Raw genomic sequence first — 72,089 nt, forward strand, 5'->3', positions numbered from 1 at the left:
TTTCTCTTCTTATTGGCAATTATGAGTTGCTGTGAGCCTTCGTAACCAACAGCCCAGTCAGTTCCTTTTTAAAAGTAATACCTTTGATATACTCCAAGTGTTTTTTTTTAACATTATGTTTGACTTCATGAATGCTTAGCCAAATAGAAACGGATGGAAGAACTGAGATGTGGGTAAAAGATAACCTGAAGTAATCTTTTAGATGGACCATCTGACAAAAATATTCTGCTACCCTAATTCTTTGTGAAATCCTGTTTGACACTTGGCAACTGTTAAATTATTTATACTCTAGTAACACCTACCTTATCAGACTCCTTATAACATGGCCTTCCCACTTAGAAACAAGAACTTATGTGTGCAGAGTGTTGCTATGTCAAAATTAGGGTTTTATTGACCATGGTGATTAATAAAAAAACAAGCTTCTCTAATCACAAAAGTAAAAAATATAAAGTGATCAAGCAGCTAGGTAGCCAGTGAATAGAGTAAGTTAGAGAAATTAGGTAGAAAAGATTCCTTTTGGGGGGACCCTGGGATTGAACCCAGGGCCTCACACATGCTGGGTGTTGTGAGCATGCTATGTCATTAACGTAGACCAAACATATTTGTATCTTTCTACAATGTCAGAATATATTAAATAACTATAAATCCACAAGCTACCCCATTTTCATCAGTGACAGTTCACTGAATACTGTGAGTCACCTGGTAGTCACAGCTGGGGAATCACAGTTCTTTTATTCCAATCTTAAATTTTGATGTTTGTAATGTTCAGGTCTCATATCACACAATCACATATGTCGGATACAGAAAGGCTAAGAAAGGATTAAGGCAGCCACAGGGGTTCAGAAGACTGAACTGAGAGTAAAGGTGGAAAGCAGATATGAATTCAGAATCACTGCAGGTGGTCAGATAAGGTTAGGAAATCAGGCAAAGAACTTGTTCAGGGTGCAAAACTGTCCAAGCTCAGGAACTTATTCTAGGCCAGGGGTTGAATGGACAGCAGTTTCACTGTGTCAACCTGGGGTATCAGCTTGGAGTGGGACTGGTGTGGTTGTCATGGGCAGAATAAACTGCACTCTGCTAAGGCCTGGGGACAAAGATTCAGAGATCCATTGCTGTGGCGATTTTCTGGGGCAAGGTACATATGAATGACCAGATGAAGGGGTCAGGGTGCTACATGTCCAGCCTTGGGTTGTCCATCGTTTATGGGTCTTGAGTGAGGAGTTGGCATCATTTGGTGGTCTGGTGTGCTCATAAGCTTGTGGGCCTGCTTTTTCTGGCACAAGTTTGATATGCCCACGCATCTCTGTGCTTCTGATTAATTTAATATGTTCACACATGGTCATTCTTCTTAGCATGATTAATTCATTTATCAGTTCATTCTTTATGATTGTGCCAGGCAGATGGTGGTTCTTTACTTTTACAAACAAAGCGTGGAATCATTCTACTTAGGCCCTCAAAGTCAAAATGGAGTAGCTGATGGCAAACTACTGCTTTACAAACTGGATGAACAAAGGTTTAGGTACAGCCTGAAAACTTGCTGCTCTATCCTTCATGGAGTAACTCAGCATAGCACAGCCTGCTCACCACAATCCATCTAGATTCTTGAGAGTATAAGCTGGAACAAAAGGAATCACAAGTTCTTCTTTTTTACAAGATGTAATACAGAGGCTGACAGTGCAAGTTTTGAACAAGTAGAATCCAAATCTTGTTGCCCATGAGAGCAATGTTTCTTTCAGGTGATACCAAGTTGTGCAGGTCAGGTTATACCAACCAGTCTTGATCCAGTTCAGTGGGTTCCAATCAGAACATGAATGAATGTGTGCATGGGGTATATGCATTAAGAAATTTGCCAATTAATTGAAAGAAAGTGCATTTTGCATGGAGACCTTCAATATCTTTTACAAGTGCAACTGAGTTTTCCTTTGGTACTGCCACTGCATGTTTGGTGAAATCAATTGATTTCTTTTTTTTTTTTTTGTATGAGGGATTGAACCCAGGGGTGCTTAACCACTGAGCCACAACCTTAGCCCCTTTTTATACTTTATTTAGAGACAGGGTCTCACCAAGTTTGTTTTCCACATCAGATGTGTTCTGTATCAGATGCTGTTTTGTGTTGCGAACCAGGACAACATTTATTCAGTTTCCCCAAACTCGGGCTGATGAGGAGATTAGAAAAAAGCAAACATACAAATATAAAAAAAGCAGAAGCTGGTGGGAAAGCCAAGCCCTGATGAGGCTTGACTGACCCCAGAGCAGGATCTGCATGTTTAATTATATAGGTTTAAACCTCAAAGGGATTTATTGTAAGAGATCTTCCTTGGGATAAACAAAAACAAGGTTGTGTGCAAGAACAGCCCAGTTAAACATATCAGCTTGCACCCAACTTCTGTCTGTGGGCAGCTAGAGTTTGAAACTAAGGCTACTGAATCAGTAAATTCTGTGACAAGCGCAGAATTTTCCCTCTTATCAGAGGCCACCCCAAATGGGCAGTTTTAATTTTTTTTAACTTTTTTGATAGCTGTAGATGGTCAGAATGCCTTTATTTTATTTGTATATAGTGCTAAGGATCGAACCCAGTGCCTCACACACGTCAGGCAAGCGCTCTGCCACTGAGCTACAGCCTCAGTCCAAATGGGCAGTTTTCTCCGCACCTTTGCATCAGAAATTCCCAATGGGGTATCCAATGTCCAGGACATTTAAAAGCAACGATTCATTCACCACTCCTGACAGTTTTGAGCTTCTCCTGGCTTGTTTCAATAACAGTATCCACATATGTCGTACTGAACCACAGGATTTCTTGGGTTCTACCATGCCATGGCTTAGGAAGGTTTCTGTATGACTTACTCTCCTATGGGTACAGGAGACTAGGTAAGGTTTTCCATTCATGGTTGCTGCAGTCTGGCTGGGCACAAAATAACTGGGAAGTCACGAGCCACTTGTAGGTTCAAACAGGAACTACTTTATTGCCCGAATCCCACAGGAACTCTCTTGAACTCCACTGAAACTCCTCGAGAACTCAACAGGAACTCAAAAGTAGCGGGCACTCGAGGTAGCAGGAGCCGCCTTATTGCCGGACAGCAGAGGTTTATATACACAACTGAATACACAGCTTGTTTCAATTTAGCATCATCCAGTTACAGCAATCAGTCATTATCTTAATAATTATACACAGCTTAACTTAATCACCATCATCCCAATAGCTCGCTGGCATCACCTCCCAACCACTCCTTCTGGCAAAATGCCAGGCACCATCCCGACTTGGCTGTGGCTCTCAACACAGGGTAACATGGTTTTGTCAACTTCACACATTCTGAGTTTATAACAACATGAACATTTGATCCTGAGGTCTGATTTTAATTATTGCATTTCAGTGATTGATTTGTGACATATCATCCACACAGATTCCTATGTTTCTAACATAGGTATAGCTTCTATATTTATGGGGTAATGGTCAATAGTTGGAGTAATCGCCTCATCCTACAATATTGTTCAAAGTCTATTCTAAGTTACATAATACCCAAGAATTTAAGGTAAATTAGTCTTCACGATGTCCACCTCATGGTTTAAGTTGCAATTGTTTGCAGCACTTTGAATAACAGCAAATTTAGCAATCTAGGGGATACAGGGAGCAGAATTTAGGTGTTTCTTTGTAATGTATTCTGCCTTAAATTTTCTTAATGTGTAATTAATTAGGTATGTTTTAAATTTTGGAGAGTATGGCCCAATGGATAACAGTGACTTGGAAAATAGCATCATAATTGAGAAATAATAATTTGCATGTCACGTGTAGTCCAATGAATTTAAAGAAACTGTGTGCATTATATTCTATTTATTCATCATAATCAGTTTATTGCCACCATGGAGCACAAGGCACATCTCTTCCCTCTGAGATAATCTTTATTAGGCTTTGGGTGCTGCCTTGAGTGTTCATCTGAGTCCAGGGATAGTGATGGAAGATGATATGGACTTCTGTTTGTCTTGGAAAGTTGTACCATCTAATGGAATCTGAATTTCTAATCATAATCTGTCCACATTTTCTTCCTATTTCACATCTTCAAAATGTGTGCAGTTTATGTTACTGTGTGATATGAGATTAAATCCTTGGTTGCTCTTAATATTGTGTGTTATATTGTAATATTTTGATTACATAAAAGTAATAAGTCTGTGTTTTATGGAAATGATTGTTTTCTGCCGGGAAATCATAAGTATTTGTTTTTATTAAAAAAAGAAATCTTTGATTCATAGTCAGAAAATTTTTGGAGGGGGTACTGGGATTTAATCCAGGTGCGATTTACGACTGAGTCACATCCCTAACTCTTTTTATTTTTTGAGACAAGTTATCACTAAGTTGCTTAGGGCTTCACTAAATCACTGAGACTGGCCTTGAACTTGTAATCCACCTGTTTTAGCCTCCCCAGCCACTGGGATTACAAGGGTAGGACAACATGCCTGGCTGATTTAAGGTCTTTGCACAGCATATAATCCATGAATTCTTTGGTGGTCTTGTCCCCATGTGAAAAATGTGAAAATATGTATAATGCCAAGTTATCTCATGTATTTATGCTGTAGTCTGTTAATAATATATCCTTGCATGCAAATTAAATTGGGCTTAAGGAACCAGATGTGTGGGGCCTGACCTGGTGTTTTAGGGTGCCATATTTCTCCCTCTCATTGTATGTGAATGCTTTGTTGTGCAAGCGTAGTAGGAGGGAGTCTGTATTTCCATCCAACTGCTGGTGACAACTTGTGTGTGCAAAATTTTTCATAAATTTTTTTTCTGATGTCATGTAGTCTTTGTCTGTTCTTGTGAGGCAGTACTGGTCTGAATGACTTATCATAGGGTCAATTCCAGTACAGATGTTGTCAAAGGAAAAAAATTGGAGAATCCTGTTAAGAGGTATGTATACATGATTGTTGTTGATGTTATGTTTCTTCCCTTTGGATAGTCAAATAGTAAGGGTGTGTGTCCTCCTTGTAGCTGAAAGTTAGTGTGTGTTTGTGTGTATTTGTGAATACATACATATTATAGTAGTGTTATTTTTTGTATTGTTTGTTTTGTGTGCTGTGTTGTTAAAGCTGTTGGTATGCTAGCATTTTTATCCCCATCATTGTGATAATCATCATCGTAGTCCGTTGTGCCCTGCTGGAGTACCAGTTGGGACCAGAACTCATAAATTTGTTAGCCCCTTCTAGGAATGTATAATGAGATTCATGCATGCTTGTGGTGTATGTTGGATATTTACATAGGGCTCTATGTTTGGGATTGGTATGTGTGTGTGTAATTGAATATGTCATGTTCTAGTGTCACTGTATATAAATTTATGTGAGATTTGGATATCATGGATTCTCCTTATATTTGTTCAATGGGAGAACCATGACTGTGTTATATTGTTAAAGATTTTGTTGTATGGACAAAATTTATCACTACTACATATGTCCTCTATGCATTCTGATAAGTAATTATGTCATGCATGAGAAAATTCCTTCCATCCCATGACTGTCTGAATAGCTTGGAAGAAGAACCTACAGCATTGTTTTGTACCCATGCTATAAGAAGAAAAGGGTCTGGTGGTGGCAAAGGCTTCTCTCTGTGAAGATCTTCCATGATTCTTTTATTAGTCTTATTGTGTGAGCCATGTCATCAATAAGGATGTATAAAGGCATATTCTCTGTGAGTCCTAATATAGTAGGGGGAACTGTCTGGCTCTTGATTGTGGGTTCCCTCTATGGCTTAGATATCTTAGATGTATTTCTTTCCTTTGAAGTAATAGTAAGGCTAGCTAGTGGTGTTCCTTTATCTATGATAAAAGATGGCTCCTAGTGCTATTTAAATAACATGAATATAGCAAAGCTAAGCATATGACTACCAGGATTAAGTTAGGATTCAACTGAATAGTCAAATTCATCCTCAAAGGCGGCAAATATTGGTTTCAAAATCAAAAGAGTACTGGTAATTCACTTGAACTTAAGGTTCTATGCTGTCCTTCATTAAGCCTGACCTGTGGAAGTTTAGAAATATACTCAAATCAAGTAAATGAGTAGCCAGGCTAATACTGGCAAGTCATAAACTTCAAAGTTTTCTGCTAAACATTGGCCACTATCAGCTCAAGTGTGGGTGTATTTCAGTTACTAAATGCTGGGTGATGTTTCAGTCTGGTCTGTACAAACAGCAATGCCCTTCAATTGTGGGATGTGAGTCCTCTGACTCACTGCAGTTGTCTTCATATGAAGATGTATCTGGATAAGATGAGATGTAAGTTGCCCCTTGAGAGTTGGTTAGATTAATTGGGATGGATGGAGGTGATGCCTGGTAGTGACAGCATGGAGAGACTGATGGTCAGGTGGACCTTAGCCATCAGTCTAGTAAGACATCATATCTTAACAAATGTATGGGTCTGGTTATGTTTATGGTGATGTTTATGCTACAAGTGGGGGTGTATGTACCTGGGGAGTGAGAATGGTAGTAGTAGTAGGTGCTGGTGTACAAACAGTGCCTGGGCAACAATAGTGTCTTTGTGGACCAAATAAGTAGTAGGTTGTGATAGTTATAGAGGAAGCGATAATTAAAAGATGAGTAATGATGGTGGTAAGTGTGCATTAGAGGCTACAAGGCTAACAGCTCAATCTCATTTTGTCTGAGTTTGGATATCTGTGTTCAGACAAAAATGAATCTTATAATTGTATTCTGAATTTAAATTTTGTCAGTGAAGTTTGGCATTCTTCACGACCCTGTATTGCCCTTTGTACCTCATCCCAGGATACTTTCTGGTTCCTACCTGTCAATCATTTACAAAGTCCATGAGTACCCACATCCTTTGAATGCACTTACAGTTAATTTCTGTGTGTAAACTTTGCAATTGGGTCTTTTTCTTTTCTATCTGCATTTTCCTTTTCTTCTTTGTCAGAGCATTATAGTTATACTTAATAGTTGTGTTTATTTTGACAAAAATCATATATGCGTGAAATTTCAGTCCCCTTTCCTCCCATCCTATTCTTCTTCCTAGACTCTACTGATCTTTTCATCACTCATTATTTTTTTGACTGGTTCTATTCATACATAAGTGTGAAATTCCCTGTGGTATATTTATGTATGCACATAAAGTGGGATTTTGTTAAATTCATTCCACATTTTCTCCCTTCTCATCCCTCCTCCCTCCCACTCCATTGCTCTTCCCTGTATCTTTGTGATAACTGATCCTCCCCTTCTTTTTTTTTTTTTTTTTTTTTTTTTTTTGCGTTTTGGGAGTTCCGTTTATGGAAGAGATGGGGAATGCTTTGACTTTCCATTTAATTCTTAAATTCTTTTGTCAGGGTAACTGGCTTTCCTTGCATTCAAGGGGGGAAGTAATGGGGATGTGATGGGAAAGTGGAGAAGAGATACGATGCAATGTAGTAATGTGATTGGCAGCTCTCATATTCACTTGTGCTTCCTGGGTCTCCAATCAAGCAGGCTGCCCCTTCCCTTTCCTGACGCTCTTCAGGTTCCTCTTAGATTCAGCAACATTCTGAGCCCCAGAAATGATCAGCGTTGGTGGCCCCTGCGGCTACAGAGAGGTGCCAAGCTATCCGGAGGTCATCTTTTCGACATCAGTTAGTAACAGCAGTCCAAGACCCGAGTCCAACCGAGAGCTCAGCACGAAACCACGCCGCACCCCACCCACTTCCGATTTAGGCGAAACAATACAGAAGACGTCACGCGCCCGAGCATAGAATCTTCCCGCTTTAAGCCCGCCACCCGGCGCATGCGCAAAGCGGGCCATGCCCGAAGGCCACTGAGTGATCCTGGGTATCTGCACAGTGGCCACAGTCCCCAAAGGGCTTTCCTTCCTCGCGGCCTGTGGCGATCCCCGGCGGTGGCTATCTACGGTTAGCTCCCAAAGAGAAACTAGGGAAACAACAACAGCGTCCCCAGCGTGTTTCCGTTTCATACCACCCACTTCCGGTTCGTCAGCCGGTTCCGGTCCCGCCCTTCACTTCCGGTCGCCTTTGGTTCCTTGGTGGACGGTGTCCGCGTCCTCTGCAGCAGGGTCCGCCGCGCTCCAGGTGAGGGGATCGGGTTCCCCGCGCACGCAGCGGTGTCGCCGCAGTGGCTGCGGAGGACGTGGCTCTGCAGCCTGCGCCGTGCGTTCTGCACCGCGGTAGGCCATGACGGGCCGGGGGCCGCCGCTATCCGAGTCCGACACCCAGGTGCCTGGCCCCGGACCCGCGGGTGGCGGTGGCTACCGCCTTCGCATGCGGCCTTCTCGAGCCCCAATAGATTCTGCGTCCCCAGATCATTTTCCTGCCCCTTCTGGGGTCTGTGCAACCCTCCCCGCCCTCCTTGTTGAAAGCACCCAGCCCCCTGGGTTCTGGAGTCTCCCCTGCCTTCTGATGATGTCCCACACCGCGCACTTCACGCTGCTCCCTCCACTGCACCTTTCTGGAGGTCCTACTGAAGCGTCGTCCAGGCCCGGAATTGACAGCACTTCAGTTACCGTCTGCTGGGCTGGTTGTAAAGTTATTCCCCTCCTGTCGGTTCCCAGAGTGTTACTTTTGTTCCTGTGCTTTGAGATTACCATGTTTTGAGTTGTGCAGTCTTCGGCAAGTTATTAAGCTTATTCTTTTTTTTTTCCTTCCTGTTTTTGGTCTCTACAATGAAGACAATAGTTGTTAATTCAAGATTGTGAAGAATAAATGGGATACTCCAATTAAATTGTTCAGTATGTTATATTCTCAACCACACCATTTTTATTGCTTTCTCTAGTGTAGAAAGCGCTTCCGCAGATATTATCTTCTACCTTAACTCTGTTCTTGTCTAGTAAATATTAGTCACTTCATTTTGTACTTGAGAAAACTGAAGACCAGAGCTGGAATTGTCTAGACGAAGTCAATATAGTGTATTAGGCAAACAAAACAAAACAAAACAAAAAAACTCGGATCTAAACAGCTGTTCTTTAGGTATCCTTAAAAGGTGTGTTCTTTGCTTGCTTAGGTTTGATTGCCCCCTCCCTCAGCCATTTTTCAGTTTATAAGTCTGATGGGGCTCTAAAATGATTCAAAATATTAGAAAGGTTAAGTGTGAAAGCATTAAAAAGAAGTCTTAAGGATTTATGCATTTAAAAATCTTTATAGTATTTGGTTATGTTTGGTCCTTTAGGGAAATTGCCAACTTGAAATTCCCATTGTGGCAAAGGTGTTTCACAATGTTTGTATGCTGCTTTATGAAGTACACAGAACCCATACCATCTGGCACATTTTCTTTTTTAAGGCTGAGAACATTGCGGAGCCTAAAGCAGTGTCAAATTTTGAGCATGCATCGGAGATGATGGGATGAGGCTGGTTAAAACACAAATTGCTAGGTCTCTTCCCTCCACCTTTGATTGCATTTTCAATAAGTTACAGAGAGCTGAATCCTGTTAGTTGGTTTGGGGACTGCACTTAGAACCTCTAGAGAACTTCTAGATTGCAAGAGAAATGACTTGTCCAAGGTGCTGGAATTTAGGCAGCTCACTCCAAACTCTGTTCTATCTACCACAACACATATTAGTACTGGATGCCTTCTGAACTCTGTAAATATCATGTTTATTTTCATTTCTGACAGGAAAATAATACTTAAACTCTATTGCAGCTTAACTCAAAAGGCCAACTTTTTTTTATTGAAGATTATACAATTTATTAGAGCAAGTTCTAAAGTAAACATGTTACTCCAAATTAACACACTTGATTTAAATTTTCAGGAGAACAGATTATAAACATAAGAGAGTAAGTATAAATATGAATATAAATGTGAAACATTTATATAAGGGAAAACATGAATTCTCTTCATATTTAAATGAGTAAATATAAATATGAATTTCTGACATTCTCGCTTACTAAGAGCATGTTAATAGGAAATATTCTTTCCAAATTTTTTTTTATATTGATGCTTAAAATTTATCTTCTCATAGTTGGTTGTAATAATTCCATGAATAGTGCAATCAAATGTTTGATCAAATGAGTGAAAACATTTAGAAATGACTTCTTTGAGATTAGAAAAGGTCAGACTGTGGGAGGAAAAACCTTATAAGAAGTAGAAAGTTTTATGGGGGAAGAGAGCTACATGTGATAGTTGATTAGAGTAGCAGCTGCGATATAAAATTGTGTGCTTTGATCTGTGCCTATGGGTTTTGTATTTACTGGGCTTTGATGCTTTAACTCCTGTAGGTCCAGTTCAAGAGAGGAGGCTATGGTTTAGGGGATGCAGTGTACATGAGATTTAGTCACTAGGCCTATTCTTTTCCCAGCTATGTGCACATATATGAGCACATTACATAACTCTGTTTCTAAGTTCTTTAATTGTAAAAGAGGGAACATTTACCAAATAATTGTGTTAAATGAGATTGTCTGTGTAAAACTGGCTAATTTATAATATATGAAACAAATAATGGCTTCTTATTTATTTAGCACAGTGCCTAGAATATAGTAAGCTTTCAGTTTTAAATTTATTTAACCAACAGTTATGTAGTGCTTACCATGTGCTAGGTGCTGTGCGACTTATAAATATCAAGTAATTTAATTCTCATCAGAACCCTAAGAAATAGATAGTATTCTCATTCCTATTTTACAGACGAAGAAATCTTGGCATGAAAAATCAAGTTAATTTCCCAGAATCAAATTCTAGCCAGGTAGCATTGCTTCTAGCAATTGCACTACACTACTTCTTAAATATTAAATGAACATGATGACTTGTAACATAAACCTGACGAGATAGAGCAGGAGGGATAGCTAGCTTGTTATTGTACCTTTTAGGTGAACAACAGAGAGAATCTCATAAAGTATCTGGAAGCAGTAACTCTTAGCCAAATTTGTGAGAGTGGGGTCATGGTAACTTTGAGGCCTAGTAACTTTTGTTACTAGGTGTTCTGGAAGCACTTCTGTAAGGCAGAATATTTGCTGCTCTGTTATCAATTTGTAAAATAGAACTCAAAACTTTACACACTTACAGGACTTAAAGTTACAGTCTTGTCCTTGGTATATCAATTCTAACCAGATCATTTGTACATGCCTTCTTTTCTAGCTATTTTTTTCCAAAAGAAAGCTCGCTGCCTCATATGCTTCAAGAATGGCTCTCCCTATCATTGTAAAATGGGGTGGACAGGAATATTCAGTGACCACACTTTCAGAAGATGATACTGTGCTAGATCTCAAACAGTTTCTCAAGACCCTTACAGGAGTGCTGCCAGAACGCCAAAAGTTACTTGGACTCAAAGTTAAAGGTAAATCTCTCTCCTCTTCACAGTTTTTGCATTGATATTTATGAATTTTTATATTTTCTATTATCTGTTGTTTTCTTTAATAAGACTTTCCTTGTTAACATTTCTTTCATAGGGATATTCCTAAAATTGTTTTTAGTAGTAAAAGTAGAATATTAAAGGTTACTTTAAAATATTACCAGTATGAAGACTGCTATTGATTCCTCTTAACATAAATTGGTGTTTACTGCTTAAAACTTTGACACAGAAGAAGTCCCAGATGAAATTGTTCTCTTCTGACATCTGTGCTTTAGCACAATATTCTCATTATAGCTTAGGCCTTTAACTCTACCCAAATTATCTTTTCTGTTCTAAAGGTAAAGATGATATTTAAAATTTATAGGACTGTACTTAAAAGGGACTCCTAAGTTTTTGCATTTGTCAAATTATTGAAGGGCAAGTTTGGAGCAGCAATATATCTACAGTTTTTTCTTAAGTGTCAGTTTTCAAGGCTTCCTGGAAAAGCGTTTTCTTCATCTGAAACAATGAAATAAAACATAAGTTTATTTTTTGGTTAATTGAATAAAAAGGTGTTCTAAAATGGAATATGGAAAAACGATCCTTGTAATAGTTGTGAGTTCTTAGTATCTTAGATTGGACTAATTCAGCAGTAACAATTTGTTGGCAAAAGAAAAAAAAAAACAAAAAAACCCTGAACTGCTGTGGCATCTGTACCAAACCTTTTGATGTTAGGGTTTGTGTAATGGAATAGTGAAACCAGCACCTGAACTTTAGTGAGAAAACAGTCATTTGCTTGTATTGTAGGCAAACCTGCAGAAAATGATGTTAAGCTTGGAGCTCTCAAACTGAAACCAAATACTAAAATCATGATGATGGGAACTCGTGAGGAGAGCTTGGTAAATTTTTACTTTTGTTACCATTTGTCCCTTTGAAGATATTTTGATTTATATACTACACTGTTGTGTTTTAATTGTGGTAAGTGTATTGTGTCAGTGTATTAGTGAAAAGTAAAAGTTGCACAGTGACTGTTATATTAATTCAGCATAAGATAAATACTGGGGAACTTTTTAGTATATAGTTAGCTGTAAGTATAATAATAGTAGCCCAAATGTCCAAACTTAACATAATAAATCTTCCCAGGGGACATATATAACAAATTATTAATTGTGTACTTGAAAGACTCTTGAACTTCAATTGTACTTCATTTGATTTTTGTGCTTTGTGTGTATTTGTTTTAGTAAACAAAATTTTTTTCTATCTTAATAGGAAGATGTCTTAGGTCCACCCCCTGACAATGATGATGTTGTCAATGACTTTGATATTGAAGATGAAGTCGTTGAAGTAGAAAATAGGTAAGTGCTTTCTAGAGGAAATCTTGGTCCTGGGAGCAAAAGTGAGTGTTTCATCAGATTTTATTTTTTCCCGTTAGGGAAGAAAACCTACTGAAAATTTCTCGCAGAGTGAAAGAATACAAAGTGGAAATATTAAATCCTCCCAGAGAAGGAAAAAAGCTTTTGGTACTAGATGTTGATTATACATTATTTGGTAAGTCAATTAATAAGACTTCATTTTCTGTTATCCACACAACTTTTTTTTCTTTTTGTTTGTTTTTTTCCAGCAACTCAGGGTTCACATGAAGTATTTGGCAGCTTTTCTTATTACAAAAGTATATCGTTCATTGTAGGAATACAAATAAGCGAGAAAAGAAGTCATCTATAATTTAAAGACCAAAAGATGACCACTCTTAATATTTTGATTGTATCTTCTAGTGTGTTTGTATGTATCTCCTTTTTTTTCTTTACTCAGTGATAGATTGTGCATCATCTCAGTCATTTAATATCATTCGTTGTTATTAAATATAATTATTTATATATTTTGGCTACATAATATTCTAGTTTGTAGATACATTGTAATTTGACCGAGTCATTTCTGATTGGCTAACACTTAAGTTCTTATGAGGAAATTTAAAGTCACTTTTGGTATTTTTTTCCCTTGTTTTCTGTTTAACTACAGTCAAGCTGTTTAATATTTAGTCAGTCAATGAAAAAAAGATGTTCGTTTCATCCTCTTAAATTAACAAGAAGTAGTTAACTCCTGATATTAGAATGTGTTTATTTTTAGTCCTAAGCTTTGTCATAACTTATTAAAGACTTAATAAGTTAATTAGTCCTGTCAATCTGGTGGAATATGATTTTTATCTTGCAAGGTGATAATTAAATGGGAGTATAGGTGGTCTTAGCTTATTTTTCATTTTCACAAATATCTAAACTTTTTAGACTAGATGAGAAAAAATGGACAGTTTATAATATAAGTCTGAATTCTTAGTATTGCACATTGAGCAAAATTAACCAATTAAAATGGTAGCACAAGTATACTAATTTTGTGCTTTGAAAGATATCCCTTTGTCAAATCTTTTTCAGTTTAAAGTAGTTTGCATTTGAATGTTTGTTACATTTCATAATAGATAACATTTCATAATAATTTCATTGCTATTAGGTACTTGTCCATGATAATAACCTAACATCTATTATCAACTTTCTTTTAGACCATAGGTCTTGTGCAGAGACTGGTGTAGAATTAATGAGGCCATATCTTCATGAATTTCTAACATCTGCATATGAAGATTATGACATTGTTATTTGGTGTAAGCAATATTTTTTTGTTTAGATTTCAGTTGAAATAAGGTTGTTAATATCATTCTTTATAAAGTATGAACTCTGAAGACTTGAGTTTAAATATGGAATTGTTTTCATTTGTTTTTTTTAGCAAATTTCTGAAATGAAGTATGTTTACTTTTTTACAACATACTATTAACTTTGTCACATAATGCTGAGTTTAGTACCAGACAAGAGTACAACATAATGTCAGAGAAAAAGGGACCTTATGAAAAATCTCAATTTGATTAGAAATTTTTCTTTGATTTGTCCAGTGGAATCCTGGATGTTTCAAGGTATTTTTGCTTTCTTTCTTTCTCGCTCCAGGTTAGAAACATAGAGAAAGATATGTTAAAAAAAAAAAAAAAGAAAAGAAAAAAACTCACTAATGTAATTCTATAGAAATAAAGAGGGGCGAAAAAAATTAAGGAAAAATTAGTGTATGAACTGAAGCAGTTTTACTCAAAATGTGGTATTTGGACCATTCCAAAACCTCTGAGAAGATAATGAGTTTTCTCTAAAAAATCTTCTATATTAGTAAAAGCCCTATTAGTTCAGTTGACTTTTCTTTCTTAGCAAGACTTTCTTGAAAAATGAAGCAGTGTTTTAGTTTATGCCTCATTTCTCTACAAATATTTAACATCACTTCTTGGCAACGTCATAAGCAGAGAAGAGTTATTCTGATTGTGCATTACAGAAATCCCATCAATTAAAGCTTCACCATTTGGGTTATACTAGGTATTTGATGAGAAGCAAGATAGTTGTTTAAATCTATAAATTTCCTTTCTACTTTTCTTTATAATCAGCATATTTCCATTTTCAGTGATAAGTTTATAGCTATTAAGATGAGAAAAATTGTTAAAATAAGATAATTTTAGGTTATTTTTGTAAATCATTATATTTTGTGATAGTATGTTGAAAAGAATGAGTTACTTTGGAGCTAAAATAGACTATAGAGTTTTAATTCTGGTTCTATCCTTGTTGTGTGACACTGGACAGACAGGTCAGTTAATCTCTCTGAGCCCTACTTTCCTCAGCTAAGAAATGAAGATCACTAAATCTGTTTTATGAGTTAGTTATAAGAATAGAAATACCAGTATAGCAAGTAGCACCATGTCTGACATGTATGATGTTACTTAATGATGAGAAACTATTTTTATTAGCTCTTAGTCTCTTTGTTTTCATCTGAGAATCACAGACACAAAGTAGGTACTGAAGTGAAAAATTTTTTTCCCTGTCTTATGACTGTTTTCATTATAGATCCAAAAGTCTAAAATTTTAGTTCAACTGACCATTTTTGCAAGTAAGAGGATTCTTTTGCTTTTTCATGTGTATATGCTGAAGATTTTTACTTTGGGAACTCAAGTTTCTTCTTTGCCTTAAAAACACACACACACACACACACACTTAAAACCGCTTTTTCCTCTTTTAAAATGTTTTACTTGGTAATACCTGTACAATTTTGTCCAATAACTTGGGATTAGTAGGCACATAAAGATAAGGATTGAATTTTAATGTTAGTGATCCTAAAACTGGTGAATATCTGACAGTAAGTGGTTATATAACACAGGTGCATTTTATGAATGTGTTTCTTTATACAAGGTGCTGGACTCAATGAGAGTTAAATTTGCTGAGCCTGACAAAATGCAGGATGTAGCTAGTATTCAACATAGACTTTTGATTCACAATATTTATATGCTTATATTGACATTTCAGATATATACCTTTGTATGGTCTAGAATTAGGAACATGGAAGAAAATTGACATTCAGCATCCCACATTTAAATTTTGGAACTGATACAGCATGGTTCCATGACTTTTTTTTTTTTAAAGAGAGTTTGATTTATCAGTTTTCTAGGGTCAGAGTTCTTTTGAGCATGGATTACCTGTATCTTTTGTATAAAACTTGTTTAGATTTCATTCTGTCTTGAAGACATACTAAAATAAGTTTATATATATATATATATATATATATATATATATTTTTTTTTTTTATTGGTATTGGGGATTAGAGCTTGGGTGTTTTACTACAGAGCTGCATCCCCACCCCTTTTATTTTTAGTTTGGGACTGGGTCTCTTTAAGTTGCTGAGGCTGGCCTTGAACTTGTGTTCCTTCCACCTTAGCCTCCCGAGTCACCAGAAGTATAAAAATGCACCACCACACCTGTCTTTTTATAAATATATTTTTTAAAAATAATAAATATCCGAGGGACTGTTACTTGTGATGCCTTTTGAACTTTTAATCTTGTTTAGAAGACTTATTTATACCGAAGACTTTTTTTAAAAAATGAAATTCATACTTTTTCATTTGTATTGTATTATTCCTCATGTTTTAGCTGCAACAAATATGAAGTGGATTGAAGCTAAAATGAAAGTAAGTATTAGAAACAAGCTATTCAGAAATGTTTTGAAGTTACATTTGTAAAAAGTTCTGTAGTAGCAGGGGCAGAAGTGTGTTGAAAGTCTGTTCAATGCGGATTATACTGAATGCTGGAGTCATTTTCAAGAAAAAGTACAGTTAAGCTTCCCCTTGTTTTTCTCCCCCACTTTACAATAAGGCTTTGTTTTCCTCTTGCTCTTAAAGCAGTGATGCACTTTAAAATGGTTAGTGAAGCAGTAATCTGTTTCTAGTTTATTTTTCTTTGAACTGTTGACTTGGCTAAGTGAAAGTAAGAGACTTGGTCATTTAGCAAGATCTGGCCAGTGGTGTAAAAGGTGGCATTATGGGAAATTGCAGCTGGAATATTCAGAAACTCTGAAATTTTCCTCATTATTATGTTTTACCTAACAGATATTTGTGTTTATAGGAGCTGGGTGTGAGCACAAATGCAAATTACAAGATTACCTTCATGTTGGACAGTGCTGCTATGATAACGGTGCATACTCCAAGAAGAGGATTAATAGACGTAAGAACTTATTTATTTTACTTCTATTTAAAGATGTGTTTATTTTCTAGTGTACTTTTTGTGTTTATACTGATGGAGGAAGCCACAGAATGAGTTTAGAAACTCATTTGAGTGGATGAGACAATGGCAGTTGAATTTCAACATAGGAGAATGTATTTAAGGTTAAAACATTTTAATTTTAGTGCTACAGCTAAGGATCTTGAAGCACAACTATCACTAAAGGAATTGTGGTCAAAGATAATTGTCTATGATGATGTCAGCAGCATTACCGGGCGAAGTAGGTAAGAGAAATACTGAATATCATCAAGGAAGATTTAGAAACAAAACAAAATTTACTCACCCTGCCTTATATGAATCTGGTACTAATAACAGGTGCATCATGGTACATATATGTACTTTGGTTGAAGTACATGTAACCTTAGAGAATACCAACAGGTGCCATCAGGAAAAAGATTTGGCTGAAAAGATTAGGGGTGTTCACTGTGTTTACTTAAGTAAACATAGTATTGAGTACCAGCTGTCTACGAAGCCCTGTAATAGGCCTTGGGAATAAAGAGATGAATGAGATGTAGTCCAGACCTTTTGAAAGCACACAAGCTGGTAGGAATTTGTAGAGAACTTAGAATACTAGGAAAACCTGAGGCAAGATTAAAATTTAAAATTGTTAAAGTCATAAATGGAATGGTTTAAGTGCATGGGGATTTTTTCAGTAGAAGAGTTACTCAGCTCAGGAGAAAAACTACTAAAGTAATGTAATACATTTCCAAAATCCAAATGTTTAAAAGAAGTTTGGAAATATTAAATATAGCAATGTTATAATGACGAAAAATTAAATAATCCTTAATATGCAGGAATAAGAAAGAAATTAGTTATATATTTTTATTCATATGATGGCATGCAACTGATCTCTGGTGTAGTAGGGTATTTAATGATTTAAAAATTTTATGGTACATTAAAGTAAAAGTTTCTAGAGAGCAGTGTTTGTGATCTGCTAGGAAATAGCCCTTAACTTTTGTATGTTTTTTAACAAAGGATCTGTGTTCTATATCTGCTGTTGATATAGAAGTCTGAAGATAAATAGGTCAGAATATTTAGTTGCTATCCTCAATATTGACCAGATTATATGTGATTTAAAATTTTTCTTTGTGCTTTTTCTTTATATTCAATTTTTTTTTTGTGATCAGCATTATTACTTTTCTAATTGAGAACAAAAGTATTCCAGTGGAACCATTTTAATACTGTCTCACCTAAGCTTTCCTGGTGTCCTAAATTCTCCCCAATCCCTATTAGTTTTGTGGGTTAATAGTCAAATGACAGCCTCTTGGTGTTATATGGGGAAAGACGATTTGGAATTTCTAACCCTAGGTGTCATAAAAAAATTCATCCCTCTTGTCCCATTTCTTGACACTTTTGTTAGCTAAAAGAAAATCAAGAATCTGGCCTATTGTGTTAGTTCCTGTATGTTTGTCTTCAAGTTTTTAGTAGTTTTATTTCAGTAGTAAACATAGAGTGAAAAAATTTCAGGTGAATAAAAAGAAAACATTTTTAAGTGACAACTTTTGTCATCATTTATTATCATTTAATCTAATATTACAATACCATAAATTACTGACTTTAGCAAAAAGTAATATATGTCTTTAAAATTTTTCTGAGTGGGTAATACATTCACATGATTGAAAAACAAAACTAAAGTACATAATGAATTCTTCCCACCTGAACCCCTTAGCCATTTATTCTCCTCACAGGCAGCATCGTTATTTCTTGTGTGATCTTATGCAAGTACCAAGAGATATGTCTATATAATGAATTGTCCTTTTGAAGACATGATTTAAGAAGTCTGAATTAAGAGTGGGAAATACAAATTATGGCTCTTTTGAAATTAAGCAATCAAGTGCACTAGTAATTGTGCACCTGTGTCATTGAATTAAAGCAAAACCAAGTTTTGTTTTGCAATAAAATATTAAAAGAGCCAGGTACATTTTCCTTCAATAAAGTGTCTCTAGTTTTGACAATAGACCCCACACAACTCTCAAGCTCTGGGAGGGCTTGTGTTAGCTCAGGAAGTCATGTGAATGCTTAGACATCTAAAGAATTATTTTCTATCCTTTAAAAATGAAATAACCTCTCCTTTTACCCACAATCTTTATATTAAAATTACATAAACTCTTAAAATGTGTTTCACTCAGTGAGACGAGAATGAACTTTTAAGAAATTTGAACTTGTTAGATAGCATTGTGTTTGAAGTGTGGCCTTTCATCAGCTCACAGAGTAAGCCATCTGATAGGATAAAAGGAACTCTAACCTTTTTCTGCGGGGCATTTGCAATAGCTCTGCTTTAAAAAAAAGAAGAGGAAGTGTTGATAAAATTTGAGTTAAATCTAAACTTTTATTCTAAGGTAAAGCCTCTTGGTGTTATATGGGGAAAGTTTTCCGAGTTTTACAGCAAAAAGAACACCATTATGTTTGATGACATAGGAAGAAATTTTCTAATGAACCCACAAAATGGACTAAAGGTAAGACATAATTTTACTTGCTGGATACTCATGTAATCTTGTCTATGTGGCAAAATTTTAAGCACTGTTGAATTTCATAAATTTTAAGGAGTGCAGTCATGCACTGATTAATGCTGTTTGAGTCAATGATGCACCAGGTGTATGCGGGTGATCCCCTAAGATTGGGATGGAGCTGAAAAAATCCTGTTGTCTGGTGCGTTTATTGTACTTTATGTTTAGATACCCAAGTGCTTACCACTTTGTTACAGTTGCCCACAATGACAGTATAGTAACATGCTATACAGATTCGTGGCCTTAGGAGCAGCACACTACATCACACATTTCTGATGTGGTGAATAGCTAGCACTAGAGATGTTGTTTGTTTTATCCCCTTTTAAATTAAAACTAAGAAGGTTTTTGGAATACATATGTTAAGTACAGAACTTAGAATTTTAGATGTCAGAGCTAGACAGAACCATAGTCCACTTACTTTCTTATTTTTAGAAATAGTCTGAGTCTGAGAAAGTGCACAGTTTGCCCAATATTTTATATGTAACTGGTTAGACAGAATTTGGGCTGGCATCTAAGTGACTTGGTTACTGGGTCAATGATAATCTTCAGTCACATGAAATCTAGTATAGATGCAGTAGTGACATTTTAATTCTGGCAGCAGTATAAAATTCATAAGAGAGAAATTTGAAAGTAAAACATTTCTGGTGTCCATGGTTGCTTGTGTGTTGGCTCAATATGAAAGTGGAAAAGCTATTTCTGTAGTGTGCAAATGGAGATTCCATTTTGAAGTAGAAATCTAAGCACTATGTTATTTTTCATTTTCAATTCTATACTTTTTCTGCCAGTTGGATTCTTGATAGTTTTAAAAGTCACAAAATAAAAACTTGCAGAAAGTACATTTTTGAAGCCTTTCTTAATAGACTCTTGATTAGATCTTTAGTGTATAGTAAGTATAGTTTAAGGTACAGAATGCTAATCTAAGTCTAAATTGCCACAAATATAAAGTTGTTGATTTGGAAGGAGAGTGGTTATATTACTCTAAGGAAAGTGATTGAAGCTATGGGAGAAGCACTTCCCAGGTAGAGGGAACAGAAAAGATATTTGATGGCTAATTTTCTGTGAAACAAACAGCTTTTACATGTTGAGGTGAGTTCATGATGTTTACAGAATTTTTGAGGAGACATTTAGCCTTTAAACAAAAAAATATGATCATTTCGTGTGTGTTTAGAAGAAACTTTATTTTCCCAACCAACATTTGGACCCTACTCATCACTCTGTTGGAGGGAGGGATGATGATATTCATTTCAAATTCTTCATGTTATTTTAGAGCAGGGTTTTTTAAAAATTGGGTAACTTGGATTCACTAAAGAAATCCTAAAATTATATGTGTCTTTACCCTCAAAAATTCTAATTCAGGACTGGGCTCAGTGGTACATACCTGTAATCCCAATCTCTGGAGGCTGAGGCTGGGGATCACAAGTTTGTGGCCAACATCAGTAACTTAGTGAGACCCTGACTGACACTAAAAAATATAGAAGACAAAGGGGATAGCTCAGTGGTAAAATCCTCAGTATATAAAAAAATAAAATAAATCAGGAAATATTGGGTACGGTGGTGTATGCCTGTAATTCCAGTGGCTCAGGAGACTGAGGCAAACAAAAACAAAATATAAATAATCTTAAGTTTCTTAAAACCTTTCTTTGATAGGAGACAACAAGATAATGATCTTGTGTGTTGCCTGTCCTACTAGTGAGCACTCAAATTAATTTTGAAAAATGGCACAGTGTGCAATGATTATGCTAGAACAAGTAATCAGTTAGGTGACTGCTAGTTGGTTTTTTTTTTATTTGTTTGTTTGTTTTGGCCTTTAGTTTATTTTAACTTGTCTGAAATAGAATTATTTGAATATTTAGTTTTTATTGTTGTTGTTTAATGGTGGTTAAGACCAAATGTTTGGAGGGGAAAAATAGCAAGGCCTTGGGTTAAAAATCTTATTTACTAGCCACTATAGTACACTGTTTTTTGACTTTCATTTCTAAATTCCTTCCTGCTGTTTAAACTCGGAATTCCTTTGTTGGTACATTGCGTATTAGTAGTTTGAGAGAAAACATTTGACCCTTGACTGTCGAGGTCTGCTTGCCTTTACATTCTTGAGGAGTTAACGTTCCTGTCTTCTCAGGATTGTAAAGAAAGTCATTTCACTGTGTTGTCACAGCATGCCTCTGTTTACTCCTGGGCCCAGGGCTGAGGCAGAGAGCATCATCTGGATCTCCCACAGAGCTGGCGTCTGGGTAGTCACCCTGTCATCCTTCACTGGTTCCCTCGAGGTGGCAGGGGAGCCCCGTGACAGCTGTAGCTGACCCTGACACCAGGCTGTTCCGATGCTAGCAGGACATCTGGGAAGATTCTGTCCCTTTCAGGCATTTTTCTAGATTCAGCAGAAAATGATATAGCAAATATTTAGAACCTTCTCTATCCTTGATAGATATGGTAGTGGACTTCTGTGGGCTTATTGTTCTTGCTTCTCAAGTAAGTGGCAATAATTAAATGCTAGCTATTTTTTTTTCAGTGTTACTATGTAAAATTAATAACTAGTGACAAAGTTAAATTTTCTTTGTTTCAGATTAAGGATACATAAGTACTTTGCTAAGTATGATAACCTGTGTGCTTTAGGAGTCTGAGTTTTGTTTGGTGTTGTATAGGTTGGTTTTTTTTTTCCCCCTTCTTTTTTTGTGCTTGATGGAACCAAAGGGCCTTGTTTGAGCTCGGCAGATGCTCTACTCACCACTGAGCTACATGCCCAAATCCTGGGTGATTTTTTTTTTTTTCTTTGAAGAGACATTTCACAACAGAAAAATTCAAATGTAAACAAAACTACATAAAAATATATGATTAATTCTCACTTGTGAATCACCTAGTTTAAATAACTTATAAATTCTTCAACCATTTTGTTTGTTCTATACACTGTCTTACTTCTATCTCTTTAATATTTTGAAGCAAACCCAGACAGTATCATTTTATTTAAAATTAATTTAAAAATTTGAGAAGCTATCTTGAGTTGTATAAAGATAATTTGAACTGATGTCTTTAAGAAAAGCAAAACTTGGAGCTGGGATTATAGCTCAGTGGTAGAGTGCTTGCCCCTCACATGTGACACACTGTGTTCGATAGCACCACATAAAAATAAATAAAGTAAATATATTTTAAAAAAAAAGAAAAGCAAAACTCTTTATTGGGACTGTCAGATCAAAAGTACATAAAATTTATAGTTAACAAATTGTTTTAAAAGATAAATCATCAAACTTTTATCCAAGTCAAGGTATATAATATTCCTTACTTGGTATGATCCCTATATCTGTCTGCTGACTTCTGTAATTTGAAGTAATGCTTTTTAAATGAATGACTTTTATAATAAAATGTATCAACCTTAAATATTAGAAAATATTACTGAACTTTTATGGGAAATTTGTGCATTTATATAGAGAATTATAGAGATTTTATAGAGAATTAATGAAGAAAAATGCTTATAAAATGTGACAGGTTGTATACATGTATTATGATATATCTTAGCTATATAAAAATCTCATAAAAATATTGAAATAAAACTACCACTGTTAAAATTTATCTCACTCTCTACTTAGATCAGGTTTATTTGGGTTAACTTTTTTGTGAATGAAAATTAGTAAGTATCAACTAAAATGATGGAAGGGGAAAAAGGTATAAGCTGTGCAGTTTGCAAAGTAGAGGAACCACCTCTGGATTGGGTCCAGGTGCGGTGCAGAAAGCTGGTGTTGGTCAGGTTCAAGCTGAAGGGGTGTTAGATGGAATCGGTGGAAGAGCTTTTGGGTTGAACTGTAAACATTATACGTGACTTTCAATTGATCAAATTTAGGCTATTATAAAAGTAGGTTTTAGTATTGATGTCCTTTGTGATATTTTAGCCTCAGTGACTATTTAAATGATAGAATGGTGTAGGGTTTTTTCCCCTTATTACAATTGAAGTTTTGTTTGTTTCCTAATAGATAAGGCCTTTTATGAAAGCACACCTAAATCGAGATAAGGACAAAGAACTTCTAAAATTAACTCAGTACCTCAAGGAAATAGCAAAATTAGATGACTTTTTGGAGCTAAATCACAAATATTGGGAAAGGTAAGTGTTAATTGTGTATTCATTTTCTCTTTACTCAAAAGAATGGAAAAAAATTGGTGATGCCAGAATACACATAGCTCTTAATTTTATTTAAAATGGGTGAGTTCTAAAACTATTTTCCAGTCCGGTGACATCCCCTCTATGAGTGTTTTTCCCTTTAGTTTTAACCTTTAACTTGCTTACAAAATCACATCTCATAAGCTTTTTAGCATTTCTAGTAGAAAGGACTTGAAAGACTGGTACACGTTCATTATGCTGCCTATAAATTATCTTTGTGACATTAGGGTGGCTACTTGCCTATGAATCACATGGGAATTTAATACCTGGTCTTATACTGTAAAATAATGTCTTAAGGATAAGATTCATTAAGAATTTTCCTGAAATGTGTTCAAAATTACAGATAACTTCGGTGTATAGAGAAAAATTAGAAAATTTTATCCCACTGAAAAAACAATTATTTATGATTTTCCTTTCCAAAGAAAACTACTATTATGATCTAGGTGTGTAGTCTTCTAGTCTTTTTTATAAGCACAGTCATATACACAAATTTAACATAGATTACATAGAAGATTAATATAGAGTATACCAAGATTTTGAGGTGGGGGAAAAATTTCTGGAGAAATGAAAAGGATTGCTCTGACAAATAATTTTTTTTTTTTTTAATTTGACATGGTTCCAACAATATAGAAGCAAAAGAAACAATTCATGTAATTATGCTTTGGCTTTTCAAATTCCACTTTGGTCTTTTTCAAATCATTTTGACACAACATTCTATTGGAGTCTCATGATCCTATCAGGAAGATTAAGCAGGCATTTTTATCCCCATCTTCAGATTGTAGGTGTTGTAGCTGAGTCACGGAGATCAGCACACTGCACAAAGTGAGCATGGGCATCCAAACTCCTCAGGTTTCTGGATCTTAAGACCCTCTCCCCCAACACCTCCCTTCCTGTTCACTATAGTAGGTCATAAATGTGAGAAATAGTGATATAAAAATTTAAATTACTGATAGATTCCTATTAAATAATATAAGAAAAAGTTGTTTTCTTAGTAAATTAACATCTTTGCATCTTTTACAAATTCTTTTTTTGTGGGGCGGGGGCAGGATACTGGGAATTGAACTCAGGGGCACTTGATCACTGAGGCACGTCCCCTGCCCTATTTTATATTTTATTCAGAGACAGGTTCTCACTGAGTTGCTTACAGCCTTGCTTTTGCTGAGGCTGGCTCAGGACTCAAGATTCTCCTTCCTCAGCCTCCTGAGCTGCTGAGATTACATGCGTGTGCCACTGCACCTGGCTTTTTTACAAACTTTTTTGATCAGAGTCCTGTAGCATTTTGGCCCACTCTCTTGACACAAGAAAAACAAGATCTTAAAATGGGCTTTGATTTAGAAATTACAGTACTAGTTAATATTGGTTTTCATGATGGAAAGCAGGCAACATGGATTGATAGGTCCTGAATGCACCTATCAAAACAATACCTTGTTTTGAATCTGGCACTTTCTAGCTGTGAATTTGGACAAGTTGCTTATCTTCTGTGTGCCTTTGAAAGGGGAATAGATTCTATCAGAAACTTCTCATAAAAGCTCTCATGAGGTGTCTAACATTAATATATGTGCTTTCAGCAATGCTTGGCCCATAGATAATTAACAGTTGTTATTGAATATTTACAGGTAATACTTTGAAAGGCTTTGTCATTAAGCCAAAACTCTTTTGGGAGGAGAGTTATATTATTTCCATGAATTTAGCTTTGAAATGTTTATTTCTTGCAGGTATCTCTCAAAGAAGCAAGGACAGTAGTTACAAGTTATACTGGCAGTTATTGAAGATACTTGAGATCCATGAACTTTTTGCTTTTATGCTAGAAATCATTATGATAGTGCTGGACACTGAAGCAAATACCAGACTGCTTATCTTTTGGTCTTCCAGTTTTTTGTAAATTTAATTTTATATTTTTTGAAGATCATAGCAATAGGCTAAAAAAATTCTTTCTCCCCTCATATGAATATGCTGTTACTCTTGAAAAATATTTTCTCCAGCATTGATTACTGAGATGTTTTCCACCAAAAAAAAAAAAAAAGGAAAAAAAGGAAGACAAAGACAAGTGGAGAAAAACTTACTCAACAGTGTCATTTTGTGACTTTGGAAACAGGTTATGTCTTGTGTTTTAACTTCATTGTGTTATCGATTGCCTAAATCTAAGGCCAGACCCATCTTGAAACTAGGGCTTTTCCCTTAATGACCAAAAAATAAAAATAGAACCTAGTTTGTTATGATTAAAATTACCAGGAATTTTTATTCTTTTGTCACAAAATTTTTCTTCTGTATTTCACTAGTTACAGCTCTAAATTCTGAGCTGTCTCACTTTGGCCTGTGTGTGTGTCAGTGTTCTTTAAGTAAAACTGGAGAACATCAGTTGTGATACAGACATGTCCTCGTATGAGAAATAGAAAACATAAGACTGAATAATAAAATTAAGGGGCAAGAGTGTTTCTTTTTGTGGCTAAGTAGGAGCACTTGTGCCTGAACCATTGTCATAAAAGCAGTTTAAGGCAATAAACTTTAAAATGGGATATATTACCCACCAATTAGCTCTAAAAAGCATGAACAAAATGTTTTTGTTCTGTTCCAGCTCTATCTTGTCTAAGTGCTAACACTGTGTTTCAGTGAAAATATCTAGCCATAAGATTAAAAAATATATCATTTGCAATGCTTAAGCCTGCAGATATGTAATGTGACCACTGTTTCGTGTTGACAGTATTGCTTTAATACAGTTCTTGTATTTGGAAGGAATTGATCCTTTTAAATAAACATGGTGTATATTGTTCTTATGGGACTATTTCAGTGGTATAAATAATAAATATCTTTTCTTAAAACATTGGTCATCTGTTCTATATTATTTTACCTCTTTGTTGAATCACAAAACAAATTTTGGGTTCAGCCAAGGACTTATTAAAAAAATCAAGTGTGTATGGTATTAAAGGTGTGTATATGACTATGCAGTCAGAGTTGGTTTTAATAGCTACTTATATATGTTAGTTCACTTAATTCTGAGGTTATTATAAGGATAGATATATAGTGCAGAAGAATTTGAGAGCTTGTAACTAACAAAATGATTCAATTAAAGTAAGTTCTTAATTATGAGGCTAAATTTAAATATTTAAGTGTAGAATAGAATATTTTAGAATATTTGTTTTATTGATACATCTACCCACTGTAAAAGACAGCTTTTTATTCTAAAGTAAGCATTAAAGGGCTTACTCTTTTTAAGTGAACTGAACATTTAACTTCAAGAAAATCAGATGTTTTCCAAGTCTGTGTAAGCTAAAATACAAGAATTAGCAAGCCCCTTGGAAACAAAACATTTCCTGCCATTAGATGGTGCCCAAACCAAAGTTTGTGAGCCAATATGCTTAATCAAACCATTCTGGAAGAATATTGTCCTTTTCAGCTTGTTGAAATCATATGTGCTATGTGTGATTGATACTTTATGATCATAGAGTATGGGAATTTTAGTGCATCTTCTCTGTCTCATGGCTTTTTTGAAGAGATTTGTTTATCTCTGTGGATCTATATCTATCTATGTATGTGGTACACAAATCTGAGCCAGGAGATGTCTTAGTTCAGACTAAGTCACTCTGGTGAAGTAGTGAGTTGTTTTTGTCAGACATAATTTTAAACTTTTAAAAACAATTAGTATCTAATGTTTATTTAGCTTAAGAACTACAGAGCATCATTGCATCTTTGATTCAAAGGGCAATTTGAAATCTAAGAGCCCTTCAGATTCAGGTTATGAAAATCAGTTATTGAACTAATGACCTGTAGCAGCTATGCAGTTTAACAGGTCAAGAATAAACAGGGTAAGCAGCTGAAACATATTCATTCAAGGAGGTGGAGGTAGAGGTGTGCTGGGATAGTAACTGGGAAAGAAGCATATGCAAAAACGAGTAGGTTATTGCTTGTTTTTTTTCCCAGTGATAGTTGTTAAGAATAGTAAATAAAATATGAATACTGAATAACCCTGTTGAAGATTTTTCTCATACATAGTAATCAACGGAACTCTCTCAAGGGACAACTTGTTACAGGTTGCCACTAAAGTATTCACATCAAAACTTGTTAATCTTGTTAGCTGGAATAGCAGCCTAAGAGGTGTTTCTAAAGATTAAATGCTTAGCTACTTATGCAAGAATCTAATTTTTGAAATTGCTTTGGGGGAAGCTATGTGGGTGTTGGTGAGAATTCTTTTCATAGATTGATCAGGAAGGAAATTCTTTTCATAGATTTATCAAAGATTTCTGAAAAAGTGGTGCATTATAAGAAGGGGGACAAATCAACATTAGGCATTCTGTCAGCTAGAAAAGGGTGAACTAATAATGCCAGTGTGCACATGGAGAGTAAATCTTAACCTTCCTACTGATAGTTCTCTTTAAATTCTTCCTTTGGAAGAAGCAAGGATTTCTTAAATGCTAATGTAAAGATACTTCTTGACATAAGCTCTTACTTATTAAAATACTGATTCCTTCTGAAAAGCTTTAAAAGTTGAACCTGTGGCTTTTAAGGCTGTTTATAAACAGCACAAACCTTACAAACATCAAAGACTGAGCTCTAGTGATGTTTTTGCAAGTCAATATAGTTAAGAATGAACACATGTTAAATTGAGTAGGTGTATAATTTGGCCTTACTAAAGACCAAAGTGATGACTTTTCAGGAATATATAGATTGTTAAAGTGAGGTTAAGCAGTTTCTGATTGAATACAATATCTTATTGCTAGTCCCCACGCTTGAGGTTGCTGTCACGTGTGATTGCTTAATCTGTAAGAACTGCTGTGGTTTCCCAAATAAGGCTTTAAAAAGAAAGTGCAAGTGATTTGTCAGAAAAACACTTGGCTAGAATTCCTCTTTACTGGCAGTAGGACCTTGGGCAAGTGGCTCTAACTCTGAACTTCTGCTTCCTCCTCAAGAAAGTCTAAAAAAAGTACCTGTTCTGCCTTTCCCATAGACTGTTGCAAAGGTGAAATGAGCTAATGCATGAAGAGGCCCTGGGAGGCGACAGAGTGATCTGTACATGTCTGATGTTATGACTAGTTCAGTGCATGTGACTATCATTAAGCTATATCATTCTGAAAATTATAATTAACAGTGTAATTATTAAAAGAAAAATTTCTGTGATTGACTGTATACTTACAAATACTACCTCACTTTTCTAAGAGTTCTTAATAGAAAAGGAAAGAATGAGGAAACATATTTTATGACCCTGGTCTTTTTTAAGTCTGTAAATGCCATTTAGTAATTCAGGACTAGAAGACAAGTTGTCACCCCTCACCTAACCACCCAAAGTGGACATGATTAAAAGTTTAGTGGCATTGTAATACAATCTGTATATTGGAATATTAACATCATTTCAATTTCTAATTTTGAAAACTGGCAGTTCACAGATAGAAGCTTATTAATTTTGCTGTGTCATAAAAGAAATCCAAAACCATTTTTTAAACTGTTTTGTTTTTATTGTAAAGCTACACTAAGGTAAATGTTGGTATTTTTTTCCTGATGAGTTTTAGGGAACTACACAAGAACCAGACAGGCAACATTTAACATTTTGTTACTACCTGCAGCATCTGGGGTACTATTCTCCAGAGATAAATAAGATTCTCTAGCCTCAGCTTATATGTGAGTGAGGGTAAAAAGGTAGAAAGATAATTTCAAATAGAAGTGTGTGTGTGTGTGTGTGTGTGTGTGTGTGTGTGTGTGTGTGTGTATGAAATATGATAGTAATTTATTGATGAAGTTGTATGAATTAAAGTGGGGATGACAATAGTTGAATCTTTTTCCTTAATAGGACAAAATGTTTGAGTCAGGCTAATGATGAAGAAAAGATTTATTTATCTCACAGTTTGGGAGGCTGAAAATCAAACAGCATGGTGCAGGCTCTGGCAGGCCCTGCCTTGGCTGTATCACCTCATGGCAGATAGCAATGGTGGGATCATACATGAGAGGAAGAGGTCATGTTGCCAAATAAGAGGTCAGAGACAGACTAGGTTCCCACATGCCTTTTAGAAGCACACCTCCAACTGACCTAAGAACCTTCCACTAAGCCCCACTTCTTACAGGTTCCACATCCCAACATTGCCACACTGAGGGCCAAGCTTCCAATGTGTGAACCTTGGAGAACGTAGTTAAATCGTATCCAAACCATAGCAACGACCTTTGAACTGAGATCTGAATGATAAGAATCATCTCAGAATATTATGGAGAAGATTATTTGGGGCAGAGCTAAGAGCAAGTGCCAAACCTTAAGACAGGATCAAGGTAGGCAGATTCAGCAGAGAGTGGGAGGTAAGTGGTAGCCTGGCAGGAGATGAGGTTGGAGAGGTAGGCAGAGTCCACGGGAAAGGCAGGATTCTACAGGTCACAGTAAGTAGTCTGATGAATTCTAAGTGAAATGGGAGGAACCAGTGGACAGTTTTAGATATGAGAATGGCAATTTCACTTTTTAGCAGCTTTATTGAAAGAGAATTTACATGCCGTAAATTCACCCATCACTGAGTATGCTACTCTGATTTTTTAGTATATTGTGCAACCATCACCATGATCAAATTTTAGAACCTGATTTTTTTTTTTTTTAAATCATTCTGGCTCTTGGGTGGAGAATATACTGAAGAAGGCAAAAGTAGAAAGGATAAAACCAATAGGAGGCGATTGATACCACCCAGATTAAAGGTTTTTCACTGACCACATGTGCATTCCTTCACCCCATTATTGCATTATTTCCCAATCTGTAGAGCCCCCCAGCATGATGTCCTTGGCCATGTCCCAGGCTGTCTTCAGTATCCCATGGGTGCATGCAGCTATGAAACTGGGTGACAAATGTAGCCCTCCCAGCTTCTCTATGCAGTGAAAGATTGACTTTGAAGAAAAGAAAACTCAGCATATCAAAGTCAACATATAAACTGCCATTCTCATCCACCTATGCCTGCAATGAAGAAGCCCTTCTCTGTGACCTTAGCCAGCCCTTCTGCCCAGACGGTCTGGGATGGAGCATTCGTGCATAGGCTGTGACAGTGTGGGGCAGAGTGGAGTCCTGCACACTCAGGAAGATAGGTCAAAGGCCCCTTCCATTTCTCTCCTTGAGGTACCTCAGACATGGGCAGCTGAGAAAGAAACAGGCTTTCACAGTGCAAAACTTTTACATTTGTGCTTTTTTACTCATTATATTACAACTTTTTCTCAGTACCTAATGGGGGTACAGTGTGTTCCCTAAGTCTGTGGCTGAGCAGCTGTATATACTGCCAGACGTTTCCCACAACTCCCAATCCCCTGTACTACTCCCTTCAGCATCCCTGGGGCTTATCTCATGCAAACCCATTCAAAGGTGCTCCATTACAACCAGATTTTTCAGGACATGCACTGCTATAAAATTTAAAAGTTTTAGTCCAAGCAAAACCAAAATAAGCCTAAATGTCCACTGAAGGGAAAATAACCAAGGGGTGCTATTGCAGATATTGCTCAAGCTTAAGATCATCTATCTATCTCTATCTATCTATCTATCTATCTATCTATCTATCTATCTATCTAGAAGGTGGACTATAAATATTCTGCTTGACCTAATGGTTTAGGAGCTCTTGAAGGGCCAAGGCCCAGAGCCGACATTTCTGTAACAAAAGACAGGTTAGCAAGGAAAAAAAAGTAACATTTATTTTTACCAAGTTTTATGTGACACAGGAAGCTTTCAGAAATAAAGACCCAACGACTCAAGGAAAACTGTATTTTTATGCTCACATTTGATGAAGAGTGGACAGCTGTGTAGCCAAGTGATCAGACAAGAGTCCCATCCAATGACAACACACTGGGTGACTCAGAAAGGCCAGTTTGTTTAGATTCATCTTGTCTTCTCCAGGTACCATCCTTTCTCTGTGGGGCATGGGACAGCACCTTTCTATAGAATGAGGGTCTTGTGGCAGGCTTTCAGGGAAGGTAGTGTCTCTTTAGGCTTCATAGCTTGTTTGGGGAAGCAGAGTTCTAGTTTCCATGACACCCCTTTGGGGAAGAGGGATTCTCTTGCTATGACCTGCTTTGGGGGAGAAATGAGGGATGTTGTGAGAAAGGAGGGCAGGGGAAGGTCGGTGAGAACTTAATTTCTGCGGCCTTTTCAGCCTCCTTCAACAAAGTTCCCATTAGGACAAAGCACCATACTTGGGGTATCATCTGAGTCCCCAAATCTTAATACTAGTTCATGATTATTTTTATTTGGAGACCATTTAAATATAAGAAATACAAATAATTTTTTGAATTACATATAATCTTACACCCAGAAGTAACCACATGATTACACTGTAATTATGGCTCACGTTGTGATGTCCACCCTCCCATGGTGTTTTTCTATGCACATGTGTACTGATAAAACATATGTGTAGTGTGGATAGCTGTTTCACTGGCTCTCTGGGTTTGAATTAGCCCCAAGAAATCAGAGGCCATATCTCTATTTCTTTCTTTCCTTTTTTTTTTTTTTTTTTTTTTTGCCAGGTGCAGAGGAAGGGGTGGTACCGTGTATTGAACTCAGGGGCACTCAACCACTGAGCCACATTCCAGCTCTATTTTGTATTTTATTTAGAGACAGGGTCTCACTGAGCTGCTTAGCACCTTGCTTTTGCTGAGGCTGGCTTTGAATTCGAGATCCTCCTGCCTCAGCCTCCTGAGCTGCTGAGATAACAGATGTGTGCCACCAAGCCCAGCCTCTCTATTTCTTTTATATTCCTCCCAAGTTCATAGTAAGCTTCTAAACTTGGTAGATATATAACATATGAGGGTGGAATTAACCAGTGAATATGTAAACAAGCCATAAAATAGGTGCCTGTTTAATATCATTATTTTTAACATTTGCTTCCTTAACTGCTTTGAACTGTGATGAGAGTTGATAAAATATAGCATATATGTTTATTTTCCTTTTCTTTTTGCATTCCTACTTACTGATTTTTCAGTCTACCTTTATAGGAGAATATATTGAAATAAAAATATTTTCATGACTACTTATTGCAAAAGAAGAGGTTTTAAGATTCTGGTTATCCAATGTTCTGTTGGGTGGGTGAGCTTTACTACAGTTTTACATCTCTGTGATATAGGAGAGAGCTTTTCATCCATCTCTTAGCTACATTCTACCTTTAGTGTTATAAGTTGATCTGTGTCATTTACAAGTGCCTTCACAAGAGAACAATAGAAGTGCATAGCACCATATCTAAATGCCATAAATTATTTCTCTTAAATTGATATTCTCAAGAGTTCTAGGAACTCCAGACCAGATGATTGTCCATTCTGATTAAAGGGATAATGGGAGAACAGGGCCCAAGAAGAATCCACATTTTCATTGCCCATCAGGCTGCTTAGAATACATGAAAAACTATGTGATCTGCTTGGTGACCCAGGTCAGGGAAGATCCTTTGGGAGGAATGGTTTGGGGAAACTCAGCTGCAGGCTGGGACCTTAAGCAATCTTAAAAGTCCCATCTGGGAGCAGGAGGGCAGGTCATGGCCTTGATGAACATGGGCTTTGGGGTTAAGAGACTTGGGCTGGATATCCAGTACCACAAATTCTGTGGGATCTTGGGTTAGATACTTAATATCCTTGCATTTTTTCCATTGCTGCATAGCAAATTAGCACAAACTTAGTGGCTTAACCATGCATGTTGGTTATCTCACAATTTACATGGTCATGAGTCCAAGCCTGTTTTAATTGGATCCTCTGTTCAGAGTCTCAGAAGGCTGCAATCAAGGTTTTGGACAAGACTGGTTTTCATTTGAAAGCATTACCAGGGAAGAGACTAATTCCAAATGCCTTGGGATTGTTGGTAGGATTCTTGTGCTTGAGACCGTGTGACCCAATGCGTGTCTGAAGTCCCTCAACTTTTTGTTGATTGTCGGCTGCCTCAGGCTGGTGCCTTCCCATGGTTCCTTGCTACCTGAGCTTTTGCAGAATGGCTGCTTACCTCAGCAGCCCTTCCAGGAGAGTTTCTGGCTCTAGTCTGCTGAAATGCACGCATCTTATGTTAGGAGAAGTAGTCACGGGGGTGACATTTCATCCCACTTCCATATTCCATTAGAGGCAGCTGACAGATCCCATTTGAGCTTAGGGGAAAGGATTACACAAAGGTGTGAATGCTGGGAGACAGAATCATTCAAGGTTATCTTATGGTCTGTCTCCCACACTCCCTGAACTGATGCCATAAAGTTGGTATAAAAATAGCTACTTCTCAGGTGGTGACACAGATTCAAAATGAGATAACATATCAAGTGTTTGCATGATAATAGGTGCCTGGCTGATAATGAGCACTGGATAAATGTCAGAATGATGATGGTCATCACTGTTGGTAACCTGTGGATAGATAACCTGATGAATGCCTACAGGCTTCCTAAATCATGGGTACCCTTGTGAGAACTCATTGGAGTATTGAGAACTTCAGACTTGGAACTTGAGTCTCTCAAAGGATAGTGGTCAACTCAGTTATGTATGTGATACAGAGAGAGTGAAGAAATTAACATAATTCAGGAAAATATCTAACTGGACTTTGCAGGATTTTTTTTTTCTTTGTCCAATTGATTTGCTTAAGCATACTGTTCCATACTACAGCGGTCCTCTATTTTATTTAACTCTTTCCCCAGTGATGGACTTTAGTTTGAATGTAGTTTTTACTCTTGCAAACAGTGCTTCAATGGACATCCTTCTACATGTATTCTTTTTCTTTTCTTTTTTTTATTAGTTCTCTTTAGCTATCCATAACATTACAATTCATTTTGACATAATTACAAAAGCATGGAATATAATTTTCTTTAATTCAGTCCCTAGTACTTGCCCTTTTCCTGTCCTCCTCTCTTCCCCCTTCCCTTCCCTCTACTCCACTGATCTTTCTGCTTTTTACTTTTAGTTTTCTTTGTATTTCAATTAGTGCCTTGTGGATGTACATGCTAGTGAGATTTGCTGTGGTGTATTCATATATGCACATAGGAAGGTGATGAACAGGTTCATTCCACTGTTCTTATCATGTCCCTCCTCCCTCCCCTTTCCTCTATTCCACTGATCTTTCTCCTGTTTGATGGAATCCCACCACCGCCTCTTTTCTTTTTTCTTTCCCCTTATTTTTGACTAGCTTCCACATCAGAGAAAACCCTTAGGTACACAAATATTCATAATAACATTATGTGGCCCTTATAATAAACCCAAAGTAGAAACAAATGTCCACCAACTGATAAATGGATAAATAAAACGTGTCCTATCAATGCAATTGAATGCTCTTCGGCAATAAAAGGAAGTAATGACACATGTTGCAACAGGTATGAACCTTGACATTATGTTGCATGAAAGAAAGCACAAAGAACCACATGCTGTATAATTCCATTTATATGAAATGTCTGGAATAGATGAGCCCACAGAGGAAGTAGCTTAGTGGTTGCCTAGGGCTTAGAGGGGAGGAGGGGATGCTGTGATTGGGGTTGATGGCCAAGGGGTGCTGTTTTTTTTTTTTTTTGAGGGTATTAAAAGTATTCTAAAGTTGATTATGGGGATGGATGCACAGTTCTGTGAATATATCAAAAGCCATTGTATTGTGCACTTTAAAAGGATCAATTGTGTAATGTGTGAATTACCCTTCATTATAGCAGTTTAAAAAATTAAAATTTGGTGTTCACATTGTAGTAGATAACAGTGGCTTTAGTTTGTAGAATTAGAAGAGTGAGGTCAAATAGAGAGATCTGTTTTTGTTTTGTTTTGTTTTTGTATCAGGGATTGAAACCTGGGGTCCTTAACCACTGAGCCACATCCTAAACCCTTTTTAAAATATTTTATTTAGATACAGGGTCTTGTTGAGTTACTTAGGGCCTCACTAACTACTGAAGCTGGCATATGAATTCACAATCCTCCTGCCTCAGTCTCCTGAGCCACCGGGATTATAGGTGTGCACCACTGTGTCTGGCAAATATGAGGGTTTGTTTGTATGTTTTAAGTAACTTTTTCATTTCTTAGAAGTGAAAGTTTTCCCTTTTTTGAGATCTTGAGCAAAATGCAAATTCACTGATTTGGTAATTTGTACACACTTGCTTTCTGAGGGTTAATAGTATTTTTCTTACCTGGTAAGGTTTCAAAATTTACAGAATTGAAGTTACTCAGATTTAAATGTCAAAACATTGTGTAAAGAAAAGAAATCACTAAAATCCTTGAAAAAGTGAATTTTTCTGAAAAGTGGTAAGACCTCTGCATTATTTATATGATGATCCCATTCAATTCATTTGATCATTTCCTCCTGCTCTGTCCATTCTCTGGTAGGAGCTGAATGCATAAATATAAGAGGAGGTTGTTTTCTGCCCATTAGAGTCAGTGGTAATAATATGCAGTTGCTGAATCAGCCAAGCACGTTCTCCATTCTGACCTCTTCAATACAGTAACATTTTTGCCTGATTAAGTCTGTACAATTTGTTCCAAAACATTACCCTACAAAGCAGGCTGATCTGTGCCTGTGCAGCCATCTTGAGCTTGGTCCTCCCAGCTTGTGGACTAGGATCTGGAACACTGAGGGCTTGAATAGAGAAGATCATGGATTGGGTCAAACACAAATGAGCACCCCAGAGATGCACTCAGGAAAGTGAGAGTCAGCCACACCTTGGCTTTCATGTGACAGCAGCACATCTATTCTATGGAGCCAGAGCTTGTGGACCAGGCCACATGAATGCATTTACAAACTCCAGAATCACTGTTAGAGCCATTTCCTCCAAAGCCTGTAGAGAGCCTGCTTTTCCTGAACCCCTCTTGGTGAAACTAATGAGCCTGAGCAGACGATAAAGAAATAAAGAAGATTTATTACCTGCAGGAGCACTGGAGTTACTGGCAAAGCAATGCTCTCGCCAAACAAAGGAAAAAAGGGGATTTTATTCTATACATATTTGTTATAGGAGAGCACATGTAGGGGCAAGCACATTTCAGAGCATGCTCAGTTTAAGATCATAGTTCAAAAGGAAAGATGCCGGACACACTTCTGTTGCATGCTCAGCTCAAGGTCATGGAGCACACGTTCAAAAAGGGAAGATGGTGGACACAAACGCTTCTGAGCATGCTCAGTTCAATATTACAGTGATCCAGGTTTACTTGAGGTTGACTAAAGGAATGAGTCAGAGTGACCTTGTGAGTTTCTCCTGAGTGTCTCCAGTTTTAGGAACAAAATAAAAGCATAACTTTGAAAATGCGTTAATATAGGAGTTTGCCTTTAAAGGTGCCTGCCTTGCTTAGTGGTTAAACCCAGTGCATTCAAACTTAAGAGAAATTAAATTTAACGGAGGTGAATTGAGCAAAGAACAGTTTGCCAGTCAGCCCTGTGAACCAGCAGAGTTTCAGAGAACTCAGTCTTCAACTTGGGCAGAAAGCACTTATGGACAGAAAATAGACATGAGGTATAGGAAGAGCTTGATTGGTTACAGCTTATGTTTGCCTGATTTGGATGTGATCTGATCAGCTGTAGCCTGTGATTAACTGAAGCTTGAGTACTCCAATTGACTGAGACTCAGCTGTTTATTACAAAATTATATTCTGCCCAGTGACGTGGCACAGGACTGTAATCGCAGATACTTGGGAGGCTAAGATAGGAGGATCTCAAGTTTGAGGCCAGCCTGCACAACTTAGGGAGAACTTGACTCAAAATGAAAATTTTTTGTGGTAGTTCCTCAGTGGAATGCTTGTCTAGCTTGTGCGAGGAGGCCCTGGGTTTGCTCCCTGAAACTGGAGAAAAAAAACCCTGCTAAGTTGTAGTTTGTTCAGTAGTGATTCAAGGTACATTGGCAGGGTCAGGTCAAATTTAGTTTAAGCAACTTGTAGGAGGCAGAAGTCAGTTTTAGAATTATGGCTGATTGGAAAATATTTTTATTTTCTGGATTTTTTGAAGGTCTCCTCTCTGTGCCCCCAAATGGCCCCCTGATTTCTAATGACAACAATTCCAAGAGGGTCTACAAGCTAGAAAATAATACAGAAGTCAAAAGAAGGAATTAAAAAAAAACAATAGCTAAACTTTAGCCATTATTAATACTTAATAGAAATAGAAGATGAATGAAAAATATGAGCCATATAAGTAAAATTAAAAAAAATTTCGTACTGGGGATTGAACTTAATAGAAATAGAAGATGAATGAAAAATATGAGCCATATAAGTAAAATTTAAATTTTTTTTTTGTACTGGGGATTGAACCCAGAGATACTTTACTATGGAGCCACATCCCCAGCTTTATTTTTATTTTTTATTTTGAGACAGGCTCGCCAAGTTGCATAGGGCCTCATGAAGTCGCCAGGCTGGCCTTGAACTTGTGATCCTCCCGTCTCAGCCTCTTGAACTTCTGAGATTACAGGAGTGTGTTATAGCATCTGGCAAAATATTTACCCACATTAAGAAGTGTTAAAAATAGGTGAAATAAATTTTAATAATACTTTATATGAAACATAATTCTGACATACAACCAACTCAAAAATGATGAATGGGGTATTTTGTATTCTTTCATACTATCTTCAAAACACTGAGTTCACATGCACCGTGAGTCTCACTGCATTTCAAGTGCTCAGTAGCCTCCTGCAGGCAATGGAGCAGCGCAGGTGGGCATGTGTGGCAGACTTCTGCCTGCAGTTTGGTTTGATGTTACATGAACGGAAGGAGGTTTCTCAGAAGCTCTTCCAGATCTGGGTGTGGAGCAGCAGAGTGGGAGGGTGGTAAAGCTGTTAGCAAACATCAAAAAGAAAACAACCAGAGGCAGAATTTTTATGTGTATAATAAAAAAGAATATTTCTATAACATAAATATATTGTATTTATGATATACACTTTTACAGATATTATATACTGGTGCAACCAACCACTATGAAAAGCAGTATGGAGATTCCTTAGGAAAATTGGAATGGAACCACTGTTTGAACCAGTTATCCCACTCCTCAATTTATACCCAAAGGGCTAAAAATGAGCATATTATAGTGATGAAGGCATGTCAATGTTTATAGCAGCTCAATTCACAATCACAAGCTATGGAACCAACCTAGGTGCCCTTTACCAGATGAATGGATAAGTGTTTTATACATACACAAGGGAATATTACTCAATTTTATAAGAAGAAGGAAATTATTTCATTTGCCGGTAAATGTATAGAATATTAAAAATACCCTCTACTGTCATGTATACCTAAAAAGAACAACAAAAACCATAAATAATATATATTTGTTATATAAATATGTAATATTTATATATATATATATATATATATATATATATATATATATATATATACACACACACACACACATGCAAAGTCTGACTTTGTCCACCTTTCTCTAGCTATTTAAAATGTGTATAGTACCCTTCCAAATGAGGAAATACATTTAAAACTGTTAAAAACTTAAATACATTGTAATTATCATATCTATATTTATATACAAATAATGTTTTTTGTGTTCAATACAGTGATCTATTTAAACTTGTCAAATATATTGTTTGTCATATCTATGATTTATACACAAATAATATATATTGATTATATAAATGTGGAATATTTTACTATGGATAGGTATATATGGTCTGATTTTCTCCACTTTTCTTTAACTATATAAAATATTTACAGTACTCTCCAAATGAGGAAATATATTCAAAACTGTTAAAAAAATTAAGTGGAGGAGAAGAGGTAGATTGGAAGACACTAAAAATTTAAGACTTAGCAAAGAAGGATGTGTGTATACAGGATAAGGCGAGCCGGGAGGGGACAGACGGAGAGTTCTTTCTCTAGCACAGGCAGCCCACTCCTTGACCTGACCCAGCCTTGCGCCTATGGCCCCTTTTCCTGCAATGTGCCCCCCTCCCGAGGTCACAGAGCTTCCCTTTCTTCCTTTCAGTTCCCTGTTCAAACCTCACCTCTTCTTCCCCATTGGAGGGGTCCTCCTTGTTCATGCTATCTCCACGAGAGTCCTGCGCACCCTGTGACTCTCTCTGCCTCTCCCCTGCAGAGCAGCTACCCCTGCTGGAGCTCTTCCTGTGGTAGGGTCTGCCTGTTCTGGTGAAGCAGGAAGCTCAAGAGCTCAGGAGTTTGTGTCTGTCGTTTTCTGCTTTGGCCCCCAGCTTTTAGAGAAGAGTCTGGCACACAGTAGGTTCTCAACAAATGGTTGCTGAAGAATGATTAGAAAAAAACAAATGAGGAGGTTAGCTGAACACAGGGAGCAAAAGTGCCTATCACGAATGCAAATATGTACTTAAAAACAAAACCCAAGTCAAGTTTTCCTTTATTAAGAAAAGCAGTTTTGCTTTCAAGGGCCTAGAATAACATTAGACTAACTGGCGGATTTCTGAATGCTTTGGGGTTTGTTTTAATGAATAGATGGAAATTGTATCTAATTAGCATTAACTTTGTGTGTGTAAACGGGTATATCCAAATTGTATAAAAGCAGTTCTCCTGAATAATTTAAACATCCTCTCCACCCTGCAACGCATTTGGCACACTTGTCTTTCCAATATTCCATTAATGGGAACTAAAGTCATGAAGTCATGAGGTTTAAATGAAAAAAAAAAAAAGCTCTTTCCTTATGCAGGCATATAGAAAATACAATACTTCAGAAATGGGTATGCCTGAGAATCTGAAATAGACAGGGAGCCAACACTATGGTCTCTAACAACATCAAAAATTAGGGAGGATTTGCTGGATGCAGAGATGCACACCTGTCATCCCAGTGACTTGGGAGGCTAAGGCAGGAGGATCGCAAGCTCAAAGTCAGCCTCAGCAATTTAGAGAAGCCCTAAGAAACTCAGCGAGACCCTGTCTCTTTACTATAAAATATCAAAAGGGCCGGGGATGTGGCTCAGTGGTTAAGTTCCCCTGGGTTCAATCCCTGGTACCAAAATAAATAAATAAGAATAAATATTTCTTCTTATATTGAATCAATAGAATTCAAATTAATAGATGTAGAAAAAATGATGGAAATAGAAAACCACCATTAGGCAAAATGAATAGAATCATCTATACGTGCTGAAGTAAGTTGGTGGAAGTATGAGGAAGAGGATATTGACATCGTCTCAGGGCACCTCTCCACAGGTGTATTCATTCCACAGGGAGAAGCAGCAGCTTCATGGTGGAGAACCCTGGAAGACCACATGAAGCATGCCATCAAGGTCAGCATCACTAGAACCCCTGGCGCCGAGACTCGGTGCCCTTCCTGATGTGATTGGTGGAGAAAGGCACGGGATTGGTGGTGGGATTCTTCACAAGAAAGCAGAAGAGAACTTAATCATGGGGAAACATCAGATGAACCCCTAATGAGGGAGAGTTTCCACAATAATGGGTCACTGCTCTTCAAAAAGGACAAGGCAATGTGTGATTAAGGAAGACCCAGGAACTGACCTAGATTGGAGGTGATGAGAGGGACAGAAAACTAGACATGATGTGGGATCCTGGTGTAGATCCCAGACCACAAAAAGGACATTCATGGGACAACTGGAAGAATTTGAAGGTCTATGAATTAGGTGAGAGGATTGTGTAAATGTTAGTTTAGATAATGACACTATGATCATGCTAACATTAGGGAAGGTGAGGGATGGTCATCTGGGACTATAAAGTACTATTTTTGCAAATTTTTCTAAGTTGGAAATGAATTCAAAATGGAAGATTGAAAAGATATGCAGATCTACTTGGGTAATCTGGTGTGAGCATGATAATAATGTTAAAACCAAACCACATACTGTTATGGGTTAGATCATGTCCCCCTGAATTTCATATGTTGGAGGTTGTAACACCTGGTCCTTTTTTGGGGAAGGGAACCAGGAATTGAACCCAGGGGCGTTTAACGACTGAGCCACATCCTCAGTCCTTTATAGGTTTTATTTTGAGACAGGGTCTCTCTAAGTTGCTGAGGCTGGCTTTGAACTCATGATCCTCCTGCCTCAGCCTCCCAAATCAGGCATGTGCCACCAGGCCCAGCACACCTGGTACTTTTAAATGTGCTGGAAATAGGGCTGTCGCAGATGTGATTAGTTAAGATGAGGTTGTAGTGGGGTAGGGTGGGTCACTAATCCAAAGTCACAGGTGTCCTCATTAGAAGGGGGAATTGAGATACAGATTGGGGACATGGGAAGAACACCATGTGAAGATGGAGACAGAGCACAGTGATGTGTCAGAAGCTGAGGGATGTCAAGATGCCAGCAGACCTTCAGAGGCTGAAGGGAGAGTCCTGGGGCAGATTCTCTCTCGCAGCCTGTGGAAGAAACCAGCCCTGCTGACACCTTGAGCTCAGATTCTCATTCTCAGAACTGATGAACCATTTCTACTGTTTAAACTACCCTGCTTGTGGCTCTTTATTACAGGAGCCCCAGGAATGAATGCACTAGTTAACATTTACTGAGAACTATATTCAAGGCTCTATATTGAGCTTCCCAAATCTGTTATCTCACTTCATTTTCACCACCCCAGCCCTTTGCAATTGGTGCTATTATTGCTTTCAATTTGCACTTTAAAATTGATGCATTGAATGGGTAAGTAACTTGCCCCAGGTCACACAGCAAATAAACAGCAGAGCAGTTCTGACATCAGTGCATTGCACAAACGGCTTATCTTTCCTGGCTTCCATTCCCATGTGATTTGAAATGATTTCCTATGATCATTTTCTCTCTACACCTCAAGTGTAAATTCCAGAGATGGAACATAATCAAGTGAATGCCGTATCCCCAATGACCACCTGCAGCCTCATTGAAATCAAACCTCTACTTATTTGGAAACTCTGAACTTCCGACTTGTGAGTCCCCCCAGGAAGGGGCATGAGTCATCCAGGAAGAGGATCCACTTCTAAAGTGAGCAACTAATGTAAGTGAAAATTAGGGCTCAAACTCAGGCATCGAACTCATTGGGGACTGTATTTCCGGTGAGCACAACTCCTAGGGACAAGCAGAGAGAAAACTTTTTTTCTTTGATGACGAAGAGTCAGAATTGTCCACTGGGCTTTCCTGAGTCATTCCACCATTCCTCTGCCTTTAGTGAGCATTCCTGGAACCCTTGGAATCAGACCCAGCCACTTGATGAGAAGATGACAGTCCCAATTTTTGGCAAGTCTCTCATCCTGAGGCAAAAATGTGGAAATGACAGCTTTTGAAGGCAAATCCCATGGACCAGTTCTCTTTCTTCCTTTTTCTTTCCTCCCTCCCTCCCTCCCTTTCTCTCTCTCTCTCTCTCTTTCTATTTGGTGCTGAGGATGGAACCCAAGGCCTTGCATGCTAATAAGCATGTGTGTGTCACTCAGCTACATCCCCAGCCCCCATATCCCAACTCCCCGCTTCCCATAGGCAATATCTTCTGGGTGATTCATGTCATTTTTCTTGTTCATGCTAGTGCTTCCCTGTCCTTGTCTTCAAATCTCACTCATGGGCTCTGGACCCATATGTGTAAGCCTTGGTGGATATCATTTGTTATGGTTTAGATATGTGGTATCTCCCCAAAAGCTCATGTATGAGACGATGCAAGAAAGTTTAGAGGTGAAATGATTCTGTTATGAGAGGTTTAACCTAACCCAAGCATTAATCCCCTGATAGGGGTTAATTTGGTGGTAATTGCAGGCAGATAGGGTGTGGCTGGAGGAGGTGGGTCCCTGGGCACATGCCATTGGGGTTATATTTTGTCCATGAGGGGGGTGCGCTCTCTCTCTCTCTCTCTCTCTCTCTGCTTCCTGGTGCCATTTTCCTAGATGCTTTCCTCTGCCACACACTTCCACCAAGGTGTTCTGCCTCACCTTGGGCCCAAGGAAGGGAATAGGCCATCTATGGACTAACCTCTGAAACCATGAGCCCCCTGCCCCAGCTTTTCCTCTCTAATTGTTCTTGTCAGGTCTTGGGCCACAGCAGTGAAAAAGCTGACTATTATTTGTCCCATAAACATGTCCTCAGATATAAGGTGGACCTCATTGTCTTTGTCCCTTCCCCAACAAGCCTGCTCCTCCTCTCTCAGTGAATGGTTCCACCGGTGACCAAGCTGACAAAGTCAGAAGTCTCTAAATTCTTTGTCAGTTGGGTCTGGGTCTGGATTTCTGCTGAGGCAATGTCTGTGTCTAGCTTGGTCCTTGGAACATGAGCTATGTTGGCAGGTGGTAATGACCAACGGTTGACTGGGCTTCCTTCTTTTTCCTTCACTGATATGTCCAATAAACCCTGTCAATTCTCTGCTCTATTTTATTCAAAGTGGCTCACTTGTTTCTAGCCCCACCAGCATTTCCCCTGTCCAGATGGTCATCATCTGTCTCCTGGACCTCCATTGTGTCCTTTACCTGGTCATCTTGCCTTCTCTCTTACCACCTCCCAGTCTATTCTTTGGGTAGCAACTAGCATTATCTGGTAAACACAGATTCCAGATCCCATGACTTCCCTGCTTAAAACCCTTCCATGACTGCCTGTTGCAATCCTGATGAAGCCCAGCCTTGACATTTGAGGACCCACCTGATTAATTCCTACTTATCTCCCTGTCCTTATTTTTCAACTTTCTCTTTTTTCATTGCTTCTCCCTCACAGAAGGAACTTCCTCCTGGTCTCCAAATACAACATCTCTCTCTCTCTCTCTTCTAAACTTGTGCTCATGATGTTCTCTGCACCTGGAAATTTCTCTTAATTCTTCAAGGTGCAGTGTGAGTAAGTTCTCATTTGGAGTCCTGTTTGAATTCCTATTGCTGCTGCAACAAATCACCACAGATTTAGTTGCTTACAACAATGCCTATTGTGTGACAGTTCTCACATTTCTGATAGACATCCAGGTGGACTTGCCTGGATTCTCTGTTTAGGGTCTCATAAGGCAGGGATATATTTCTCTCTAGAGGTTCTGGGGAAGAATCTAAATTCAAACTCATTCAGGTTGTTGGAAGAATTCAGTTCCTTGGGGTTGTAGGACTGAGGTTCCCATTTCCATTTGAGGTTCCAAATGCCCAGCTCCGTATTCAAACCATCAACAGCATGCCAAATGCTCCTCAAACTTCAAATGTTTCTGTTACCTGCCTCCTGCATCTCTCTGACTTTTAAGGGATCATGTGATTATAGTAGTTCCACCTTAATAATCTGGGCCTTTACATGCTCTGGAGAACAGGGCATGGACTTCATAATGGGCCATTATTTCACCATCACTGATGTCCACCTGCACATCTGGGTTTCATGTCCCTCCTTTGTACACCAGTGACAGTGGGTACTATTTGTTGTCTAACCAATAGCCATTTTCTACTCTCAGCATCTTTTCTGTTTCCCACTGTGGTGGGTGAAAACCGGAGATTCTCACTTTCCAAGCTTCCCTTGTAGTTAGGACCTAGGCATGTCTACCAGGGAACGCTGGGGGAAATGGTTATCCCTGATTAACAAATAATTTAGGAGAGAACTGCCTTTCCAAATTTTTTGCATGATGATATGAGGACCTCATGTTTGGAGGTATAGTAGTTATCTTGTGGGGCATATATAAGGATAAAAGCCAACACGTGGAGGTGGGTGGAGGATGAAGTTGAAAAGAATCTAGGTTATGGATGACATCATGAATTGCTCTATTTTGCCACAACTTTCTGCCAGACTTCTTATGTTATCCAGAATGTTCCTTACTACTGAAGCCAATTTTAGTATTCTTTTACTTGCAGCCCAAAGTATTCCAAATGATAACTCCATAGACTGCTCTTCTCCACCCATATAAAAATTTAACCACACTGCATTTTTTTTGTCTCTGACTTTATTTTCTGCCCTCTCTATGCTGCAAAATCTTGCATTCTCTTTCATACCTATCATAGGTACAGTAAACACTAGTAGTTTTTTGCTAAATAAATGAATGAATAAACAGACAATTGAAATGCCCACTTCTACTTCCAAGCACTTATTCCTATCTTTTCCAAACATCTATCCTTTCCTCTTACCCAAGCATCTGTTTTTTTTTTTCTTACCATGAGTAGGGCTGCCACTACTGGGTAGATTGGTTCCTGCAAAAGGCTCCTGATTGAAGGAGTAAATGGAGACTGAAATCTAGACTGCCCTCCACTCACCAAGCCCTGCATCCTGGCATGGGGCTGTGTCTGCCTTTTGCTTTAATTAGCACAAAGTTGCTGTAGGACTTGTAGCACCACAGTGACAGCCACATCCCAACTTTCCTAGGTGGATAAGGGTCACTGCTTGCTCGTACTTTTCTACCCTCCCATGGAGGAGAGAATGCCTTTCTGTTCCAAACACCATGTTCCAAGGAGATGGGCAACTATTTTGAGAAACTAATTAGTACTAAAGTGCTTGTGGGAGATATGAAGTTTTAATGTGCTGTCCCATTCTAGTGATAGACTGGTCATTTAAATGCCAATTTTCTGAGAATTTTGACTTAATATAACAGGAGTGACCCAAATGGGAGTCAGGAGGCCCAGTTCAAGTTTGAGTCCTGACATTGATATGGCTCTGAGTGTTAGGGCAAGGTACCAAACTCTGCCTTCAGTTTCCTCATCCATAAAACTAGAGGTTCACCCATTGTGTTCTGCAGAGCTTAAGGATATTGAGAGGCCTGGGGATTCTCAGAGGTGAATCGAGAAGGTACTCAGTGGATAGGAGGCTGCTGCCAGAACAGATTTGCTTTTGTTTTCTTTTCATAGGGGACTCGAGAAAAATTAACTTTTAATTATGCAAAAAATGTATTTACATATTCTGCTTATAAGGAATTAGAACATTGCAGATACAACAGAAACCCTTCTGAACACCATCCTCAATCTCTGTGTATGTTGGGATTTCGTTTAGGATTTCCATTTGAACAAAGGGACCCTGGTGAAATTCGTTGGGGGACCATTGATCTATTTAGCCTCAAAGGTTGCCAAACATACAAAAAAGAGGTATTTCAGAGAAAGGCACAAGCTGCGAATCAGATGAACTAGGGTGTTGCCCTGGATGCTGTGACTTGGGAGTGCTGTCACTGCTGTGAGCTTGCACTGCACCCAGGAGAGGTCTTGTGAGTGGGAGGATGTGGCTTTCTGACTTAGGACTGGAAGGCTTATGTGCCTTTCCAAACCAGCTCATCCCCATGGGGAGAGAAGAGGCAGAATTTAGGATCACTTTTTTTGTTTGGTCTGACTTTTACTGTGCTTTTGCTGGGTGCTGTGAGCCTTGTCTTATTTAACTCTCATAACAGCCTGGGGATGGTGGTGTTAGTAGCATTCTTACTTAAATAAAAAATAAGGAAATTGAGACACAAAGATTAAGAAATTACTTTAGGGCCCAAGGTAGTAAGTGGGGAGCAGAGATTTGAAGACAGATCTTCTTGCTTCAAAACAAGGCACCCACCCTTGAGCTCTGGGCCCCTCCCAGGCAGTGCTTGGCTGTTATTTCAGCATGGTTACGTACTTTCCTTCTCTTCCAAACTCCAGGACCACTGGCAGAATAAGCACTACCCATGTTCCAGTTAGGTCCGTTTGCATGCAATCAGGGGAAGGCGTCAGGTGGTCTCAGGCAAAAGGGTGGGGAGGTGTTTTGTGTGTCTTATGAAGACCAGAGAGCTTAGCAGGCAGCTGCAGAGCCCTGCGGCCTCTCCCGCACTGCCATCCACTGGATGGAGAGGCTGCATGCTGCAGCAGGCAGGTGGCCAGATTACCCTGCGCTGACTGGTACCCGGGCTTGCGTGAAGGTAAATGCAGATTGGTGCCTCCCAGTGCGCCACTGCAGAGGGAGGTTTTATTAGTATGCACGCCTGGTCTCCTCAGCCTTCAGCTCGAATGCTGATTTTATTTTTGCATTTTATGAGCCTGAGAGAGGGAATTCATTTCCTTGGCATAATGTGACCCTCTGGAGAAAGTCTTGTCCAAATACATTTTGCTCACAAACCCTGTCCTGGAAGAAAGGCTGTATTGAAATGAAAGAGATGATTAAAGTCTGATTTATAGATAAGGTGAATCGGTTAATTCATGCCAAATTATTATATCCAGGGAAGGTGACAGAGAATGAAGGGGCTCCTCCCAGGAGCTGGAAACTTTTGTAAAAAGAAATATTAATGGTGCACATACATTCATTCCAGCCAGGAGATTTTTAATATATTTACCATGTTTTAAATATATTCACCTTGTTTCTTTTTCTCACCAGATGTGCAATCCCTGAAGGCAGGGGTTGGGTTCCTGCACCTTGATATCCCCCACAAAGGTGTGTTTTTGCGATTTTATTTATAAAATCTCAATCAACTAAGCCATATTTCTTCCCCATTGGCTAATCAGTGATCCCTCTATCCCAGCTCAGTTCTCGGAGACACCCAAGACTCGTAACAACTACTCTTCCTCCCCCAACCCCTGAAAAAAACACAGGTTCCAGAATTGAACTTTTTTCTTTTTCTAGCTTAAGTAGTGTAAGTCTACTAATAAGCTTTATTGAGCACTTACTATGGAGCTAGTACTTTGCTAAGCACCCTTGGGGCTCAGAAAATGATATTGCCAAACATGGCACTTTGGCATACTGAGCACTTCGAGCTAAAGGACACTGTAAGGGCTTCAGAAGCAAAGTCTTCCTCTGACCTTCCCCTAACATCCTGTCTCCTGTTCCTCTTTACCCCAATGTGAGTCATTGTGACCAGAATTCCTCTTCCCCAGGGCAGTGTACAGGAGTGAGAACCCTTCTCCCCACAAGAAAGCCATAAAACCTTGACAAGTCACTCTCAATCTCTTCTTTTGAAAACTATCATTCCAGAGGAGTCCTGCCCCATGCCTGGGAGGAAGGAATACCCTGCACAGAGAGACCAAAAGGAATCCATCAGACAGGTATTGCTGGGTCCCCTTCAATGACCATTAGATCACACCCTTTGGTTCATATCACACCTACAGAGCTGTCCGTTCTTCATTGAAATATGCATAAAAACAGATGGTCTTCTCTGGGTCTTGACAGCTGAAGGCTTTCCTGCCTTCCCATAACTTTAATTCAACAGACTTGCCACGCTTCTCTGCCACTCACCTGTCTTTGTTGGAGGAGAGTGGCCACTATTGAGAGCCACAGCCGAAAGGGCCCCAGCAAACTTCCAGCTGATTGGCTCACCATGGCCCCAGCAAACTTCCAGCTGCCAGCTGATTGGCTCCTCTGCGGTGATGTTCATTGGGCTGTTTCCCTGCCCTTTCAGACCACGGAGCTGCTCATTGGGGGACTCTTTTGGCTCCGCCCATGCCACCCAGCCAATCGGCCTCAAGAGCAGGAGGAGTGGGGGGGGTTGAGAGGCTTGTGGGAAGCCGGTGGTGGCAGTTGGGCTCTGAGGGAATTCCTGAAGAGCTCTTGTGGTGGGGCGTGTGTTCTAAAAATAAAGTTTGTTTCTGTGAATTGTGCCCAGCCAGACTGCAGCAGGCCACGTTGTCCATGACTGCGGAGGAGTGGTGTCCCCTCTTTCTGCTCCTACAGTGCTCACTGAGCATCATTTCATTTCACACTCACAACCACCCTGTGCCTATTCCCTTTGAAGGATGAGAAAACTGAGCCTTGAAGACAGTAGGTAACTTATTCAAGGTCAAAGAGCTAGTCAGTGGACACAGGTACTATTTACAGGGTGCCAGTCCCATTAAGTTGATCTCACTTCACAGTGCACTTAACAGGAAGTGGCCTCCAGGACTTAGAGCCTCAAGCATTTAGTCCTCTGCAAACTAGAAACCACGTGAGGGCAGAGCTTTTTCATCTCTGTATCTAGCAGGTTGAGGATGGTGCCAGGGACAGAGCAGTCATCCTAGGCATGTGAAGTGAAGGAACAGCAGAGCTGCCTTTGCCAGGAGATCCTCCATCTCCACCTCTTTGCTGGGACTCAGGCTGCCCTTGGAAGAAGGACCCTGGCCATGGCATCCCTATCTGTATTACTAGAGATTCCCCCCCTTCCCAGGGCGGTCAGGGGATGCTCTAATGTCAGCATTGGGCCCCGACCTTCTGCACCATCTTATTGAGGGTGGGAGGTGAGGCACAGACCCTTTATGGTTGGACTCTTACAGACCTCAGAAGGGATCCGTTTGTGATGTTCTTTCTTGTTCCTGCACAGCACAGAGTCAAGGAAGCAGGACATGGAGGACCCCACCCAGCATCACCACTGGGTTTGTGCTAGCTGTGAGGGGCAGAACCAGGTTTTCTGCACCAAACTCTAGGCTCCTTCCTGAGCTGCTGGTGAAGTCCTTTTCCTGACTTGGACAGCAGCCTTTCGTACATCGGGGTCATAGATGTTTATAAGGATGTCTTTATTTAATTTTTGCTTTATTCATTTTTCTATTTTGAAAACCAATATGGAGGAGTTATTGTTTAATGGATAGAGTTTCCCTTTAGGATGATGAAATATTTTGTGGGGATGGACATCGGTGACGGTGGCGCCACAATGTGAATGTATGAATGGCATCAAACTGTACACTTAAAGAGGTGAAAATGGTGAATTTTATGTCTTGTATTTCAGCACCAAAGAAACCAGCATGGCTGTCTTCTCACTTGCAGTGCTTTGAATATGTCCTTCAGTGTATTGAAAAGTTAATCCCCAGATTGTTCTGTTAAGGGTACTTGGAGGTGGGACCCCTCACCTCAGAGAGATAATGAGGATTAGGTGAGGTCATGAGGATGGAGCTTCCTTGAAGGCTTTGTAAGAAGAAGAAGGACCTGTACTGGCTGCGTGCTCATCTCACCCAGTCAGGCCTTCCACCAAGTTGAGACGCAGCAGAAAGCCCACCAGTTGGGGGCACTGTATTCTTGGACTTCCCAGCTTCCAGAGCCATGAGCTAAAGCATTCCGTGTTCTTGGTAAATTATCTGATCTGTGGTGTTTTGTGGCCACAACAGAAAACATAGCAGGACATCTGGAGCAGGCCGTGATAGGGCTTCTCTATGATGCCACTAGAGTACTCAGTGGATAGGAGGCTGCTGCCAGAACAGATTTGCTTTTGTCTTCTTTTCATAGGGGACTCTGAATAGAGAGAATCCTTCTCTCTATTCAGTTTTTGCATGTTGACTTTCATCCTGGGTACAAGGCATTTTCTGAAGCTTCCCAAATTTTATCTGCTCAAGAGATGGAGAAGGAGGGAAACAATGCTAGTTGTGACTCTGTCATTTATCTGGAAAACCAAAGACTGCTCAGCAAATTGGGTGGAATTTTCCTACACCTCGTTGGCCAGAACTGGATCTCCTGGCTTTGCTGATCAGCAAGGATGGCTGCAAAAGTGTTTGCTTAGCTCCAGTCTTTGTAGCTAAAGAGTACGAGGAGAGAAGAAAGCTGAGTATTGACTGGACAAGCAGCCAGTTGTGTTCAGTGCCCTGCTCAAGGTCACAGGGTCACACAACAGATCTGGCCAGGCTCAGAACCAGCTTGTCTGATTCCCAGTCCTGAGATCTCTTGCTTGGATGTTTGAAGTCTTTTGTAGTGGCTCGATTTTCAACAAAAAGGAATGTTCTGAAGAACATTTTTAAAAAGATAAAGATTTTCCATTGTATGCTCTGAAATTCTAAGAGGTCAGTTCAGAAGAGTACTGGGCATGGTTGGAGCTCTGCCCTTGAACTATTGGAAGTTTTGGGAACTGTCCCCAAGTCTCTATGTTTATAAAGTGTGATTTTTTTTTTGGTCCTGCTTAGCATTGTTCATTAAATGTCTAATAAGTGCTTTGGTACCTCTAGATGAAAGACCCTGTAGGAGGAAATAGTTGTTATCAACTGTGCACGAGCCATCAAGTGTGGCTGATGACACAGATTGATAGGTTCCTAAGGCTGGAGAAGGACAGAAACTTCCCACTGTTTCTCTAGGCTGGAGCAGGGTAGAATAAGAGCTGCAGGGAATACTTACCATTAGAAATGTAAACAAGCAATTCTATTCCAATTACCCAGCTGGTGCAAGGAGGCCCAGATGGGATTTCCAGGATAGCAGCGAATTGACCTCCATCCTCTTTGATTCGACTACTTGCTCTTTCACAGGAGTCACCAAAGGGAAATCGACAGGTCTTTTCCATTCTTTGAGACCAAAGCTGGCATCTCCCTTGTCTCTAGTTTTTCAGGATGACTGCAGGTTACATGGGTCCTTCTCTTTCATTCTTGCTCTGAACATTTCAGCATTTAATGGTATTGAAGTTGACCTTTCAGACTTGGCTTAGAAGGAGTGGCAGGAATGGGCATTGTTTGGGGGAGGTAACACATAGCTCGTTGAATTCCCAGGAGTTGGCACATGTCCAGATGCATGGCAAAGACTCAATAAATACTAGAGGTAAAGCTTTTTTTTTTTTTTTAATTGGGGATTGGACTCAGGGATGTTCTACCATTGAGCTGTATTCCCACCTATTTATTTATTTATTGTGGCAGGTACCAGGGATTGAACTCGGGACACTTGAACACTGAGCCACATCCCCAGCCCTATTTTTTATTTTATTTAGAGGCAGGGTCTCACTGCGTTGCTTAGCTCCTCGCTTTTGCTGAGGCTGGCTTTGAACTCAAGATCTTCTTACCTTAGCTTCCCTGAGCTACTGGGATTACAGGTATGCGCCATCACGCTTGGCCCGTTTGTTTTTGAGTCAAGAGTCTCACAAAGTTGCCTATGCTGGCCTCAAATGTACTGTCCCCCTGAGTCACTGGGATTACAGGTGCATGCACACTGTACTTGACTGCAGATGGGCCCTCTGAGATAGAATACCCATGTTCTACCAAGTTAAGAGCTTTACTTCACAGTATTAGGAAGACCATAGGAGTTGGTTCTGGATTAGAAGGTGGAAGAAGCCGGAGCATTCAACCCCTAACCAGGGCACAATGCAATTCAGTGCCCTTGCAAAGAGTCCCCACTGGTCAGCCTGCAGGGACATTCCCTGAGCTCAGCAAGACACTGACTTTGGAAATACTATAAAGGGAAAAAGCAGTTCTGCAAAATTGGAAATGAAATCACTGCAAGGAGGGACAATTTTTAAATGATAGGAGAGGGGGGAAAAAAACAATACCCAACAACAACAACACATCACAGTAGACCTGGAAATAGAATCCCCGAGTCAGCTGAGAAAGTCCAAATGTGATTGCAAAAAAGAGCTTTTATTAGATTGGCCTCAGAATGCAAAAATAAATAAATAAATAAACAAACAGAAAACCAACCTAATCGCTTTACAGAATGCACGTCCATTATTTAAAAGCTACACCTCCACGGAGTGATACTGTCTGGTCCTATCTGGGTGTCAGGTTCCCTGGTGCAGATGGGGAAGTGATTCTAGATGGTTTTTCTCTGCATCTGCCTGCTTTTGTGTGTGGCTGTAAAGCTGCCATCTGCAATTCTGACAATTTAATGTCCTTATCCATGACTATAATTGTCCACCCTCTTGATTTCTAGAGCTTTTTATCTTCAAGACACCTATGATGTCCCTGTACCACCCTTCTGTGTCTTAGAGAGAACCACCAGGGAGGCTGAAATTCAATTTTAATGTTTTGTTTGTTTGTTTTTAGCTCTTTTTAAATTCAGGCATCTAAAGGCTAAATCTGCTTGAAGTACAGATGTCTCTGAATTGCTTATCAATGCCACTGCTAGCACGTCTCCAGTGTATCTAGCACCAACTCCTTCGGGATCTCTTCCACAGCTTCATGTCTTCATATCTCCATTTAAACATCTGTGTTCCCATCCAGCCCGAATATATGATAGTGCCCATGTCACAGCATTGTGCCACTACTTGTTGTCATAAAACCAGTGCACCTGCAGCCTCACTTGGAAAGATGACAGTATAAAGAACACTGGAAATTCACATTTTCCATAATAGGGCTTGACTTCTATGGATCAGGTCGTGAGAGTCTGAACCATTCAATACATCCTGGCACATAAGTCTTAAATAACAGTAATAAATTAATAAATACATAAATTACTTAAATATTTAAATAGCAATAAGGTCAGTGGCAACTAGAGTGCTGAAAAACATATATAAATAAATTAGCTCATTGTGTCAGTGAGCACATAGCTTCTACATGTAAAAACATAGCAAAAGTACCATTATGGTCCTAAAAAATTTTAAAAGCAAATTGAGTAGAAAATATTTGGGTTTTTTTTCCATTATGTCTTGAAAAAATTTTGTATAATATCTTCCATTTTTCCTCCAAAGTTTCATCCTGAGATTGGAACCTGGAAAAGAATGTGGAAAGCCTGTGTGGATGAGAAATGTGGTGGTGAGGCCCTCTGATTTCTCCACACACATGATCCCAGGCAGTTGGGTTTGGGGGCTTCCATGTTAGAAGGCTCAACCTTTCTATATGTGGCCTAGAATTTGGCAGATACCATGTTCCATGTTTTCCAAAGATTGGTTTGTTCATTCTTATTTTGTTACTAGGGATCTAACCCAGGAGTGCCTAACCACTGAGTCACATCCTTAGCCCTTTTATTTTTTTCATTTTGAGACAGGGTCTCACTAAATTGCTGAGGGTCTTGCTAAGTTGCTGAGGCTGGCTTTGAACTTGAGATCCTCCTGTCTCAGCCTCCTGAGTCACTGCGATTACAGGCGGGTGCCACCATGCCCACCTCCCCAGAGGTTCTCTTGAGGATGTTTCTTTAAAAAAAAAATGTGATTGGGTTGCTTCCTCATTTAGAACACTCAGTGGCTCCCCTGGACCCCAGAATGAGGTTCTAACTCCCAGAATCTCCACGCCCTTCTTGCTTTGACTCCTGGCTTCCTCTCTCTCTTTTGTGCCTTCTCTTTGAAGACAGGACCCATGTCTGTTTCTTTACTGCAATATCCCTTGGCCCAGCACACTGCCTGACATAAACAGACATCCAATCAGTATCTGTTACTGAATAAATGCTTTGAGCTCTGGTGTCCCTATGCTGGGCATCCCACTCCCCCTTTCCTTTCCTGGGCAGCCCCCGCATCATTGTTCTCTACCTGGGGACAGGTCTGGGCTGGGCTTCGTAGTTCTGCTCACCTAAGGGCAGGACATAGTTGCCCATTCACTCCACGATGAGTTGTAGTATCGGTCCCGGGCTTGCACGCTGACCTTGGCACCCTTCTGGCAGGTCACTGTGACTGAGGTCTTATCCACGTGGAGAGTATTGCTCTGAAAAGGAGTGGAAACCGTAAAGTCCACTGACATTGCAGTCACTTGGTAGGCCACACCTGTTTCTGCAGGGCACCATCTCTTCAAACCAACCAACCAGGTCTGGGGACCCTGGCAGTTCTGGCACTGAGTAGAATTGCACCACCTACTGGGCACTTAGTGGAATTGCAGCACTTACTGGGCACTTGGTGGAATTGCAGCACTTACTGGCAGAATCTCCGAACACACATGTGGCTTTTCTATCTCATAAGCCCTGAAGGGAACCGGTTTGGTCCAGCTCTCATCTTTCTACACAGTGGCCTTGCTCCAAAGCTCTGTGGACAGTCAGTCCAGTACTCAGCTGCTGATGGGACTCACACAGCTTTTCTCTAGCTGTCTCTTGCATATTCAGAATCCATACTCCAATCCTCAAAGCCCTCAGACTTGCCTTCAGAGCTTTAGCAGTGCTACTTAATAGCTCTGGAACTTCAGGGAAATGTCTTAGGCTGCGTCTCTCCTCATATATGAGCAGGGACAACAATAAGCCTGTCTCATAGAACTGCAAAAGTTAAAGTTGATCATGTAAAAGCTCTTTGTAAGTCATCAGTTTGTAGAGAGCCCTAAGTAGCACCCAATAGTGACATGTATCTTAAATAGGGGAAGATATTTGCCAAGATTTTAGGTGACAACTAGGTAAAATCTATTCCAGAATAGCCTCACCTCCCACCTTCCCCTTTTCCAGGGAGTGATTGAATTGTTAAGTTTCTACCACCTGCTAAACGCTATGCTGAATAAGACCTTTGTTCAGTGATTTTTTACAAGTGGTGTAGAAGAGGGCAGTACTTTGTAAAAGTGTCTCTGAAAACTTGTATGAGCCAAAAGGGTTCGGAGGCTAAAGCCAAACATTGGAAAGCCAGCATTTTGGCCTTGTAAGCATAGCCATCCTGTTTGGTGACATGATTTTACCATGTTTGGAACAGTCAGGAGCTACCCATATTGGGTGAGACAGTGTGAATGCTTATCGTTCATTATATTCCCTCCATGGAAACAGTCATGTGGGTATCCTGGAGTCCAGGACCGGTTTTTGTGCAAGGATGAATGGTCAGCCATACTGGAGGCCATGGGGTGGCTCACTGAGTCTGGGTCCTGGTTCTACCACAAGTCACAGCCTCTCGGAGCTTCGTCGTCTTCACTTGTGAAGTGGTGAAAGTAATACTGGCTGCCTTCACAGGGTTAATTGTATGCATCAAGTGACATGCCCTTGACACAGGCCCATGGAAAGGACTAAGTCAAATTAGCAGTGATTACAGTGAATCCCACCATCATGTATAATTATAATGCATCAATTACAATATAGAAAATCAGCTGTTATCACCATTCATCTCCCTGGTGTGTGTCCACGTAACTTCCCACAGAATCTGCTGTACCTAGATGGTCTCTTACCCTTTTCTTCTTCTTGCCCTGGACCTGCACAGAGAATGTCAGGGAGAAGTAGGAGTGCGGGGTGCTCCAGCTGTCCGGGTACTCCCAGGTGACCTCCACCTGCTGAGGAGTCTTGGATGGCTTCATCTTTAGGTTCTTGGGTGGGTCAGGTTTGACTGTGGAAAAGGACAAACACCTTTATTTTCCTAATGGAGCTTTGGAGTTAGGGTTTGGCCTTCTGATCCTGCTTGCACCTTTGAGCAGCCATGAGTGGCAGGGTACTACTTAACTTCTCTGAGCAGCTGACTGCACTGGGAAGCCTCTCTGCCTGTAGGTGTACCCACTGGCGCCCTGTGCAGGGAGTCATCATTAGTGGCCACAGCTTTCACTTTTCCAAGAGAATCTCGGACTCCTCATCACTGCATGATCCCGTGAGCCTCGGTGGTGGGACCACCCTTGCTTAGTGCCTAGAGGTGAGTTCTTAGTTATGAGCTCACTCTGAAAGCTGGGCTCTGTAGTGAGGGGCCACCCTCTCTGTGTTGAATCCCACACTTGGCACTAAATGAAGAGCTGAGCTGAGCTGCCCATGGAGGTGAGATGAGAGACTTCCCACTCACTGCTGCACTTCCTTTTGTGTTTTCATGGCTTTTGGCACTGATGGGTTGGACAAGTTAGCACTGATTGTCTCTGTGCTTGTTCGTTTTTTTTTCTATAAATAATGACTGGGCACCTATCCCACGCCACCACTGTACTGCATCTGGAGGACAGTGAGCATCTCAAAGTCTCTGTCCTCAAGTAGATAGGTGCCTTCTCTATACGAGGGGAGAGCACCCCTTCTGCAGGATGTGCACAGGCGCTGGGGACCCAGCACAGTTCCACACAGAGACCATGGCTCCTAGGACATGCTTTGGAAATACTCTTCCCTCTGTTCTTAATACAGCTGATATCTTTCCTGGAGGTCTCAGCTGAATGTCAGCTTCTTAGAGAGGGCTTCCTTGGCCATCCTCTGGGGACTAGACCCCCTGTCTCCACCCCCACCCCCGATACAAATTTCACAAATTCTAGAGCAAGTTCTATGAGCCTGTTACAGTTTATCATGATAACTGTTCAATGAACAAATGGTAATGGAAATAATCAACAGTGACATCTCTACCTGCCACTTAAAAAGAAAAAAAAAACAAATGTACCTTTTGGAGAAACTTATATAAATCTGTGTGTGTGTGTGTGTGTGTGTGTGTGTGTGTGTGTGTGTATGCAAGAGGAAGACTGGTTGGGAATAATTTTGGTTTGGAAAAATTGTAATTAGTAGGGAAGCTCTAGTTCTGAATATAAATATTATAATTGAGGGGCCCTTGGATCCATGATGGCGTCCACCTGGGTAGCAGAGCTGAAGCATAGCAAGAGCCCCCTTTCTCCAGTGGGGCAGATCTGGGCCTGAATTGCCAGCTGTGAGATCTGAGAGTTGAGGCAAGCTGCTTAATCTTTCTAAGATGTAATTTCCCCTTCTTATAATGCAGACAATAGGAAGTAGCTACATCACCTTTGGGGTGTTGCAGAATAAAGAGCATGCATGTAAACCATTGACCCCAATGTCCCGCTTATGGTGAACATGTGACAAATGGCATCTTTCCTTATGAAGCACAGAAAACCATGCAAACTCACTGATGTCTCTGATGAAGAAGCTGCTGACGTAGTTTTCGTACTTGAGCTTGTGAACTGCGTCCACCACCACTGTGATGGGCAGGGTCTCCTCAGCGGTGGGGCAGGCACTGTCCTCCTGGCACTGCACCGAGTACTTCTTGTACTCTCTCTGCTCTATTTTGACCCTCTCTGCAGAGAGAGTTGCTTCTCCACACGTCACCCCTTGAGGGTCAGGGGAGCTGAGGTCAAAGACAGAAATTATCCTGTGTTACAATTTGGTGAGTGAGTTCCCAGTGATGGCAGTCACTGAGGTCGGTAGGCCTCGAGAGTCTGTGTGGGACAAGATTTGTCCAACTGGACTGATTCCCTGCAGTGGGCAAGAAACAGACCTTTCCAGAAGAACAGGCTTTAGCTGCAAGAGATTGGAAGCTACAGGGGTATATATACCCCTGGCCTAAATGAACATGGAAATTTGTCAGATCCAGAATCCCTTCTTAAATCCCCTTATTAAAAATTTAAATAAATTTTCCAATTTTAATCACAAAATTAATACATACCAATTATAAAAATTAAAAATGATAAAGATGTGTACTAATAGTGAGGTGCAGTGGCATAGGCCTGTAATCCCAGAGGATTGGAGGCTGAGGCAGGAGGATCACGAGTTCAAAGACAGTCTCAGCAATTTAGTGAGGCCCTAAGTAACTTAGTGAGACCCTGTCTCTAAATAAAAAAAAAAAAAAAAGAAAAGATATTTTTAAAACATGGCTGGGTCTGGGGATGTGGCTTGGTGGTTAAGCACCCCTGGGTTCAATCCTCAGTACACACACCAAAAAAAAGTGTATGAAGGAAGTACATATCTTCCCTATGCCTGTTCCCCACATATAAATACTTGTTGTAGCCTGTTGAATATTCAATATAATCATATAAGCCACACGTATATATGTTTATGTATTTTATCTATATAGATATCAATTTATTAAAATAAAATAGAATCAAATTATATGCCTATAATTTTGTTACCATCTTGTCCCTGACAAAAGTGTTAGATTGGGTTATTGATGCTAATGCATGCACATTAAGCCAGGGTATATTGTTCTAGGCTTTATTTAACCATTCTTTATTTAACCATTTGATCAACAATGTCGCAGTGTCACCTAAGACATGCATGGGTGTCTTTGGACACTGGGGTAAGTGTTTCTCCAGCAAGCATTTTCATTTTAAAGATGGAAAGGGAGACCTCCCAACACTTAATTGACCCATTTAAATGGCGGCAAAGCCAAGGTGCTCACTAGGGTTTGCTCTCAGCTGTTCCAGATTGCTTAAAACGTGATTCAAGTTGGACAAACAGTGAACCTCAGATTAGCAACATCAGCAGAGGAAACAGGAATTGAAGTGGCCGTGGGAAATTTTCAGGAAGCCTCACAGAGTTCTGGAATCTGCTTTAGGGCCTCCGAGGTCTATGTCCCTGGGCACTTGTTTCTATTTTTGAGTCAAGGTACAATTTTGGCAAGTCATCTGTAGCTTCGATTTCTCCTTTTTTATTTCTCCCTGTGGTGCCATGAGCCTTAATGAACCATTGCCAGGAAATTTGGCTGAGTGGGTTCAAACACAGCAGAGACTGTTGTCAGGCCCTGACCATATCCTGCCCTCACACGCATTTGTTCAGAGGATTGGCTTCCCACTCCATGTTTTCCTTGCCTTAAGCAAGAGAGGGGAGTTGAAAAAACATGGGATTGATTTTTTTAAATTCTTATCACTAATTGATGGGTCCACTGATAGTTTCCCCTTATATTCTTAATGAAATGGTGGCATCAAAATGCTGAGAAACTAATGCGGTTTCACTTACCCTCTGTGGCTCTTGACACTGAATTTCACATCAGTACTGATTGCCGTCAGCCACCAGCAGGTAAAACGTCCAGAGTAATTCTTTGCCTCACATGTTACAAAGTTCTTATTTTCAGGTTCTGGGTTTGAAAAGAATAAAAATCCAATATTTAGGGGTTGTCTCCCAGGAAGATTTTGATTTTTGTGGTTAGTCACAGGCCAACAAACGGTACAAGGATGACATCCTTCCATTCATTTCCTTTGAAAATGCTGCTACTGCTCGGGCAGGTTGTTCTGCAAAGACTGGGAACAACCCAATAGGAGGCTGATTCTGCCGAGTGTGCCACTATACACACTGAACACTTTGGACAAAAGTATTAATTTTTTTTTTTTGGCATTCATCCAGATTGGTTAACTTCCATTCGCCATCCAATAATGTTTGCTATTTAAAGACAACCTCAGCACAGCATTCCAGGTGACAATGAAACTCTATCTCAATATGAAATTTCAAGGATTGATCAAATCCCCAAATTCCAGAAAGCAAAGGAAAATGGAGGTTTTGGGTGGTTTTTATACAGACTTGCTGTTCTTTCATTAACTCTACTAATTATGTCTTGCCTTTTCAATTTTTAAAACATTTCTGCACCTTTTATTGAGGGGAAGAGAAATGATACTCCCCCAGGGAATGCAATTACCTTTTTTCTTCAGAATATCAGTGGACCAAATCCCATCTTCATTTTTGTGAAGCAGCAGGAGCATCTGGCTCAGAACTTCACCTCCTCTGTGGCAGGTGTAGCGGCCAGCGTCTTCAAACTCTTTGACTAGAATGGTCAGGGTTTTGCCAGAGCCTAAGACCTCGCTGCTCTGACCTGAGGTCCAGGTGATGCCATCTTCTTCAGGAGTGTCACAGGTGAGGACCACCGTTTCTCCAGGTGTGTCAGGGTGCCAATCCAACTCCACCACATAGACTGGAGAGCACCAGAAGTAAAGAACCATGAACTTCAGGGCTATTTTATTAACCATCTTGGCATCTCCACCGCCAAAGCACTACCTTGGTCATAAGTGTTTGGCAAATGCTTCCTGAGATGATCTTATACTATTGGGCTCTGCTTGGGCTCAAGGTCATGGAGCAGAGAAACAAAGGGTTTTAGGGCTGCCGGGGACTCATAAGCTGACAGAATGCCTTTAATGATCAACCTCTGATTAGTGGGCACATGGAAAAAGACTTTGACCCACCCTCCCCCCCCAAAATATATACAGAGAGCACAAGATTCTTTGTCAAAGGTCTAGTGGAGGTAAACACCCAGCACAATTTCAGTTTCATAGGGTACAGTATGCAGGGCACAGTATGTTACAGAGTAACAGTAGTGAAAGACCCAGGGTTTCCTGGTCAGTCTCCATAACTGGTTAGGGGATCTAGAGAAATACACCTAACCCCTAAAACCTTACTGTCGTCATCTGCCAACTGGGAACATGAACAGTATCTATGTTGTAGGTTTGGCTGTGAGCACTAAGTGAAGGAAGCATGTAAATCCAAGGCACTTAGCACGTGGCAAACTGTGTTTGTTATTATTGTTAGTCACAGCCCAAAGTGTCAGCCAACTGCACCGAAAACTCTCTTAAAATTTTCCACAGGGATTTAGCAGTTTAGTTCCTTCTGCACGGAACTCAACAATGGAGATTTTCATGGTCTCTGTTTTCTAAGCTGTTTTCTACTCTTAGAAAGCAACCCAGTAGATCACAGTCTTTTCATTTTGTAGGGGAGGGCTCTGAGGCTAAGAGGCTAAGCAAGGTCATGTGCAGCAAGAAGCTGAACAGCAAAACCTTGGACCTTTGTCTCTGAGGCTTGGATCTCTAAAGCCAGTATCTAAACTGAGGGTGAGGAATGGCTCAGGAGAGCATCCCAAATGGCAGGTCGGGTCAAAGCTTTGTTCATTTGTTTATCCACGCATCAATTATTAATGAATGGCACCGAATAGTTTAACACAGTGGTTCTCAGAGCCTTATAATCCAACTGCCACCAACAAGCAGCGGCTAGGGAACCTGTTAGAAATGTGAATTTTCAGTTGCTAAATCAGAAATGCACATAACCACAAGGAACCTCACTCTCCTCATCTGCCAACTGGGAACATGAACATCATTGGGTCTGAGTCTAATGATGCCTTTTTTTTGGGGGGGGGGGCTCTAGGTGATTTTAATGCCTGTTCAAATTTGACAGCCACAGGGTGAAGAGCCTGGATTTTGGAGTGACATGGGTCTGGATTAGAATCAGCTCTAGGCCTTACACTAGCTTGGGGCCTTCGGCAGTGGTGGGGGAGGGGCACTCAACTACTTTAAGCTTGGATGTCACCATCTTTCAAAGGAGAAAAATATTAGTAGTTGCTTAATGTTGCCGAGGTGTGGGATTATATAAGCTAATTCATCTGAGAGCTTAACACGGCGCCCTTAAGTGCCCGGCACATGGAAACACGTGATTGGCATTCAAAGGTAAGGCACTGTGGAAGATAAAGTGCTCCCTTCACATCTATGGGATTTGTAAGTACTTGAATGGGTAACAAAGATAAGAGGTAAAAAGAGCTTGGGGTCCGACACTTTGGAAATGATTAGCTCTGCTGACATAAAACCACTGGGAACCTGAGGCTGTCTCTAGTTTTTCTTTGTCCCTGCTGGCAAAGGAACAGCATGGTTATTTTCCTGTCACAACCAAGACTCGGAAGCCCTAGAAGACCTTGGCCCAAGGGTAGGGAAAACAAATGCCAGAAGAAAACGAGGCTTGACTTCATTAAGAGGCCTCCCAAGGCCTCTCAGTATTTCTCACACTGACATTCTGGAATTTCTGTGGTTTACCAGATCAGAATGAAGGGGTTACCTAGGCAAAGGCCAGAGTTCCTAAGCACACAAGAACTCCTAGCTTTGGCCTGTATTTAAGGGCGGATTTAACATTCTCTGACCTTCATGGGGTCAGGGAGGAGTGGCAGCACTGTCCTCTTCCTGAAATTTTTTAGAATGAAGGAATGTTCTTAAAGTTCTTTCTGTCACCCATTTCAGGGTTATACTCACTTGACTATTAAAACATTATTTTTGATCATCGGCTGAAATCTTCATCTTCAATTCATGTCTACTTCCTTTGACTCAGCTCTCCAAGGACCCAGAAAACAATTATTTTATGTCCTTGTAACATTTTCAAGTAACTTCAGTGCATATGCTTTGAAGTGAGACAGAACTGGGACCAAGTCCACCCTGTTCTACCCTTGTTAGGTATGTGGTATTGGGTGAGTGGCTTAATCTCTTGAGCCTCAGTTTTCAATATCTGTAAAATGGGATGCAGATAATCCCTATCTTGCATGGTTGTTGGGAAGTAAAGTGAGATCTTATGTTAATGCATAGTAACAATCTTTATCATTATGTAAAGATAGCCATCTCCAACATCTGGTGGTCTTTCAGGTACAAGTGACAATCAGCTAATGTGTATTTACTAAGTGAATAGTATGTACTAGTAATTTGTTGTTGTTGTTATTACCAGCGAAGACCATAGTTCTTTTCATACCACAGTCCACAACAAGCCCCACCTGGCATCCAACATGAAAACCAAACAATGTAGATACCCTACAGGGGCGGAAGGAACATGGCCTTACAGGTTCCCCGTGAGGGCTCTCAGGAGGAGGGCTCAATTGCCCATTGCTGTCTGATTTCCATCAGGGGCTGCCTGACAGCCCTGGCTTAGACTCTGGGGCCTCCACAGAGAATCATGAGAGGTTGGTTACCATTTTTCTCCAGTTCCCATATGGCCAAGAGGGGAGATGCCAGCAAAACCAGGGAGACCCAGGAGATGACCAACAGCCGAAGACACATCTGTAAAGGGAGGAAGGAGGCAAGAGAAGAAAGGGGAAGGAGGAAGAGAGAGAGGTCCATCATTATTCAGTTAGCTTTGTGAGCCGTATCCACCTTCTATCTAAGTTTTAAATCTGGACTTTCTCCACACTCTCATGTGAATGTGATGAGAATTACAGGAGTCCTATGCCAGTCTCTGGGTAAGAACATGTTCAAACAGATTCATAGGCTATCTGGAGCTGAAAGACACCTAAGGTGTGGCCGTCTGACACAATTAAGATGAGAAACATAAGCTCAGAGAAGGGACACAAACTTTTCTGGATCAACATTCAGCAGGTATTTATTTAGTGCTTGCTGTAATTTTAATACAATACTTAAAGATCATTGAGCTAACCATGGTTGGGAATGAAAAGTTTTCACCTACATCCTGCTTTCTAGGTACAGATACTTCCATTCAGTATCTTCTAAGTCAGTATATTAGATGCTTCCTCTCCAGTTGGAGTGATAAGCCCCATGCCTGTATCCCTGTAGCACAAGGTAGCATGAATTGGGATAACTAGGGCCAAAGGACTTAGGTTAGGAATGGGAAAGATCATACAGAAGTGAATTTTCAAGTTTTGACAAAAACCTGTATTGATTTAGTTTCTCATGTTTCAACAGCAGCGACTCTATATTTCAAGATAATTCCCACATACTATGAACCCAACAGTTCTCAAACTTAAACATACATCAGAATAACTGGTAAGCCTACCAAACAGTCTGCTGGGTTTCACCACCTCAGTGTCTGACCTAGCATGTCTTGGTGCAAGGCCTGAGACTCTGCATTTCTAATAAGGTCACAGGTGAAGAGGATACTGCTGGCCAGGGGACCACACTTTGAGAATCACTGTTTTAACCACAACTCCTGAAAATCAAGGTGTTCTTTGGCAGAAGACAATAAAATAATGATAGATGTACCATGAAGTAATGAAATGCATACTTTCATGCTAAGCCAACCACCATTTTCTTTTAGAACACAGTCTAGATTCGTATCCAGGGTTTGTAGAAATCTTTAGACTGTGAAAATTACATTCCATCTATAAATTATGGTGAGGTGATGATTATTTGATTTCATTCTGAAATGCCTCCATCCATCTTGGCGAACACCAATGTGCTGCAGGAACATGATTACGGGGACCATTGGTGTAAATCATACGAAGAACAAAGCTTAAATGTGTCACTCAAATACTTTATAAATGTATTTGGTTGGTATCACAGCTGTGGCAGAACTGTTGCTAAGCTATAAGTTTGGTTCCCTTTTATTATAAAGCTCCTGAGGTTCTAGTTGGCAAAGGGCATTGGTTGGTACATCCATAGGCTTGGAGTCAAACAGACATGGGCTTGCATTCTGGTCCCACCACTCATGAGTTGTGGGGTGTTGGCTAAATTACTCTCTGAACCTTAGTCTCCTCATCTATCAAATGGACATAATAAAAGCACCATGTCATTTCAAAGGGTTGTTGAGGAATTCAATGAGATGATATAATAGAAGGCAACCTATCACGTATTAGCTCATTTCTAGCAGAAGAGATAAGGGGAAAAAATGGGCGCTCTCTCTATATATTGTGCATAATGGATAGCCAAAAAAGTCATGCCAGGCTATAAGGAAATGTCTACAGAGATACTGCAATGACACGGGCCTGTAAAAAATTCACGTGTCAGCACTCTGGCAATGGAACCATCGGAGATTCCTGGCATCTCCTGGTGATTCCTTTGGACTCTCTCAATGCCGGGATTTTCCCTTGGCTCTGTGCCAAGCACTTCCTCTCTGGGCCCCAGATCCATTTGAGCATTGCAGGATCCAGGGATCTCTGGCCATGGTTCTAATAAACAACTGCTATTCTGTCATCATCTGCATTTCAAACTACAGAACACTGGGAAGGGATGGAGACAGTGCTGGGTCCCTACCTGACTCAAACCTAGATAAACAAAACAGGGTGCAACATGGGTTTATCCGTGGGCTCTTGGATTGATCAGCTGAGATTGGGAAGCTGTAGCCCTCAGCCCACATTTCCTTGGCACAGTACATTTGAGAGTCTTGAGGATATTTTCCCCCCATTCAATTTCATATGTTTCCGAAACTCTTACAACCCTTGCAAGAGGAACAAAGGGACCCCAGTTAGGCATTCCTGCTTCCTGGGGTGTGCTACTGTAGCCTAGCACTGGGGTCAACCTGGGTATTCCAATAATGAATAGATCTTTTGCAGGTTTTATTTTTTCTGGTTACTTTTCAACTTGAAAGAAAATTGTAATTTACAAATTTACAAAGACATAGTCAAGCCAGCGTGGTAGTGCACCCTGTAATCCCAGAGGCTCGGAAGACTGAGGCAGGAGGATCATGAGTTCCAAGCCAGCCTCAGCCACTTAGCGAGGTGCTAGGCAACTCAACAAGACCCTGTCTCTAAATAAAATACAAAAATGGGGTTGGGAATGTGGCTCATTGGTTAAGTGCCCCTGGGTTCAATTCTCCATACCAAAAAAAAAAAAAAAAAAGACATAGTAACAGATGGCATGGGAGGCACATGCAAAGGGCTCCAGTCCTAGAGCTGGTATCCTAGCTCTGCTGCTTGCTAGTTGTGTGACCTCAAGTGAGTCCCATAGACCTCTGTGGGCCTCACAGTCTGAATCTGTAAAATGGGCATCCTGTTGGAGTAAGGAGCTAATGAAATAACTCATGGGAAATGTCCAACTTGGCACCCATGGGCTTATCCTTGGGCTCTTGGTCCCTTAGCTCCTTGCTCTCCTCCTTCTATGGTACTTACAATAACACAATTCCTTCTTTAAGGTTTGGCGGCCCCCCACACAAAGTTCTCTGATAGCAGGGATGCCGTCTGTGTTGTTTCATGCTTTATTCCCAGAGTCTAGCCAAAGTCTAGCCAAGAGGGGTTCCATGAATTAGCAGTAGTATAAAAGCCAGACAATTTTGGATCCCAGTAAAATGAACTCTGAGAGGGTCCCCTTGTTCAGTTCACTATCTTCAAATTTCTTCTTTTTTAAAAAAAGGGAGCTATCAGCTGGGGTTTCAAGTGAGATCTTAACCTGATCATGTCACTGCACACAATTGTACTTGGGCAAGTACGAGACACCAGTATAGTAAAGATCACCTCCCTCCCACCCTTCTCCTGGATTTTAGAACTCTTCAGAAAATAGTTGTAAACCTTACCACGGCTTTTCATTTTGTAAGTGGATTCAAATTTAGTTAATCCCAAAGAACCAGAAGACCTACTGTCCAAATTGGTTGATTCAACAACAGAGCATCCCAAGGATGGGAGTGGATATGACCTGTCACATTCAGTCACCAGGCCTAATTTTGAATTCAATAACTTCAAGGCAGGTATGAAAGACTTTTAAACAAGTTTTCAGTACAAAGGCAAGCACCACTGACTTTAACTGTACACAAGCCTCTCATTGATAGCCATTAATACTTCAGGACACACACAAACACACACCCAGAGAAACATAAAACAAACCTTTCTGTCAACGTGGGCTTGTTCATAGGTCTTGGTATACAATTATTATTAATTGGCTTTTTAAACTGGTGCTTTATTCAAAGTACCTAGTTTTCACCAGTGTCCCCAAAGGTAAGTTAGCTTCCAGTGAACCAGCCCTCCACACTGCCCAGTGCAGAGGCAACACCTAGCCTGCAGGACAGAGGGAAGGGTGGCAGGGCCCAAGGAGCAGCTTACCTTGGCTTGGTGCAGGCTGCAGGGTCAGATGGGCTTGAAACCGTTGTTTCCTCTGCTGCTGGTCCTGCTCTTGGAGCTTATATACCCTACTCCTGCTGAGCTTTCTGATGGAAAACCAAACTTGAAACTGACTTGTTCCAAGTTGCAACATTGACAACTCTTCTCAAAACCTTCTGGGGAATTTCGAGAAGTTCCTCCCCTTCCCCCCTCGGTGTGTATCAATAACACTGAAAGGAACCAAGACATCAAAATCCCAGGTAGGAGGAAATGACTTTGGGGTGGGGAAAAAGGAAGGAGAGGGGAATGCTAATTTCTTTGGGTTTGCATCATAGTCAAGGTGCTTAGAGACGGCCCTAGGCAGCCTCCCTGGGTTCCACAGACTGGGGGAAAAGAAGGCCAACGGGAGTCATGCAGGAAGCTGAGTTTGGGACAGAATAGGGCAATGGGCATGTTAGTTAGAGGTCCCCAAAGCCAAGTCCATGGCTCTCCCAAAGTCAAGGGAGATGACTAGCAAAGGGCTTATCTGGGGCCTCTTCCCCCCACTTCATCCCATTAACATCTAGATTTCAGACTGTGCCCACCACACACCCAGGCACACCCACTCCTCCCCACACTGCTGCATATCACCCATAGCTCTGGGAAGATGACAAAAACTCGTGTACAGTAATAAGACAGACACTTGCAGAGACACATCCTGGGCTCATAGGTGCTCACTCACAGACGGTAGCAGCAGGTGAGACGGCCACAAGCAAGCCTGCCACAACCTATGTCACACTCAAGACATAACCTCTTGGGCAGCCAGGCATTGGCACACACATCTTTGGCCTTAGGAGCCCTGAGTAGATGCTCCTGAGGTTCAGCGAATAAAGACACCTCTCTAGAGGAATGTAAAGTGGCCCAGAGGTGCGCAAAGGTAGACGCTGGTGGTAGTCCTCCCTTTTGGCCCCGCCACCTGCACATCTGCACAGACAGGCGCCCAAGTTCCCACACGGAGGCGGCCGTCCCGGAGCCGCCGACAGAGGGCGCTGCGGCGAGGCGCGCCAAGTCCCGGAGCCCAGCTCGGCGGCCGCCTTCTCCGCCCCGCGCCCGCCCCGCCGCGGGGGAAGTTCCTGGGGCTGGAGCCCGACCGGCCAGGTTTCGGGCGGGCTAGATTTCCGGGCCACTTTCCTTGTAGTGTTCGTCGCGGGGGGAAAAAGGGAAACCCGAGCGAGAGCGACGGAGCTTCCCAGCCGCACACTTCCTCCCTCCAGCCAGCGGCCCTGGATGGGGAGGGAGGGGCCGCTAGGCGGGCAGTCCCACCGGTTATCTACCTTGTGCTCTGACTGAGGGAGGAGACATTGCCTCCAGCGCAGAGCGCTTTCTATTCTTTTGTTCTCTAGGCTTCCCCCAAATGATATCTCGGATCCAGGGTATTGTGAACCAAGAAGGTTGCATTATATGTTGGTTGTACAATACCATTGTGTGTGTGTGTGTGTGTGTGTGTGTGTGTGTGTGAGAGAGAGAGAGAGAGAGAGAGAGAGAGAGAGAGAGAGAGAGAGAGAGAGAGAGAGACTGAGTTGGAAGGTGCAGCAGGAGCAGATGCGAGGGGTGGGGGGACCCTGTGGGCTTTTCACAGTTGGTGTATCTAGGGGGCCTTTCCATAGTTTAATTTTTTTTTGTTATTGTTACTGCAATTTGATTGTGTGTGTGTGTGTGTGTGTGTGTGATACTAGGGAATTGTACACATTTACTGAAATATGCAACAACTTGTGGTAATCCTTTCTGTAGTAATGTATTAATCTCACCCAGTCAACTCCAGAGGGTACTGAACAGAAAACTTCTTATGAAATAGTCTCATGAAATAGTCTCACTTGTTTAGGCACAGAGGCTACATCACTACTGACGAGCCCTGTGTCATACATAAAATAAGATGAATCAGGTCCTGAGTGACAAATATTTCTCTCATGAGTTCATAAAAAAGCATCCTCAAAATTCTAGAAAAACCTATGATTGGTAACAGAAGACCTCAGGAGCAGTAGTGTGCTAGTTATGCAAAAGAGGCTCCAAGGTAAGTCCCAGCTTCTCTCTCCCACTGAGATTGCAGCCCCAGGGCCAATCCTACATGGAAATATGGGGCCTCCACGTTCACTTACTCCAAGGGAGCAGTGGGTGTTTCAGAGCATGGTTTTAGAGCCACATGGAGAACTGGATTCCAACTCCTGCTCTGCAAGTTTCCACTTCTCTGAACTTCTTATCAACAAGTGAGGAATAGAGATGGTACCTGATTGTCGATTGGCTGTGCAAATTGAATGGGATTTGGTGGGATGTACCTAACGTGCATCCTGGCTAAATGCTTAAGAAGGCTGTTTGTACTTATGTATTTCAATACTGTCCTGTGCCCCAAAGGCTTTTGGTAGCTCACAAGGGGACATCAAAGATGATAGCAGTGGAAGGAGACAGAGGCAAGTAATGAGACGGGGCAGAACAGGGCTCCTAACAGTCCTTATACCATGAAGGCCACGTGGCTGTGACTAAGCCATTCATTTGGCTGCACATCCAGATCAAGATGAGAAAGATGAACTGGGCCCACCTCATCTCTGCCCCATGGGACTGTTTTGGTGAGTCCAGTTCAGCCATGGTGGAAGTAGTTCTCAAACTTGATCTGTGTATATCAATAACAGGCTCCAGGTTGTTAGCCCTCACATTCAGAGAGGAAGATCAGTAGATCCCAGTGGAGCCCAGGAGTCTGCATTCTAAAGTGGAGACTCATGTGGCCCTCGCAGGTAGTTGTGTGTGGGTCCCTTGGCTGACACTTCTAGACACTTCACACTCGTGTTCCATTGACTGGACAGACATCCCGGGCCTCGTTCATCTCTAGACTCTGCACAAGGCCAGCCAGTACTCTGGCTATGACAGTGGAATACCCATTGTCTGGGGTTCTCAGAAAAGGTTTATGAACTTGTCCCACTTCATGATCCAGACCCTGACCCCAGGCAAGCTGAGTCAGAGCCCCTGAGCTCCCTACGCTCCCCCTGTGGGAGAGGAAGGATGAGGCTGTGAGAGGCTGGCCATCCCCCCAGAAACTGAAAATAACTGCAGAACTGTTTGACCACAACTCTACCCCACGCCCCACAAAAGATCGCTTTGAGCTTCTAGCACACATTTCAAATCAAGGAGGAGTCATGTGTTCTTTAAAATATTTAAATGTTTAGCCAGGCGCAGTGATGCACGCCTGTAATCCCAGTGGCTCAGGAGGCTGAGGCAGGAGGATTGCAAGTTCAAAGCCAGCCTCAGCAATGGTGAGGCACTAAGCAACTCAGTGAGACCCTGTCTCTAAATAAAATACAAAAACGGGCTGGGGATGTGGCTCAGTGGTTGAGTGCCCCTGAATTCAATCCCTGGTACCCTCTCCCCGCCAAAGTTAAATGTTTAGAAAATTACACAAGCAATACATGCATGCATGCTATTGTGAAAAGTTCAAAAATACAAATATACGTGGAATATTAAGTCAGAGCCCTGATTGGAGAGTCTGCTGGAGGAGTCCCTCAAGCCTTCTTTATGTAATTATATCTATCTGGTCATATAAATGGGACCCACTATACCCACATTGTTCTGCCAATTGCTCCTGTGTAGTGGTTAGCAGTTTGCTTCTAGAATCAGACAGACCTTGGCTGGGTGATGGGCCGTATTTCAGATACAGTTGTGACAGTCTATTCTGTATGCGTGGTGTCTCGCTACAGGTTGTAAAGGTAAAATCTCTTTCTGATTCTAAGCTGCAAAAGTCTGAGTTAAAGTGTAAAAGACCAGGTATTGTTAAAATTCCTCTGCTACCCCGGAACCAAAGTGTAAAAGACCAGGTATTGTTAAAATTCCTCTGCTACCCCGGAACCTGTAATCCCTGTAGCTGTTAGGACAATGCTGGAACTGCCCAGTAAATATCTCCATTGATTCCCTGGTTGTTTAATAGCTAAGGGCTCCAAGTAGCTTGTCATGTAAGCATCTAGGCTCCAAAACCAATCAGTTTAAATGTGTACCCCGCTTAGGAGTGACCAATCACCCCTGCCCAGACTGTTCCCGCCAATGAATGTACCAATCCTGTCTCAGAGTTGTTGTTCAATTCTCCCGCGCCTCATGATGATTTGTTCTGATGTATGCAAAGCCCCCTGCCCTCTCCAAAAAGTGTACTTAAGCTCTGCTTGACCTCTGCTCTGGGCTCTGGGCTGCTCTCCCTTCTTGAGTGAGCATGGAGCCCCAGCGCGCTGGAATGGATCCCCAATAAATCCCCTTTTGCCAATTGCATGGAGCCAGTCTCTTGTGTGGTCTCTTTCTCCGACGCTCCGCGGGACCCTTACAAGGTCACCTGGGTAGATTCCACCTGTGTATCAGTTAGGGTCCCTCGGACTTAGTTTTCCCTCTAGCGTCTCTCAGACTATCATCCCTTCACAGTTCCCGATGACAACCCACATGGGACAACGTTCAGGACAAAAAACAAACAAGCAAAAATCTAATAAGACCAAACCCCCACCTTTCTTGTCTGCATCTCTCTTAAGAACAAAAATCTTTTCTCAGCTGCTGCTCCAGCCTTTTCTCCTGCACCTCTAAACCACTCCTGCCCAAGGAGTCTGGGCTGACAGTGGAAATTTTAGAAAAGTCAGCTTTGGCCTTGAGCGGGGAATGGGTCATGATCCCAGGGGAATGGGTTTGCCAACCAGGCAGGAACAGGTGGAACCCGGGCCACAGGGGTCAGCCAGGTGAGCCCAAGTGATTATGGCTGAAGATAAAGTAACAAAAGAGGGCGACCCTGTGGATAAGGAGGTAAGGCTGCTTCCTCAGAACAGTCCAACACCCTTGAAGGGACACTTCCAGCCTAGGACTGAGGGCCACCGTGTAGATACCTGCTTTTCCAGAAAACCAGTAACAGGGTCTATCTGAATAGTATTGTCAGGGGAGCAGGGTCCTGAGGAGGTCCTCCCCAAAAGGCCGTGAAGGTCTTCAGTGTCATTGCTGGAAAGAATTTAAGTGAGGCCCCGATTGATTTTGTTGAGAGAAAGAGAGAAGCACACTCTGAGAGTTGGGGTGGTGTGTGGCCGTTGGAGAGGAAGGCGTGAGCCTGTCTTTGCTGGGCATGTTCATACGCCTAAGATCAGTAGGGCAGGGACGTGATCTAGAGGGTGTTCAGTTCTTCTTGGTGTTGGTGACCATGCTGACCGTAACCGGGATGGGGGGTTAGTTTCTTCTCCGATGTCGATGTGTT

The 72,089-nt window shown here is 40.5% G+C and overlaps 2 protein-coding genes across 2 annotated transcripts; one reads left to right on the forward strand and one right to left on the reverse strand.

Annotated features, from left to right (window-relative positions):
• The first annotated feature begins 7,966 nt into the window (after positions 1–7,966).
• On the forward strand, positions 7,967–26,291 carry Ublcp1 (ubiquitin like domain containing CTD phosphatase 1). The gene is made up of 11 exons (XM_077797618.1): positions 7,967–8,043; positions 11,036–11,234; positions 12,036–12,127; positions 12,498–12,583; positions 12,661–12,776; positions 13,777–13,875; positions 16,223–16,260; positions 16,694–16,792; positions 19,189–19,305; positions 23,319–23,446; positions 25,219–26,291. The coding sequence occupies exons 2-11, from the start codon at positions 11,081–11,083 to the stop codon at positions 25,244–25,246; spliced, it is 957 nt and encodes a 318-aa protein (XP_077653744.1). The 5' UTR covers positions 7,967–8,043; positions 11,036–11,080; the 3' UTR covers positions 25,247–26,291.
• A 28,011-nt stretch (positions 26,292–54,302) lies between these two features.
• Positions 54,303–63,152, reverse strand: Il12b (interleukin 12B). Its single transcript, XM_026395354.1, has 6 exons — positions 63,065–63,152; positions 59,996–60,268; positions 59,323–59,440; positions 57,498–57,715; positions 55,857–56,011; positions 54,303–54,434 (listed from the first exon to the last, which is right to left on the reverse strand). The coding sequence occupies exons 1-6, from the start codon at positions 63,150–63,152 to the stop codon at positions 54,303–54,305; spliced, it is 984 nt and encodes a 327-aa protein (XP_026251139.1).
• Positions 63,153–72,089: the final 8,937 nt, after the last annotated feature.

Source organism: Urocitellus parryii, chromosome 1, assembly GCF_045843805.1.
Source record: "Urocitellus parryii isolate mUroPar1 chromosome 1, mUroPar1.hap1, whole genome shotgun sequence".
NCBI lineage: Eukaryota > Metazoa > Chordata > Mammalia > Rodentia > Sciuridae > Urocitellus > Urocitellus parryii.

Bases quoted from the DNA above. Each gene is read 5' to 3' on its own strand.
- Il12b (XM_026395354.1), bottom strand. From the start codon at position 63,152: ATGTGTCTTCGGCTGTTGGTCATCTCCTGGGTCTCCCTGGTTTTGCTG. The intron at 60,269-63,064 runs GTAACCAACCTC...GGTGCTCTCCAG, and splicing joins ATGGGAACTGGAGAAAAATG to TCTATGTGGTGGAGTTGGAT. The intron at 54,435-55,856 runs GTAAGAGACCAT...ACTCCTTTTCAG, and splicing joins AGGGCAAGAAGAAGAAAAGG to AGCAATACTCTCCACGTGGA.
- Ublcp1 (XM_077797618.1), top strand. From the start codon at position 11,081: ATGGCTCTCCCTATCATTGTAAAATGGGGTGGACAGGAATATTCAGTG. The intron at 16,793-19,188 runs GTAAGAACTTAT...TTTTATTCTAAG, and splicing joins CAAGAAGAGGATTAATAGAC to GTAAAGCCTCTTGGTGTTAT. The intron at 23,447-25,218 runs GTAAGTGTTAAT...TATTTCTTGCAG, and splicing joins AATCACAAATATTGGGAAAG to GTATCTCTCAAAGAAGCAAG.